The 72,089-nt window shown below is 44.1% G+C and overlaps 1 protein-coding gene across 1 annotated transcript; it reads right to left on the bottom strand.

Annotated features, from left to right (window-relative positions):
- Positions 1 to 14,026: 14,026 nt before the first annotated feature.
- On the bottom strand, positions 14,027 to 66,786 carry LOC124720284 (immunoglobulin domain-containing protein oig-4-like). The gene is made up of 4 exons (XM_047245595.1): positions 66,628 to 66,786; positions 34,025 to 34,245; positions 24,922 to 25,071; positions 14,027 to 14,578 (listed from the first exon to the last, which is right to left on the bottom strand). Exons 2-4 carry the CDS (start codon positions 34,226 to 34,228, stop codon positions 14,420 to 14,422), a joined length of 513 nt encoding a protein of 170 aa, XP_047101551.1. The 5' UTR covers positions 34,229 to 34,245; positions 66,628 to 66,786; the 3' UTR covers positions 14,027 to 14,419.
- Between the last annotated feature and the right edge of the window lie 5,303 nt (positions 66,787 to 72,089).

Below are 72,089 nucleotides of genomic sequence, written 5' to 3'. Positions count from 1 at the left end.
AGCCGGAGAGTAAACGGCAGAGTATGGAATGGAAACATCCAAATTCGCCGTGCAAGAAAAAGTTCAAGACCCAATCGTCCACAGGAAAACTGATGCCTACGGTTTTTTGGGATGCACGAGGTCCAGTACTGGAGCATTATGGGGAAAGGGGCACAACAATAAACAGCTTACGTTACACTGAGTTGCTTACTGCCAGGCTAAAGCCTGCAATTCGAAGCAAACGCCGAGGACTGCTGTCAAAAGGTGTTGTGCTGTTGCACGACAATGCCCGTCCGCATACTGCTGCCCACGCTGCTGAAACGCTCCGGAAACTCACATTTGAAATACTGGATCATCCTCCGTGTAGTCCCGATCTTGTCCCTTCTGACTATCACTTGTTTGGTCCACTCAAACAGGCATTAAGGGGCCGTCGATTCGCCTCGGACGAAGCAGTGAAACCCGGTCGCTGTGACGGAGCGGTTCTAGGCACTTCAGTCCGGAACCGCGCTGCTGCTACGGTCGCAGGTTCGAATCCTGCCTCGGGCATGGATGTGTGTCATGTCCTTAGGTCAGTTACGTTTAGGTAACTCCAAGTCTAGGGGACTGATGACCTCAGATGTTAAGTCCCATACTGCCATTTTGAAGCAGTGAAAGAAGCAGTGAATTCCTGGCTCGCAGCTCAACCGAAAACCTTCCTTTATGAGGGCATCAGGAAGCTTGTACAACGATGGACCAAGTGCGTTGAAACGCAATGAGACAATGACGAAAAATGATGTTCTTGTAAGTTTTCTATTTGATTACAATAAAACTTTATAATTACTTTGGGGATAGCAATTGAGTTGCCCTCGTAGGTACAAACACATTTGGATCGCGCCGCGCCAACGATAAAGCCGGAGTTAAATATCCAAAACATTCCTTTATTTCATTAATGGTGTGGCAAATGACATACTCGCAAAGACGAGAGTATTTTGCCGTATGGTTAGTACGCAAAAGTTAGTTATCCACAGTGCTACCCCACCAAATACAGACTTTTTTGGGCCATTGATTGGTGGTGAACCGAGAAATGCTACAGGTTCTGGAACAACGTAAGTGTAGATTTACATGTTTAATTTGTAGTGAGGGTGTGCTTTTTCATAATGGATATAAGAAACCACTGTTTCACAATTCTCTGGCAATTGCGTTTGTACAACATGGTAGAAAGGTGACACTACTCAGTCTTCACTTTGTTATGGAAGAAGAAACAAATTTTAACATGGCAACAAGAGAAATTTGTAGGTTTTACTCAAAATTCGTTGCTCTTGACGCTTCTCTGAAAGTTGTGAATGGTTAACAGGTCAGCCGAAAATAAATCGGTGCATTTTCAGATACTGACCAAAGCAGAAGTGACAGATCATTTTGAATGGTCACCATGCAAGTGTGGGTGTGGAAGCCCCCTCCCCTCCCCCCCAATTACTACACTACTGGCCATTAAAATTGCTACACCAAGAAGAAACGCAGATGATAAACGGGTATTCATTGGACAAATATATTGTAATAGAACTGACATGTGATTACATTTTCACGCAATTTGGGTGCATAGATCCTGAGAAATCAGTACGCAGAACAACCACCTCTGGCCGTAATAACGGCCTCGATACGCCTGGGCATTGAATCAAACACAGCTCGGATGGCGTGTACAGGTATGGCTGCCCGTGCAGCTTCAACACGATACCACAGTTCATCGAGAGTAGTGACTGGCGTATTGTGACGAACCAGTTGCTCGGCCACCATTGACCAGACGTTTTCAATTGCTGAGAGATCTGGAGAATGTGCTGGCCAGGGCAGCAGTCGAACATTTTCTGTGTCCAGAAAGGCCCGAACAGGACCTGCAACATGCGGTCATGCATTATCCTGCTGAAATGTAGGGTTTCGCAGGGATCGAATGAAGGGTAGAGCCACGGGTCGTAACACATCTGAAATGTAACGTCCACTGTTCATGGTACCTTCAATGCGAACTAGGGATGACCGAGATGTCTAACCAATGGCACCCCATACCATCACACCGGGTGATACGCCAGTATCGCGATGACGAATAGACGCTTCCAATGTGCGTTCACCACGATGTCGCCAAACACGGATGCGACCATCATGATGCTCTAAACAGAACTTGGATTCACCCGAAAAAATGACGTTTTGTCATTCGTGCACCCAGGATCGTCGTTTAGTACACCATCGGAGGCGCTACTGTCTGTGATGCAGCGTCAAGGGTAACCGCAGCCACGGTCTCCGAGTTGATAGTCCGTGCTGCTCCAAACGTCGTCGAACTGTTCGTGCAGATGGTTGTTGTCTTGCAAACGTCCGCATCTGTTGACTCACGGATCGAGACGTGGGTGCACGATCCGTTACAGCCGTGCGGATTAAGACGCCTGTCATCTCGACTGCTAGTGACACGAGGCCATTGGGATCCAGCACGGCGTTCCGTATTACGCTCCTGAACCCACAGATTCCATATTCTGCTAACAGTATTGGATCTCGACCAACACGAGCAGCAATGTCGCGATACGATAAACCACAACCGCGATAGGCTACAATCCGATCTTTATCAAAGTCGGAAACGTGATGGTATGCATTTCTCCTCATTACACGAGGCATCACAACAACGTTTCACCAGGCAACGCCGGTCAACTGCTGTTTGCGTATGAGAAATCGGTTGGAAACTTTCCTCATGTCAGCGCGTTGTAGGTGTCGCCATCTGCGCCAACCTTGTCTGAATGCTCGGAAAAGGTAATCATTTGAATATCACAGCATATTCTGCCTGTCGGTTGAATTTCGCGTCTGTAGCACGTGATCTTCGTGGTGTAGGAATTTTAATGGCCAGTAGTGTACTTAAACCTAACTAACCTAAGGACATCACACACATCCATGGTCGAGGTAGGATTCGAACCTGCCACCGTACCGGTCGCGCTGTAGTGGCTAGAGCCGCTCGACCACTGCGGCCGGCTGTATTGGCTAAGATCCAGTCGTCTTGCTGTGAAATTTAATTAAATTTATTTCCTACTATGGAAGTTCACCAGCGGTATCTTCTGCCTTGTGGCCGTTCACATTCCGGTTATCTGCCCTGGTCGTTGACGTAATTTTCAGCGGTGTATTTTCCTCGTCGTGTTGTTGCTGTCCAGCGCGGCGTGTAGTTCGACGGCTGAGGTGCTGTTGGTCGTCGTGGGCGCCGATATTCTGTGAGTCGTTGTATTGACATCTTGTGTTCGTTTTGCTGGTTGCATCGAGCGGAATTGATTTGGTTGATTGGCCAGTCGGCTGTCTGTCTGTCGATTGGGTTGCCTTCCGATTAAGAGATTGTTGTTCAGGCTGCCTGTCTCGCTTAAACGGGTGTTAGTGTTACAATTCCAGGTCGACCCTTGGAAACTTCTGAGCGCCGTTCCGTGTATGTTACATAGTAACTTCCCTGTTTGAGTTTCAGTTTTTGATGTGTGGCCTTCAGACGAATTTTATATATCCTGAATTCGTGTTCTCGTGTTGCCGTTAGGGCATGAGATTGTTGTTCCTATAGGGGCCTCACCCGAATTTTACATCAAACCTTTTAAGGCCTTAAGCCATTAAATTATTGTGTTGATGTGTGGCCTTCAGCCAAGTTTTAATATCTCTTGAATTAATGTTCTTGTCTTGCCCTTGCGATATTTTGCATCGGCCTTCAGCCGAATTTGCTTCAGTTGTTTTAAGATTGGGCCTTCTGCCGTTGGACTGAAACACTTCTTATTGGTTAATATACGGCCTCCAGGCGAGTTCCATTAAAATTAAAGTGCTAAAGCCCTTAGCCTGTTTAGATTGAAGATTTAGAATATATTCTTGGGTGAAACCTCCAGAAGAACCTTGTATGCCAGGCGGTGTGGCCGAGCGATTCTAGGCGCTTCAGTCTGGAGCCGCGCGACCGCTACGGTCGCAGGTTCGAATCCTGCCTCGGGCATGGGTGTGTGTGATGTCCTTAGGTTAGTTAGGTTTAAGTACTTCTAAGTTCTAGGGGACTGATGACCTCAGATGTTAAGTCCCATAGTGCTCAGAGCCCAGAACCTTGTATTTTAATTTCTTGCTTAGGCCTTGCTTCTTGCATATTGAGTGTGAGCTTCAGCCAATCTAAAGTTAATCAAAGGAGATCCATTACAACCTTGTGTGTTTGACTTTCTTGTGTAATATTGTGTGTGGACAAATAAAGTATTTATGTCGAGTGCAACTGACAGCAACCTCGTTTCGGCCCCTTTCCGCAACCTAACCCGCTCTGGTCTGCTAGCCCAGACATTTTAAAAGTGTTCCAGACAACATTGTCAAAATCTTTCTTTATGTCTACAAATGATATAAGCGTAGGTTTGCCTTTCCTTAACCTATCTTCTAAGATAAGTTCAAATGGTTCAAATGGCTCTGAGCGCTATGGGACTTTACAGCTATGGTCATCAGTCCACTAGAACTCAGAACTACTTAAACCTAACTAACCTAAGGACATCACACACAACACCCAGCCATCACGAGGCAGAGAAAATCCCTGACCCCGCCGGGGATCGAACCCGGGAACGCGGGCGCGGGAAGCGAGAACGCTACCGCACGACCACGAGCTGTGGACTCTAAGATAAGTCATAGAATCAGTACTGCCTTGCGCCTTGTTACATTTCTGTGGAATCCAAACTGATCTTCCCTGAGGGTGGTCTCTACCAGTTTTTCCACCCTTCTGTAAGGGATTCGAGTTATTAGTTTGGAACTGTGACTTAACGTTCTCCTCCTCCTCCTCCTCCTCCTCCTCCTCATCATCATCATCAGCCAATTCAATCATTAAATGATGTGTCCCATCTGTCTGGTGGTCTTCCTCTAGGCCCCCGGTGCTCTCTCGGACTCCACTCCAGTACTAGCTTCGTCCATCTCTTGTCTTTTTTCTTGCGACGTGGCCAGCCCACTGCCATTTCGAGTAACCTACTAAGATGTCGTTAACCTTCGTCACAGACCGGATGTCATCTGCCCTTTTCCTGTCCTTTCTTGTAGAGCCCAGCATTGATCTCTCCACGGCTCTCTGTGCTGTCCTAAGTTTCCCTTTTGTGAATGAGTTCAGTGTCCATGTCTCGCAGCCATACGTCATCACAGGAAGAGTGCATTGGTCAAATACTGCTTTCTTCAGATTTACTGGCATTTTTGATCAGAATACTGTCGAATTCTTCCCAAATGCTTGCCAGCCAAGCTTGATGCGTCGATAGATTGCTGGCCTTATGTCTCCCTTCATATTTATAATCTGGCCAAGGTAGACATATTCACTGACCTCTTCTAGTAGACTGTCCTTGACTTTCACATCTCTTATTCAGCATTAATTACAATATTCAAAGATGGGATATGTATCAGTTATTCAATGGACTTATTTTTAGTGTAGAAATAATCTTTTTGAAAGTTTCAGCATATTGGCATTGTAAGTAGGCTGTTTATGTTTTCTCTATGTAAGTAGGCTGTTTATGTTTTCTTATTGGCAACGTTACGTAGCGCTCAATATGAAAATCACTGGCTGTGCTGTGTGCAGTCTGTGGCTAGTTTGCATTGTTGTCTGCCATTGTAGTGTTGGGCAGCTGGATGTGAACAGCGCGTAGCGTTGCGCAGTTGGAGGTGAGCCGCCAGCAGTGGTGGATGTGGGGAGAGAGATGGCGGAGATTTGTAATTTGTCATGAACTGATATATATATTATGACTTGTGATGATATCAAGGTAAATACATTGTTTGCTCTCTATTAATATCTTTCATTTGCTAACTACCCCTATCAGTAGTTAGTGCCTTCAGTAGTTTGAATCTTTTATTTAGCTGGCAGTAGTGGCGCTCGCTGTATTGCAGTAGCTTGAGCAGCGAAGATTTTTGTGAGGTAAGTGATTTGTGAAAGGTATAGTTTAATGTTTGTCAGGGCCATTCTTTAGTAGGAAATTTTGAAAGTCAGATTGCGTTGCGCTAAAAATATTGTGTGTCAGGTTAAGCACAGTCATGTAGAAATGTTCAAAGGGGAAGTTTCAGCATGAAAATGACAAGATTCTTTAGTAAAGTACCAGAAATTAATCTACACCACTGATTCTTCACAGAATCGAAGTACCGTATATTAAGCAGCTTCAGGCCTCTGATAGCATTACAAATTAGTTCACATGTTAAATATTTGACCTCAAGTGCATGAGCGATAAAAACTCTGGAAAAGGGCTCAAATTACGTATAAAGTTTGTTCTAAGTGGCTAACTACTTTTGAGGCGTGTATCTACTCGTGCTACGCCTTGTGTTTAGATTGCATTGGTTTTTCCTTTCTTACCCTGGCATGTTTGTTTGATATGTTGTCTGCCATTAAGTGGCTGCTTGGTTGTCTTTTCCCTCTGCTATCGATGTCTGCGTTTTTGCTTCTGGGAAACTGCTATGGAGGAAGTGAGGTCTTTGACCGGTGGTAACCTCGTGTGGTTGCGCGGAAGTAGGGGCGTTGCGCGCAGAGAGACTCTGGTGGACACGGGAGGGCAGTGTGGCTCTCCAGCGAGAAGCAGGCGTGGTCGGCTGTACCGAGTCGCCACGTGATGCACGAGGGCAGTTCAATAAGTAATGCAACACATTTTTTTTCTGAAAAAGGGGTTGTTTTATTCAGCATTGAAATACACCAGGTTATTCCCCAATCTTTTAGCTACACAACACTATTTTTCAATGTAATCTCCATTCAATGCTACGGCCTTACGCCACCTTGAAATGAGGGCCTGTTTGCCTGCACGGTACCATTCCACTGGTCGATGTCGGAGCCAACGTCGTACTGCATCAATAACTTCTTCATCATCCGCGTAGTGCCTCCCACGGATTGCGTCCTTCATTGGGCCAAACATATGGAAATCCGACGGTGCGAGATCGGGGCTGTAGGGTGCACGAGGAAGAACAGTCCACTGAAGTTTTGTGAGCTCCTCTCGGGTGCGAAGACTTGTGTGAGGTCTTGCGTTGCCATGAAGAAGGAGAAGTTCGTTCAGATTTTTGTGCCTACGAACACGCTGAAGTCGTTTCTTCAATTTCTGAAGAGTAGCACAATACACTTCAGAGTTGATCGTTTGACCACGGGGAAGGACATCGAACAGAATAACCCCTTCAGCGTCCCAGAAGACTGTAACCACGACTTTACCGGCTGAGGGTATGGCTTTAAACTTTTTCTCGGTAGGGGAGTGGGTGTGGCGCCACTCCATTGGTTGCCGTTTTGTTTCAGGTTCGAAGTGATGAACCCATGTTTCGTCGCCTGTAACAATCTTTGACAAGAAATTGTCACCCTCAGCCACATGACGAGCAAGCAATTCCGCACAGACGGTTCTCCTTTGCTCTTTATGGTGTTCGGTTAGACAACGAGGGACCCAGCGGGAACAAACCTTTGAATATCCCAACTGGTGAACAGCTGTGACAGCACTACCAACAGAGATGTCAAGTTGAGCACTGAGTTGTTTGATGGTGATCCGTCGATCATCTCGAACGAGTGTGTTCGCACGCTCCGCCATTGCAGGAGTCACAGCTGTGCACGGCCGGCCCGCACGCGGGAGATCAGACAGTCTTGCTTGACCTTGCGGCGATGATGACACACGCTTTGCCCAACGACTCACCGTGCTTTTGTCCACTGCCAGCTCATCGTAGACATTCTGCAAGCGCCTATGAATATCTGAGATGCCCTGGTTTTCCGCCAAAAGAAACTCGATCACTGCCCGTTGTTTGCAACGCACATCCGTTACAGACGCCATTTTAACAGCTCCGTACAGCGCTGCCACCTGTCGGAAGTCAATGAAACTGTACGAGACGAAGCGGGAATGTTTGAAAATATTCCACAAGAAATTTCCGGTTTTTTCAACCAAAATTGGCCGATAAAAAAAAAATGTGTTGCATTACTTATTGAACTGCCCTCGTATGTCGGCTGTGTGTAACGAGCGGGTCGAGTTGGCGGAAGAGCTCCCGGCGTGATGGTTGTATACAGAATCGCCCCACGTGTAGTTGCTGTTCATTTCGCCTCGGTGGGACGTTAACGAGCTTCTTTAAGTCCTCCGTTTCAACGCTGGAGTTTAAAAAGGAGACACCTAACATGAAGGAGCGGTCACTACCCGTCAACGTTGCAGAGAAGACGGGGACTCCGGTGGCAGAGCGTGTTGTCGCGTGACCGTGGCGTGTCGGGTACGCTGGCGACGCGTGCGAGGTCAGATGTGTGGATGCTGGCCATCGGAGGTCGTGTACTGCCTGTTCGAGCATAATTGCAAGTTAAGTTCGTCGAAGGTTTAATCATTAGGTAATAAGTTTGCGTAACCAGCGCCTCTTCTACCTTGTGGCCTCCGCCGACCGGTTTTCCTGTCCCCAGCACCGGTGTAATTGAAGACAGTGATCTTTCCTCCTCCTCTCGTTACTATCCGACGGCAGTTTAATTGTTTCGCTATTCTGTCGTGGGTTATGGGTAAATTCGTGCTTCTTGTTGGTCGATCATGTGGTCTCTCATTCAGGACTGTGTGGTGTAATGTTTCCTTGCACGAGGTTACCTCTAATTCTGTCAGCAAGTTAAGCCACCTTACAACAAGTTGTCGCTGACTAAAAGTCTGTACAGTGACCAGCCTGAGAGTGGCCATTGTGTTTACGGGCGTATTTAAATTGGTCAGTATTCTGCCCAGCCTGAGCGTCCCTGAGTGGGTGACTTGTGGCTGCCTTACACGGGTCCGTCATGTCTGTTATGTTCTAATGATATTGCAGGACACTTTTTTTTTTTAAAAAAATTCCTCCAAGTTCGTAAATTCTTTTATTGGCATTAATCGTGTGTTTTCTGAGACCTGTTTAATTTTTTTAATGGCGGTGTTGGTAGCTTCACTACCTCAACGTACTTTATTAACAAAGTTCTGTATATACTTTAGTAGCCTGTTTACTAATGTTCTTTAATTTTTTTTACATTGTTGTATTGCTATAAATTACTTGATTGCCGTTAGCGGCGTGTTTAAAAGGCTGTTTATTGCCGTACTGCTAGTTTCTGTAAGATACGAATAAAACATTTGTGAAAATCTCAACTCGACAGTACACTACTAGAAATTTGGCCCCGTTTCCCAACTTGTGGTGTGGCTTGTAGTAACCGTAACCACTGTGTGTGTCAACTCTCTTTAGTAAATACAGGATGGAAATTCTGGGTAATTCGTGCGTCACTAGGTATGCTACCTCCAGACACACACACACACACACACACACACACACACACACACATTGTGTCTCATTGTTTACTTACCTTATTGCGTTAAACCTTGAACATAACGCTTAAAATGGTTCAAATGGCTCTGAGCACTAGGCGACTTAAAAGCTGAGGTCATCAGTCCCCTAGAACTCAGAACTACTTAACCCTAACTAACCTAGGGACATCACACACATCCATGCCCGAGACAGGATTCGAACCTGCGACCGTAGCAGTCGCACGGCATAACGCTTATTTGAGAAGGTTATAACAATATTTTCAATTTTTAAATTCGGTCAATCTTTATGTGAAATATTGAATCAATTTTTCTTCTCCTCGATGCTGTTAGATAGGCAATCGGTCAAGCTGCTAATTGGATTATGCACTATGTTCACTGTTTAGCAGTATAGCCATAATGTAGAAAGTAACTTCTTGAACTAAAAAAAAAATTTTTTTTTGAGCGAAGACACGTGTAAATGTTAGCAACTGAAATAATTACTGTGATTTAGTAGAAAATTGTCTTTTAGAACTAACTGTTTATAGAATGTGTCTCACGAAAATTAGGGTAAAAATGACAGTACATAAAAATCAAACTCTGTTAGACCGAAAAAATACGTGAGATATTCTCATTGGCACTTGTGTGAATCCCTGAAAGCCTTGATTTAATTGTGGAGGAAGTTGAGGAGATGCTGTAACATACAGAAAATATCAGATGACTTTATTAAACCTTGAACAATCTGAAATACTCAACTTGAAAACAATCCATGCCCACAGGAATGATGCAACGTATTCTTTTTACTTCCGCTGTACGCACACTGCTGTCGTGAGGTACCAATTTGACAAGGGACCTCGTTCTTCAGACGACACCGCACAAGAATTTTCCTTTTTGTTGGAAAAAATAATGTTGTGCTCAAGTTTTACAAATATGTAAGTTTTCGTTGTATTTCTTAAAATAAATCATAGTCGCCGTTGACTGTATAAAATATTTATTGTTACTATTGCAATTTCGGCCTTATGGCCATTTTCAAGTAACATTGAAAAGTTACATTCTGTCAGAATATAAAACTAACTGACATGAGAACATGTCGTCAAAAATGCAGCCTTTCGACTGTGAGAGTTTCACAAGATCCGATGAGTACGACACTTATTGCATCGTAATATGTCGTTAAATACCGGGTGATCAAAAAGTCAGTATAAACTTGAAAGCTTAATAAACCACGGAATAATGTAGATAGAGAGGTAAAAATGGTTCAAATGGCTCTGAGCACTATGGGACTTAACATCTGAGGTCATCAGTCCCCTAGAGCTTAAAACTACTTAACCCTAACTAACCTAAGGACATCACACACACCCATGCCCGAGGCAGGATTCGAACCTGCGACCGTAGCAGCAGCGCGGCTCCGGACTGAAGCGCCTAGAACCGCACAGCCACAGCGGCCGGCGATAGAGAGGTAAAAATTGACACACATTCTTTGAATGACATGGGGTTTTATTAGAACAAAAAAAAAAAAAGTATTGCTAGACGCGTGAAAGATCTCTTGCGCGCGTCGTTTGGTGATGATCGCGTGCTCAGCCGCCACTTTCGTCATGCTTGGCCTCCCAGGTCCCCAGACCTCAGTCCGTGCGATTATTGGCTTTGGGGTTACCTGAAGTCGCAAGTGTATCGTGATCGACCGACATCTCTAGGGATGCTGAAAGACAACATCGGACGCCAATGCCTCACCATAACTCCGGACGTGCTTTACAGTGCTGTTCACAACATTATTCCTCGACTACAGCTATTGTTGAGGAATGATGGTGGACAATTGAGCATTTCCTGTAAAGAACGTCATCTTTGCTTTGTCTTACTTTGTTACGCTAATTATTGCTATTCTGATCAGATGAAGGTCCATCTGTCGGACATTTTTTGAACTTTTGAATTTTTTTGGTTCTAATAAAACCCCATGTCATTCCAAGTATGTGTGTCAATTTGTACCTCTCTATCTACGTTATTCCGTGATTTATTCAGCTTTGAAATTTATACGGACTTTTTGATCACCCAGTATATACTGAACTGTCGATGTTACCTTCGTTCTAATAATCTATCAAACATACTCTTGGAGTATGTCTGATAGATTGTTAGAACGATGGCTGCATTTTGACGACGACATGTACTCATGTCAGGTAGTTTTATATTCTGACAGAATGTAACTTTGCAGTGTTACTTGAAAATGGCCATAAGGTCGAAATTGCAGTAGTAACAATAAATATTTTATAGAGTCAACGGCGACTATGTACTCTTTTAAGAAATATTTCATGACTGTGAATCCCAGCCATGAGAAGTTTTCGATATATCGTCGCAATGAACCAGAATTAACAATTTAAACTTTTGTATTTTTTTTTTTTTTTGTTCTAATAAAACCTCATGTCACTCCAAGCATGTGTGTCAATTTGTACCTCTCTATCTACATTATGCCGTGATTTATTCAGTTTTCAAATTTATACTGACTTTTTGATCACCCCGTATGTTTCATCGTGACTTGCGGCGCGTCGCAAAAACCTTCAGGCGCCGACGCTACACTGCAACACACAGCCGTCCGGCTCGTTGCCTGCTCAGCCCCTGCGACCTCATGACATAACGGCTCCGCACTTCGCAGCACGACTTGCAAAGGGCCTTCACGTGCCCTGGACAAAAGTACCGATGGCGTGTAAATCGGCAAGAGAAGTCGCTCCTGCCGCAAACCTTTTGCTATATCCACCACTGTGGCGCGCAGCCGTTCAGGAGGAGTCTACCGCCACCTAGCGGGTATTTAGAGCCACGCCCGTCCCGATCACAGCAGTTACGATGCAGCCAGCCAAGAGAAGAAGTTGGAACATGTACATTTGTACGTTCTCTTGTTCGTTTTTTTCTTGCCGAAGGCGAGAAACCAGCGAATATATACTGTAGAATGTCTAAAGTTCATGGTGGAGGTAGTATGAATCGTGCAAATTTTTACAAGTGGGTGGAGCAGTTCAGTGACTGACGAACACCGTTCTGGCCGACCAGTTGCAGTTTCAACTCCCTCACTTGAAAGTCGAATTGATGTCATTATTTGTGCCGACCGCAAGTGACTATGGAAATGATAGTTGAAAAGGTTCAAGTTAGTACTGGTACAGTTCATAACATTATCTGTAACAAGCTGAAGTGCCGCAAAACATGTGCAAGATGGATCCCAAAAGAGATGACGCAGCTACACAAGAAAACAAGGTTGAGAATGTGCATAGAGCTAAAGGAACGTTACGAAAGAGACAGTGAGCCCTTCCTCAACAAAATTTTAACTTGTCATGAAACTTGAGTTCACTATTATGAGCCAGAATCAAAAAGACAAAGTACAGAGTGGAAGAACACCAACTCACCTGTCAAGAAAAAATTCAAAACCCGAGCGTCAGCAGGAAAAGTCATGTAGACGCTGTTTCGGCATGCTGAAGGTCCAGTTTTCTGTGATTATCTCGAAGAGCAGCGTCCAATGAACAGTCAATACTACTCGGATTTGCTTTTAAACAAAGTTGAGCCAGCTATGAGAGAGAGACGTCTTGGATCTCAGAGTAGAGGTGTGATTCTCCAGCAAGATAACGCTTGTCCTCATATTGCTCAACTAACCCCTGAAACCGAGGCCAAAATGAGCAGGGAAGTACTGCCTCATCCCCCTTACAGTCCTACTTTAGGGCCTAGCGTTTTCCATTTGTATGCTGCCCTGAAGGAGGCATTACGTGGGAAGACGTTCCAAGACAACGGGGACGTGAAAAAGTTTGCGGGAAATTGGTTCAAACATCGAGATAAAGACTTCTTTGTAGCCCGAATGAAAAAAGCTTGTATCCCATGGGAACAAGTGCATAAATGTTCAAGGGGATTAACTGAAAAGTAGAAACAGTATTTTGTAAAAATAAACGCTTTTTTCTCCAGACCAATTTGCGTCTTTACTGAATGACCCTCGTATATATATATATATATATATATATATATATATATATATATATATATGTATGTGTGTGTGTGTTTATTAAAATCCCAGTCTTAAAACGCTATAGATAGAGAACTGCAGCTCAGAATGATGTCAAATATATAAAAAAAATTAAGATAGGGTTTGGCCAAACTGAAAAATATATTCATCTTCAAGTAGTTTTATACAGAAACACATCACGTGATGTGGTTTCTGTCTAAAACTATATATATATATTATATATATATATATATATATATATATATATATATATATATATATATATTATATATATATATTCCTATCAAACGCAGTGATGTTTGTGTATACAACTACTTGAAGATGAATATATTTTTCACTTTGGCCAAACCTTAATTATTTAGGAGAAAACGACATTTTGTCTATGGAGTGCATGATTGATTCATTTGTTAATTTTTTTTTGTTTATTTAAGACGCAATCACATGTGTATGACAGAATCATAACCGGTTTCGGCTATATATTCTCCACCTTCAGATTCTAAAGGCGGCCTGCATTGGACACAGGTTCATGCGTTGTCAAAGTTTTGACAACGCATGAACCCATGTTCAGTGTATGCCGCCTTTAGAATCTGAATATGGTCATTGTATGGCCGAAACGGGTTACGACTGTCACAAACATGTGATTGCGTCTTATCTTTATGATGGAATTCAGAAATTAAAAGCCTGCCGTACCAAACATGTAAGAACAGGTGGGAACTAATTTTTTAAATAAATTTAGTTTTTTGTACCAAAAAGGTTTACTCTTTATTAACCTTACTTCCTGTGCCTCCATTGCGCTATAGTGTACCCACTGGTTGCAAAAATGAATTGAAATACACCGCTGAATTAAGCTTGTGGACATTCTTTAAAACACACGTTCCTCTTAAGTGAGTGTTTTTATTTGTCATATTTACACATAAATTACAACTGTACACTTATAAGAAAAATATACATTTACTTCACCAGTAATTAACTGCCCCTCTTCAAAGTTAATAACTGTTCATTTCCTGCGTGTGTGTCTCTCGTTTTCTGACAGAGTCTCCAGTTTGAGGTTGGTCGTCCAGTGTGCGGCAAACACGACTTTAGACTTCTGTGAAACAGTGGGAGTCGTAGTTTAGTGCGTGAGTGACGTCTGTACACAGCAGCGGGTTGTCCGACAGGCGAGGGGGCGTGTCTGCGCAGTACAGGTCTCTGGTCCCGCCACAGCGCGACGTCACGGCGGCGGCCACGCCCCCCAGGGGGTGGCGCCCAGTGCTGCCAACCTCGCAGACTAGTAGGTGTAGATGACGTAGTCGGTGCGGAAGCCCCTCCTGTCCACGGAGTACTGGTTGTCCGCCTGACACTCGTAGTAGCCGGCGTCCTTCTGCGTCGCGGGGTCGATCTCCATCTTGGACTTCATCGTGTCGTTCCCTGTGGGCCACTCGTGCACCTGCAACAACACATCCAGCCACAACAGTGCTAGCCACCTGGCCCGGAAATTCCTCAACCCAAAAACCCAGTTCTTCCGAGGCTGGCCGTACTTTTTGAGTAGCTAGACAGCTCGTGTCTGTCCGCAGTACTACGGCGGCTATTCAGAAAGTAGGGAACGTTTCGGCATTAATAAAAAACTAAGGACAGCAAATACATTTTATTATACAGGTTGGTCCATTGATAGTCACTGGGCGAAATATCTCACGAAATAAGTGTCAAACGAAAAAACTACAAAGTACGAAACTTGTCTAGCTTGAAGGGGAAAACCAGATGGCGCTATGGTTGGTCCGCTAGATGGCGCTGCCATAGGTCAAACGGATATCAACTGCGTTTTTTTAAAATAGGAATCCCCACTTTTTATTACATATTCGTGTAGTACGTAAAGAAATATGAATGTTTTAATTGGACCACTTTTTTCGATTTGTGATGGATGGCGCTGTAATGCCGGTTTACGTTGCCGCTGTTGGTGAATGACGCTTCGTCGCTAAACAGAACGCGTGCAAAAAGTCTGTCATCGTCCCGTGGCCAGTGGCATAGAAACATGGTACAGGTGCAATCGATGTCGATGTAGCATTCTCAACACCGACGTTTTTGAGATTCCCGATTCTCGCACAATTTGTCTGCTGCTGATGTGCGGATTAGCCGCGACAGCAGCTAAAACACCTACTTGGGCATCATTAATTGTTGCAGGTCGTGGTTGACGTTTCACATTTGGCTGAACACTTCCTGTTTCCTTGAATAACATAACTATGCGGAGAACGGTCCCGACACTCGGATGATGTCGTTCAGGATACCGAGCAGTATACATAGTGTGGTGTCACCGCCAGACACCACACTTGCTAGGTGGTAGCCTTTAAATCGGCCGCGGTCCGTTAGTATACGTCGGACCCGCGTGTCGCCACTATCAGTGATTGCAGACCGAGCGCCGCCACACGGCAGGTCTAGAGAGACGTCCTAGCACTCGCCCCAGTTGCACAGCCGACTTTGCTAGCGATGGTTCACTGACAAATTACGCTCTCATTTGCCGAGACGATAGTTAGCATAGCCTTCAGCTACGTCATTTGCTACGACCTAGCAAGGCGCCATTACCAGTCACTATTGATGCTGTAAAGCATGTACCGTCACGAGCGATGTTCACCAATTATTGATTAAAGTTAAGTATTCCAGCAGCTACGCACTTTTTTTGCTAGTATAATTACTTGACCTGTTCCAGACCTCCCGCCAGCCTGCGTGAGCTTAAACGCGTGCCTTTCGGCTTCCTCCTAGTAGCTTGGCTGTCTTGCCAGATCACAACACATAGCACACTGCCGTAGGGCATTTTGATCACAATAGCCATACATCAACACGATATCGACCTTTTCCGCAATTGGTAAATGGTCCATTTCAACACGCGTAATGTATCACGAAGCAAATACCGTCCGCACTGGCGGAATGTTACGTGATACCACGTACTGATACGTTTGTGACTATTACAGCGCCATCTATCACAAAGCGAAGAAAGTGGTCCAACTGAAACATTCATATTTCTGTACGTACTACACGAATATGTAATAAAAGTGGGGATTCCTATTTTTAAAAAAAACGCAGTTGATATCCGTTTGACCTATGGCAGCGCCATCTAGCGGGCCAGCCATAGCGCCATCTCGTTTCCCCCTTTAAGCTAGACGAGTTTCGTTCTTTGCACTTTTTCGGTTTGACGCTTATTTCGTGAGATATTTGGCCCAGTCAGTATCAATGGACCACCCTGTATACATCAGAAAGAGCGACTGACATACCACTTTTCTACACAGTCACCACCGCCCAAGCACATCGTATCTACGATGGAATGGAACGAGCTTTTCTTCGTGAGCGAATACATACAACACGGAGAGACTTGGCAAGAACGGATCAGGAACTTCTGGACATTTCCTATCAACTAAGTAGCAGAATGCAGCGAGAGGACTGGGAGAAGATCGACAGCATCACTCACAGGAGCATGCAGAACGAACTCGAGCGCTGCACCGAGCGGCAGAAGAAAAAGTTTGAAAGATGCCGGAAGCAGACCGACAAGGCGATTCCCGACATGTCACACACAGTGGTCAACCTCACTGAACGACAATTGACCGAAGTGTCTGTTCATCAAAAAGGAGGGAATTTCGCTATCATCCCGAGAACTATACCTATGGAGGATATCATTGCCAACACCGAAGCAGCCATTCGGACACTTCCCTGTGAAAGGGCAGAGGAAATACGCACTGAAACAGCCAGAATACTGCGCCGAGCAAAACCACCAGCTTGCAACCTGAAGAAAGAAGGGGTACAAGCCATTAAGGATCTCAACGCCGACAAGAGTATATTGGTACTGCCTGCCGATAAGGGGAATGCGACCGTTGTAACGAAGACCGAAGATTATGAGCAAAAGATCCGAGACCTATTAGATCCGACGACGTACCGAAAACTAAGCGCAGATCCGACGCAGCGTATCACTCGGAATACGAATCGATTAATCAAGGCGTCTTCTCTGCCGGCGGACATACAGAGAAACCCGCGCAACACAGAAGCCCTACCGCCTCGGCTGTATGGATTACCCAAGATCCATAAGAACAACGTTCCACTGAGACCGATCGTTAGCGCTCCTGGATCACCGACATATAAACTGGCAAAACACTTGGCCTCTCTGCTCCAGCCACACATGGGGAAGACCGACACATACATTAAGGACTCAGGACATTTCATTGAGAAGCTGAAGAAACTGAAACTTGCGCCAAACGACATCCTGGTCAGTTTTGATGTTGTTTCGTTACTTACGAAAGTGCCACTCAGCGACGCTCTGGAGCACATCGGTTCCATGTTCCCGCAAGACATCAGAAAGCTCTTCCACGCATGTCTCACCACGAGCTATTTCACGTGGGATGGCGAGTTCTACGAACAGCTGGAAGGCGTCGCCATGGGTAGTCCTCTCAGTCCAGTGGTGGCCAACTTCTTCATGGAACAATTCGAAGCACGAAAGTATCGTCGACGTACCTGTACCACACCAATTCGAAGCACAGGCACTGGACTCGGCGACTTGCAAACCTAAGGTGTGGTACAGGTACGTCGATGATACCTTCGTGGTGTGGAGCCATGGTGAAGAACAGCTCGGTGAATTCCTGAGACACTTGAACAGCCTCCATGCCAACATAACATTTACCATGGAAGTAGAAAAGGACAACAACCTGCCATTTCTAGATGTGCTGGTCACAATGGACGGCGAAAACCTGGGACACAGCGCGTATCGAAAACCGACACACACGGACCGATACATGCACAAACTGTCAAACCACCACCCGAGCCAGGAAAGAGGCATGATTAGTACGCTCGTAACGAGAGCAGGACGAATATGTCAGCCGCAACACCTCAAACGAGAAATGCAACACCTGGAAACTGTTCTGAGGAGCAATGGGTACTCCACAAATTACATTAGAAGTGTAACAGAGCCAAACACTCGGCGAAGTAAGGAACCGGAAAAAGAAATGTCGGATACGGCCTTTCTGCCATACATTCCCAGAGTGACGGTCAAAATCGGCCGTATATTGCGCAAACACGGCGTAAAGACGATTTTCAAACCGACAAGGAAGATCAAAGAGTGTCTTAGATCGGCGAAGGAGAAAAGAGACCCACTTGCAATGTCGGGAATATACCGTATACCATGCACATGCGGAAAAGTTTATGTCGGAATGACTGGACGATCAATTAACACCAGGATCAAAGAGCATAAGCGACATTGCAGGTTGGGGCAGGTGGAGAAATCGGCCGTGGCAGAGCACGCACTGAATGAGACCGACCGCGTAATAAAATTCGCCGACGGGGAAGTTCTGGCTGTAGAGAAGCACTATCACACGCGCTTGTTCAGGGAAGCTGTGGAAATACAAAAACACGCGAACAGTGTGAACAAGAAAGAGGAAAGCCTTAAGGTAAACGGATCCTGGCTCCCCGTTCTGCAGCGAACGACCGTCGCAGGTAGCAAGAGGAGAACCGCACCGGAAATGACCGCGGAGAAGACCTCGGACGTTGGCGCGCCAGCTACATATAGTCTGCGGCCGCGAGCTCGCTTCCAGTTCACCACCGGCAATGGAGGGAGAAGCTCTGACAATGCCAGCCACTCGTGCTGGCGAAACGTCAGAAAAATCATTAGATGAACGTCGGCCGAAGAACCCGAGACAGAAGCCAATAGGTAGTTTGTCAACAAGTGGCCACGAAAGCCTTAACAATTTTGAGTCACCAAACACATTGAGGCTCTTATCATGGTGGTGGACAAGCTTTGAAAGGCCTCCGTCGTAAAATTCTGCCGTCTGAGACTTCAGCCAGGGAGTGACGCCCGTCTTGAGTTCCACGGCGTCATCAGAGCGCTTCGTTGCAAACCATCTTGGGAAACAAGTGGAAGTCACTTGGTGCAAGATGGAGGTTGTAGGGTGGATGAGGGAAAATTTCCCATGTGAGTGAGTTAAGGAGTTCTTGAGTGCGGTTTGCCGTGTGAGGTCTGGCATTGTCATGCAAAAAAAAAAAAAATTTTGGACGTCACCTTTCCTCGGCGTTTGTTTTGAACTGCTCTTCTAAGGCTGTGCAAAGTTTGACAGTACCGGGCAGAATTTATGGCGGCTCCACGTTCGAGAAAATCAGTAAGAAACACACGTTGCCTATCCCACAACACTGTCGCCATCAACTTCCCTGCTCAAAAGGTTTGCAAACATTTTTGAGCAGCTAGGCAGCTGGTGTCTGTCCATAGTACCGGGTGATCAAAAAGCCAGTATAAATTTGAAAACTTAATAAACCACGGAATAATGTAGATGGAGAGGTAAAAATGGACACACATGCTTGGAATGACATGGGGTTTTACTAGAACAAAAAAAAAAAAATTCACAAAAGTCCGACAGATGGCGCATGACGAGCGTGTATAAAAGGAGCTGTAATGAGAGAGACGTGACGGGTGAGAGGTACGCCGATATGTTACACAATCGCATCATCCCCAGCCTGGCTGATAAACACCTGCTGGAACGTACGATGTTTATGCAGGATGGCGCTCCACCCCATATTGCTAGACGCGCGAAAGATATCTCTTGCGCGCGTCGTTTGGTGATGATCGTGTGCTCAGCCGCCACTTTCGTCATGCTTGGCCTCCCAGGTCCCCAGACCTCAGTCCGTGCGATTATTGGCTTTGGGGTTACCTGAAGTCGCAAGTGTATCGTGATCGACCGACATCTCTATGGATGCTGAAAGACAACATCCGACGCCAATGACTCACCATAACTCCGGACATGCTTTACAGTGCTGTTCACAACATTATTCCTCGACTACAGCTATTGTTGAGGAATGATGGTGGACATATTGAGCATTTCCTGTAAAGAACATCATCTTTGCTTTGTCTTACTTTGTTATGCTAATTATTGCTATTCTGATTAGATGAAGTGCCATCTGTCGGACATTTTTTGAACCTTTGTATTTTTTTTTTTTTTTTTTGCTCTAATAAAACCCCATGTTATTCCAAGCATGTGTGTCAATTTGTACTTCTCTATCTACATTATTCCGTGATTTATTCAGTTTTCAAATTTGTACTGACTTTTTGATCACCCGGTACTACGACGCCTATTCAGAAACTAGGGAAAGATTTTGGCATTATAAAAACCTAAGGACGAGAAATACATTTTATTATATACACCTGAAAGAGCGAGTGACATATTACTCTTCCACATAGTCACCAAACACATCGAGATACTTATGAATTGGTTCAAATGGCTCTGAGCACTATGGGACTTAACATCTATGGTCATCAGTCCCCTAGAACTTAGAACTACTTAAACCTAACTAACCTAAGGACATCACACAACACCCAGAGATACTTATCAAAGCACGCCAAATTCAAAAGAACACAAATTCCCCAAGATTGCCAAACTTTGACAGAAGTTCGAAATATGGCGCGTACTTCAATGCGAGATGCTTTTAATAATTCCACAACATAATTCTGTCTCGAAATCTGGCAGAAAACCCAAAGAGATTCTTGTCATACGTAAGCACACCAGTGGCAAGACGCAATCAATACCTTCACTGCTCGATAACAACGGTGAAGTCACTGATGACAGTGCCACTAAAGCAGAGTTATTAAACACCGGTTTTCCGAAACTCCTTCACCAAAGAAGACGAAGTAAATATTCCCGTATTCCATTGAAGAACAACTGCCAAGATGAGAAACATAGAAGTAGATATCCTCGGAGTAAGGAAGCAGCTCAAATCACTTAACAAAGGCAAGGCCTCCGGTACAGGCCGTATACCAGTCAGGTTCCTCTCAGAGTATGCTGATAAAGTAGCTCCATATTTAGCAGTTATACACAACCACTCGCTCACAGAAAGATCCGTACCTAAAGACTGGAAAATTGCTCAAGTCACACCAATACCCAAAAACGGAAGTTGGAGTAATCTGCTGAATTACAGGCCTATATCACTAACGTCAATTTGCAATGGGGTTTTTTGAACATATACTGTCTTCAAAGATTATGAAGTACCTCGAACAAAACGATTTCTTGACACACAGTCAGCACGGTTTCAGAAAATATCGTTTTTGTGAAACACAACTAGCTCTTTACACACATGAAGTAATCAGTGCTATCGACAGGGGATGTCAAATTGATTCCATATTTTTAGATTTCCAGAAGGCTTTCAATACCGTACCGCACAAGCGTCTTCTAACCAAACTGCGTGCCTACGGAGAATCGCATCAGTTGTGCGACTGGGTCCGTGATTTCCTGTCAGAAAGGTCACAGTTCGTAGTAATAGGCGGAAAGCCATCGAGTAAAACAGAATTAATATCCGGCGTTCCACAAGGAAGTGTTATAGGCCCTCTATTGTTCCTGATCTATATTAACGACATAGGAGACAATCTGAGTAGCCGTCTTAGATTGTTTACAGATGATGCTGTCATTTACCGTCTTTTAAAGTCATCAGATGATCAAAACAACTTACAAAATGATTTAGATAAGATTAAGATACCTGTATGGTGCGAAAAGTGGCAATTGACCCTGAATAAGGAAAAGTGTGAAGTTATTCACAAAAGTAGTAAAAGAAATCAGCTAAATTTCGATTACGCGATAAGTCACACAAATCTGAACGCTGTAAATTCAACTAAATGCTTAGGTATTACAAGTAACCTCAATTGGAACGATCACATATATAATATTGTGGGTAGAGCAAACCAAAGACTGCGATTCATTAGCGGAACACTTGGAAGGTGCAACAGGTCTACTAAAGAGACAGCTTACACCACGCTTGTCCGCCCTATTCTGGAGTACTGCTGTGCGGTGTGGGATCCGCATCAGGTGGAACTGACTGATGACATCGAAAAAGTACAAAGAAGGGCAACTCGTTCTGTATTATCACAATATAGGGGAGACAGTGTCACAGACATGATACGTGAATTGGAGTGGCAATCATTTAAAAAAAGGCGTTCTTCGTTGCGACGGGATCTTCTCGTGGAATTTCAATCACCAGTTTTCTCCTCCGATTGCGAAAACATTCTGTTGGCACCCTCCTACATAGGGAGAAATGATCGTCACGATGAAATAAGAGAAATCACGGTGCGCAGAGAAAAATTTAAGTGCCCTTTTTTCCCGCGTGCCGTTCGAGAGTGGAACGGTAGAGATAGCTTGAAGGTGGTTCATTGAACCCTCTGCCATGTACTTTATTGTGAATAGCAGAGTAATGACGTAGATGCAGATGTAGAGAAAGCGATGCAATGATGATATTTTCTCTTCATGTTCTTGTGGTATTTTCTGAGATATTTTGATGCGTTTCATAAAGCTGTAGCACCAGCCAACTCCACCCTTAAAGTCTGTCAAGTTCTACTGTAGCCCTAGCTTACGAGCGTGTGTTCGGATCATTTTTGTATTAATGCCAATGCCATTTTGACGGTGTCCTTGACTCCATTTCAGTACGTCATCTTCTAGTATTGGCCATTTTGCATTCAGTCGTCTTTTTGCATATTTAGCCTTCCTCATTTTTTTCAGTTGTTCTTTACTAGCCCGCCAATCGTGGATGCTTTTTTCTGTTGGTGGAGGGCCGAAATGCCGCTCAAGTGCTCTGTTTCCACGTTCTTCTGCGTATGCTATTACTTTCAATTTATAGCTCGCATAATATGAATACCTTTTATTTTTTCCGATTACGAAACTAGCTACTAACGAAAACATTTTACTGTTACTAATAACACAACTCACTTTCCATTCACTGGAACGGTAGACTGCAATGATGCGTCATAGGCTAGACGGTAATCTGGGTTTGTCGTGGCAGGGCGAGAGCGAGATAGTATTAGCGAGATTGCGAATACCAGCAACTCACGTTCGTCGCATTGGTGCGCTGCTGTTAAAGTTGAATCCAGTGTTGCCAGATTGAGATAGGTTTCCCACAGCATCGAATATACACTCCTGGAAATTGAAATAAGAACACCGTGAATTCATTGTCCCAGGAAGGGGAAACTTTATTGACACATTCCTGGGGTCAGATACTATTCTCCCATGGAGACGATCGTAGAGATGCTGGATGTAGTCCTGTGGAGTCACTACTCTTGATGAACTGGCGTATTGTGACGAGCCAGTTGCTCGGCCACCATTGACCAGACGTTGTCAATTGGTGACAGATCTGGAGAATGTGCTGGTCAGGGCAGCAGTCGAATATTTTCTGTATCCGAAAGGCCCGTACAGGACCTGCAACATACGGTCGTGCATTATCCTGCTGAAATGTAGGGTTTTGCAACGATCGAATGAAGGGTACAGCCACGGCTCGTAACACATCTGAAATATAACGTCCACTGTTCAAAGTGTCGTCAATGAGAACAAGAGGTGACCGAGACGTGTAACCAATGGCACCTCATACCATCACGTCAGGTGATACGCCAGTATGGCGATGGCGAATACACGCTTACAATGTGCGTTCACCACGATGTCGCCAAACACGGATGCGACCATCAAGATGCTGTAAACAGAACCTGGATATCATCCGAGAAAATGACGTTTTGCCATTCGTACACCCAGGTTCGTCGTCGAGTACACCATCTCAGGCACTCCTGTCTGTGATGCAGCGTCAAGGGTAACCACAGCCACGGTCTCCGAGCTGACAGCGCGTGCTGCTGCAAACGTCGTCGAACTGTTCGCGCAGATGATTGTTGTCTTGCAAACGTCCCCATCTGTTGACTCAGGGATCGAGACGTGGCTGCACGATCCGTTACAGCCGTGCGGATAAGATGCCTGTCATCTCGACTGCTAGTGATACGAGGCCGTTGGGACCCAGCACGGCGTTCCGTATTACCCTCCTGAACCCACCGATTCCATATTCTGCTAACAGTCATTGCATCTCGACCGACGCGAGCAGCAATGTCGCGATACGTTAAACCGCAATCGCGATAGGCTACAATCCGACATTTACCAACGTCGGAAACGTGATGGTACGCATTTCTCCTCCTTACACGAGGCATCACAACAACGTTTCACCAGGCAACGCCGGTCAACTGCTGTCTGTGTATGAGAAATCGGTTGGAAACTTTCCTCATGTCAGCGCGTTGTAGGTGTCGCAACCGGCGCCGACCTTGTGTGAATGCTCAGAAAAGCTAATCATTTGCATATCACAGCATCTTCTTCCTGTCGGTTAAATTTCGCGTCTGTAGTACGTCATCTTCGTGGTGTAGCAATTTTAATGGCCAATAGCGTGAAAAAGTGTTTTATTTGCATCATTTAGCTGCACCTTCGAAGTACTCTACAAAGAAGTCAGTCTGAGTTAGATGTTTGTCGTGGTGCCATCTGTCCAATACCATCATCATAGAAGGCAGACACCCGTGACTTCGGCCAGTTCTATACACTGGTCTGCAGCTCGTTCTCTGTGCCAAAATGCAGTTCTCATAGCCAGCGGTTCATGTGAGCCAACAGATGAGAATCAGAGCGAGTCAACTCCGGGCTGTGTGATGGGTGTTCCAACAGTTCCCATTCAAAGCACTGCAGGACCATCTTCATTGCCCCTGCAGTGTGGGGCTGAGAATTGGCATAGAGAAGAAAATGCATGACAGGTATGTTATGGGGGCTGTAGGAAATCAGGGGGAACCCCTCAGCAGGCACCCGACACTTGACGGGAGACAGTGTTCTTTGCGTATTTATGTGCTCACTATGTGCTCCGAAGTGAAAAGTGTTATGTGACACTATAGACACATCCAAACCTTCACCGCACTTGCACTTAATATTGTGACCCATCGGAGGCTGCTGAAAAGAAGAATGGAATTCATACCAATAGGGTTTAGCTGAATGGATTACTGACCTGGAAGTACTTGTGGCCGAAGAGCTCGATGCCGTCCTTGAACCAGGTGATGTGTGGCCGGGGGTAGCCCTGGGCCATGCAGAAGAAGGAGATCTTGCGGCCGAGCATGTAGTCCAGCTCAAAGTGCGACGCCTTCACGATGCGTGCTCCCTGCAACCGTGCAACATCTCTCAGCATGGCTTGAGCCTTGTGTGTGTGTGTGTGTGTGTGTGTGTGTGTGTGTGTGTGTGTCTGAGCATTCTTCAACCACTCGTACATTACTGACCACTAAAGCTTAAACATTGTCAAGGCAGCCCACAACAAACATCAAGTTGGCATCAAGGGTGCTACGTCATTGGATATGAAAATTAAATGCAACTGCCCAAAGTAGCATGAACTAACACCATGTATATAGAGAGTTAGTGGACAGTATGCTACTCGATATTTTATTTTAGTATATAAGCTGATGTGGTAGATGGACACAGTCAACTGTGAGTAATCTATTACTGCTATCCTTGTCCATCGAGGACAACATACTGGGTTCTATTAAGAAGTCTTCGAGCCACTCACATACTTGGTAACCAATCCCATACGCTCGTACCTTAGTTAGGAGTCTGCAGCCGGCCAGTGTGGCCGTGCGGTTCTAGGCGCTTCAGTCTGTTCAGTCTGGAACCGCGTGACCGCTATCCTTAGTTGTTGGATGTGATTTCTTTCCTTAATGTTTTAAATTTGTTTTGTTCGACAATTTGATGTTGCATGTGAATTAAAATATGTTTTTTATCATTTTGGCAGTCATAAGAATGCAACTTTGACTGTATATATATATATATATATATATATATATATATATATATATATATATATATATATATATATATACCTGTAGGTACTGGCGGAACTAAAACTGTGATGACGGGGCGTGAGTCATGCTTGGATAGCTCAGTTGGTAGAGCACTTGCCCGCGAAAGGCAAAGGTCCCGAGTTCGAGTCTTGGTCTGGCACACATTTTTAATCTGCCAGGAAGTTTCAAACCTGTAGATAATCTGCCCATTACTACTCAATACAATATATTGGTTATGAACTGCAGATTGAAACTGAAGAAAATGCAAAAAGGTGGGAATTTAAGGAGATGGGACCTGGATAAACTGAAGGAACCAGAGGTTGTAGAGAGTTTCAGGGAGAGCATAAGGGAACAATTGACAGGAATGGGAGAAAGAAATACAGTAGAAGAAGAATGGGTAGCTCTGAGGGATGAAGTAGTGAAGGCAGCAGACGATCAAGTAGGTAAAAAGAAGAGGGTTAGTAGAAATCCTTGGGTAACAGAAGAAATATTGAATTTAATTGATGAAAGGAGAAAATATAAAAATGCAGTAAATGAAGCAGGCAAAAAGGAATACAAACGTCTCAAAAATGAGATCGACAGGAAGTGCAAAATGGCTAAGCAGGAATGGCTAGAGGACAAATGTAAGGATATAGAGGCTTATCTCACTAGGGCTAAGATAGATACTGCCTACAGGAAAATTAAAGAGACCTTTGGAGAGAAGAGAACGACTTGTATGAATTTCAAGAGCTCAGATGGAAACCCAGTTCTAAGCAAAAAAGGGAAGGCAGAAAGGTGGAAGGCGGATATAGAGGGTTTATACAAGGGCGATGTACTTGAGGACAAGATTATGGAAATGGAAGAGGATGTAGATGAAGATGAAATGGGAGATAAGATACTGCGTGAAGAGTCTGACAGAGCACTGAAAGACCTGAGTCGAAACAAGGCCCCGGGAGTAGACAATATTCCATTAGAACTACTGATGGCCTTGGGAGAGCCAGTCATGACAAAACACTAACATCTGGTGAGCAAGATGTATGAGACAGGCAAAATACCCACAGACTTCAAGAAGAATATAATAATTCCAATCCCAAAGAAAGCAGGTGTTGACAGATGTGAAAATTACCGAACTCAAATGGCTCAAATGGCTCTGAGCACTATGGGACTCAACTGCTGAGGTCATTAGTCCCCTAGAACTTAGAACTAGTTAAACCTAACTAACCTAAGGACATCACAAACATCCATGCCCGAGGCAGGATTCGAACCTGCAACCATAACGGTCTTGCGGTTCTAGACTGCAGCGCCTTTAACCGCACGGCCACTTCGGCCGGCAAAATTACCGAACTATCAGTTTAATAAGTCACAGCTGCAAAATACTAACACGAATTCTTTACAGACGAATGGAAAAACTAGTAGAAGCGGACCTCGGGGAAGATCAGTTTGGATTCCGTAGAAATGTTGGAACACGTGAGGCAATACTAACCTTACGACTTATCTTAGAAGAAAGATTAAGAAAAGGCAAACCTACGTTTCTAGCATTTGTAGACTTAGAGAAAGCTTTTGACAACGTTAACTGGAATACTCTCTTTCAAATTCTGAAGGTGGCAGGGGTCAAATACAGGGAGCGAAAGGCTGTTTACAATTTGTACAGAAACCAGATGGCAGTTATAAGAGTCGAGGGGCATGAAAGGGAAGCAATGGTTGGGAAAGGAGTGAGACAGGGTTGTAGCCTCTCGCCGATGTTATTCAATCTGTATATTGAGCAAGCAGTAAAGGAAACAAAAGAAAAATTTGGAGTAGGTATTAAAATTCACGGAGAAGAAGTTAAAACTTTGAGGTTCGCCGATGACATTGTAATTCTGTCAGAGACAGCAAAGGACTTGGAAGAGCAGTTCAACGGAATGGACAGTGTCTTGAAAGGAGGATATAAGACGAACATCAACAAAAGCAAAACGAGGATAATGGAATGTAGTCAAATTAAATTGGGTGATGCTGAGGCGATTAGATTAGGAAATGAGACACTTAAAGTAGTAAAGGAGTTTTGCTATTTAGCGAGTAAAATAACTGATGATGGTCGATGTAGAGAGGATATAAAATGTAGACTGGCAATGGCAAGGAAATCGTTTCTGAAGAAGAGAAATTTGTTAACATCGAGTATAGATTTAAGTGTCAGGAAGTCGTTTCTCAAAGTATTTGTATGGAGTGTAGCCATGTATGGAAGTGAAACATGGACGATAACCAGTTTGGACAAGAAGAGAATAGATGCTTTCGAAATGTGGTGCTACAGAAGAATGCTGAAGATAAGGTGGGTAGATCACGTAACTAATGAGGAGGTATTGAATAGGATTGGGGAGAAGAGAAGTTTGTGGCACAACTTGACCAGAAGAAGGGATCGGTTGGTAGGACACGTTTTGAGGGCAGCGTGGAGGGTAAAAATCGTAGAGGGAGACCAAGAGATGAATACACTAAGCAGATTCAGAAGGATGTAGGTTGCAGTAGGTACTGGGAGATGAAGAAGCTTGCACAGGATAGAGTAGCATGGAGAGCTGCATCAAACCAGTCTCAGGACTGAAGACCACAACAACAACGCCGGCCGAAGTGGCCGTGCGGTTAAAGGCGCTGCAGTCTGGAACCGCAAGACCGCTACGGTCGCAGGTTCGAATCCTGCCTCGGGCATGGATGTTTGTGATGTCCTTAGGTTAGTTAAGTTTAACTAGTTCTAAGTTCTAGGGGACTAATGACCTCAGCAGTTGAGTCCCATAGTGCTCAGAGCCATTTTTTTTTTGACAACAACAACAACAATGGGAAAGTGGCACAAGTTGCCCACTTCAGATAACTGGGAGAGATAATCCAACCATCAGGTCTCAACTCAATAGCCAATGAAGATAGAATCTCCAGATTACAAAAAGCATATAAGCTCACTTGGAATCACTATAATAAGAAATCTATTTCTGTCAATGCGAAACTAAGGCATTACAACACAGTAGTACTACCAGAAGCACTTTATGCTGCAGAAACTACAGTGATTCATAGTCATACGAAGATCAGAGAGATTGGAAAGCAAGAAAGAAAAATTGTGAGGAATACATATGGACCAGTGTTTCTGGAAGGAATTTGAATGAAGAGACCAACGAGAGAGATTTACAAAGATATAGAATCAATAACAGACACCATTAGAAAGAGAAGAATGAAATTTTATGGGCATATCAGCAGGATTAATAAAGGCAGATTCACAAGGCAAATCTTTAAGATAGTAAGCAAGAGCAAAAACAAGACAAAGTGGGTCACTGAAGCAGAAGAAGACATTAAAAAACCTGGGATCATACAAGACAACATAAGCAATAGAGAACAGTTTAGAAACATCATACAGAAACACACACTTAAGCAAGAACATACGGAGAACAGAACCGGAAAAAGATGGTCGGAAGAATGGAAGAGAGAACACAGTGAACGTATGAAGAGAATTTGGGAAGAACGAAGAAAGGAGAAGAAATCATGACCACTCAAGTTCAATCGCTCTCTCAAAAGGGAATAATCGAAAATAATAATAATATATGTGCGTGTGTAAGCAGTCAAAGTTGCATATATATTATATATTCATAGAAGATGTTGAAAGTGGCCCCCTGTAACAACATTACACAATTCTACACATCTCAGGGTATTTAGATACTATTGGCAGCAACTTCACTGTTTATGTTGCGCTTCAGTTCCTGTATTGTGCGTGCATTTGTTTACTAGACATTGCTCTTCAAGCGTCACCATAGGAAAAAAGTCACATGTTGTTAGATCCTTAGAACGTGGTGGCTATAAATACACTCCTGGAAATTGAAATAAGAACACCGTGAATTCATTGTCCCAGGAAGGGGAAACTTTATTGACACATTCCTGGGGTCAGATACATCACATGATCACACTGACAGAACCACAGGCACATAGACACAGGCAACAGAGCATGCACAATGTCGGCACTAGTACAGTGTATATCCACCTTTCGCAGCAATGCAGGCTGCTATTCTCCCATGGAGACGATCGTAGAGATGCTGGATGTAGTCCTGTGGAACGGCTTGCCATGCCATTTCCACCTGGCGCCTCAGTTGGACCAGCGTTCGTGCTGGACGTGCAGACCGCGTGAGACGACGCTTCATCCAGTCCCAAACACGCTCAATGGGGGACAGATCCGGAGATCTTGCTGGCCAGGGTAGTTGACTTACACCTTCTAGAGCACGTTGGGTGGCACGGGATACATGCGGACGTGCATTGTCCTGTTGGAACAGCAAGTTCCCTTGCCGGTCTAGGAATGGTAGAACGGTGGGTTCGATGACGGTTTGGAAGTACCGTGCACTGTTCAGTGTCCCCTCGACGATCACCAGTGGTGTACGGCCAGTGTAGGAGATCGCTCCCTCCACCATGATGCCGGGTGTTGGCCCTGTGTGCCTCGGTCGTATGCAGTCCTGATTGTGGCGCTCACCTGCACGGCGCCAAACACGCATACAACCATCATTGGCACCAAGGCAGAAGCGACTCTCATCGCTGAAGACGACACGTCTCCATTCGTCCCTCCATTCACGCCTGTCGCGACACCACTGGAGGCGGGCTGCACGATGTTGGGGCGTGAGCGGAAGACGGCCTAACGGTGTGCGGGATCGTAGCCCAGCTTCATGGAGACGGTTGCGAATGGTCCTCACCGATACTCCAGGAGCAACAGTGTCCCTAATTTGCTGGGAAGTGGCGGTGCGGTCCCCTACGGCACTGCGTAGGATCCTACGGTCTTGGCGTGCATCCGTGCGTCGTTGCGGTCCGGTCCCAGGTCGACGGGCACGTGCACCTTCCGCCGACCACTGGCGACAACATCGATGTACTGTGGAGACCTCACGCCCCACGTGTTGAGCAATTCGGCGGTACGTCCACCCGGCCTCCCGCATGCCCACTATACGCCTTTGCTCAAAGTCCGTCAACTGCACATACGGTTCACGTCCACGCTGTCGCGGCATGCTACCAGTGTTAAAGACTGCGATGGAGCTCCGTATGCCACGGCAAACTGGCTGACAGTGACGGCGGCGGTGCACAAATGCTGCGCAGCTAGCGCCATTCGACGGCCAACACCGCGGTTCCTGGTGTGTCCGCTGTGCCGTGCGTGTGATCATTGCTTGTACAGCCCTCTCGCAGTGTCCGGAGCAAGTATGGTGGGTCTGACACACCGGTGTCAATGTGTTCTTTTTTCCATTTCCAGGAGTGTATTTCCTGATACTTCGTTCCCCAGTGAAGACATACGGATTCGTTCCAGGGATGCAGTAGATGTGTGGCATGTTGCCCCATCTTGCTATAAGAAACAGTATTGTCTTTCATAGTCAGTGAGTTGTATAAAGAATTTCCATATATGGAACCATGTCGAAGGTATTGTCGAAGAATATCGGTCCAATGTTGTGCGTTCGTGTTGCACCTCACCAAACGCCGATTTTTTCATAACAGAGTGGTTGCTGACACACAATGTAGAGATGGTCTGATACCCAGTACCTTGTGTTCTGTGAATTCACATGACCAGAAAGATGAAACCATGTGTTATCACTCACGATGTAATGGAAAGGTTTACCAAACTATCATTGGCCACAAGCAGTAATCTACACCTTTTGGTGTCATCGTCCCATAATTGCTGCACAACCGTCACATGATATGGCATCAACACACGCTGGCAACACCTCCTATTTACATGCGCCTCTGAATAATCCTTCAACGGATACCTGCTATAACTTCTGGTGTGCAAACTGAAGGAGTTCTTTGTCATTTTACATTTTACACAGATCTGTAGGTGCGCCTGTTTTTATACAGACTCTGTATTGCTCTCTTTACTGGTAGTTCTCTATCTGGGTGCTTGACCCCAAAAGTTCTCGACTTTCTTCAAGCGAACTTGTATTAACATATGCTTCAAAAAATGGTTCAAATGGTTCTAAGCACTATGGGACTTAACATCTGAGGTCATCAGTTCCCTAGACTTATAACTACTTAAACGTAACTAACCTAAGGACTTCACACACATCCATGCCCGAGACAGGATTCGAACCTGGGACCGTAGCAACTGCGCGGTTCCGGACTGAAGCGCCTACAACCGCTCGGCCACAGAGATCGGCTAAATATGCTTCCACAATTTCAGTTCTTTCCTCTATATAAAAAGACTAAACTCCATCTGAACAGGCGATGAAGGCCCAAAGGTACCGACCGGCCGCCGTGTCACCCTCAAACTCTAGGCGTGAGCGGATGCAGATACGGAGGGGCATGAGGTCAGCTCACTGCCCTCCTCTCCATATGTCGGGTTACGAGACCGTCTTTCCTCTATCAGCAAAGTCATTTTGCCGACCCACGAAGAGAAACGTTTAACTTCAGTGATGAAATAAGCTCAAATGCTGACAGAAGAATGCTAAGAAACGGTTATTGCCTAAAACTCTCCATTGTTGTAGCTGCTTTCAAAAGTCGAAATATTGCAGTCGCTTTCAAAGAGGAGGTGGGCTACCCAATGTATGTAAACAACTAGTTGTCAAAAAATAAAAAAGTATTATAATATACATGCAACATCAAATTATCGAACAGCTTTAGAACGTCACTGATAAAATATTACATCTAGCAAATAAGTATAGTAGCAACAGTTCAGTCAGAGTTGAAATGTCCATCTACAACATCAAGATATGTACTGATGAAGGCAGTAAAGCTGAAATGAGCTTATATATTCAAATAAAATATCAAGCAGCATACTGTTTATTAATTCTTTGCACAATATCCTACTACGACATAATTTATTCTGCAGATCCCACAATAAAAGAAATTAACGCAATGTACATTCTGTATACAGGGTGTGTGAAAATTTATTATGTACGAGGGGCGATTGAAAAGTCCGTGCAAAAATAAAAACTACTTACGTGTTTGGGGTAAACCTTTTTTATTTTTCGGCATAATCTCCTTTTAGACTTATACGCTTCGTCCAACGCTGTTCTAATTTGTTTATCCCTTCTGAATAATAGGAATTGTCCAAGTCTGCAAAATAGCTATTACTTGCTGCAATCACCCCTTCGTTTGAGTAAAATCTTTGCCCCACCAGCCATTTCTTCAAACGGGAGAACAAATAGTAGTCCGAGAGAGCCAAGTCTGGAGAATCGGAGGGTTGTGAAACGAGTTAGAATCCTATTTCCATTAATTTTGCGACCACAACTGCTGAGGTGTGTGCTGGTGCATTGTCGTGATGGAAAAGGACTTTTTTGCGGTCCAATCGCCGGCGTTTTTCTTGCAGCTCGGTTTTCAAACGCTCCAATAACGATGGATAATATGCACCTGTGGCTGTGTCAAGCGCTACACTACTAATGGAGTATTCAAACATTACGGGATTCCTTTTCCTATTCATCTGCATTAATTTACATTTATCTATATTTAGAGTTAGCTGCCATTCCTTACACCAATCACAAATCCTGTCCAAGTCATCTCGTATCCTCCTACAGTCACTCAACGACGACACCTTCCCGTACACCACAGCATCATCAGCAAACAGCCGCACACTGCTATCCACCCTATCCAAAAGATCATTTCTGTAGATAAAAAACAAGAGCGGACCTACCACACTTCCCTGGGACACCCCAGATGATACCCTCACCTCCGATGAACACTCACCATCGAGGATAACATACTGGGTTCTATTACTTAAGATGTCTTCGAGCCACTCACATACTTGGGAAACAATCCCATATGCTCGTACCTTAGTTAGGAGTCTGCAGCCGGCCAGTGTGGCTGTGCGGTTCTAGGCGCTGCAGTCTGGAACCGCGTGACCGCTACGGTCGCAGGTTCGAATCCAGCCTCGGGCATGGATGTGTGTGATGTCCTTAGGTTAGTTAGGTTTAAGTAATTCTAAGTTCTAGGGGACTGATGACCACAGATGTTAAGTCCTATAGTGCTCAGAGCCATTTGAACCATTTAGGAGTCTGCAGTGGGGCACCGAGTCAAGGAATATGGCATCCGTCTGACACCCTTCATCCACGGTTCGCAAGATATGTGAAAAAAGGGCGAGTTGCGTTTCGCAGGAGCGATGCTTTGTAAAGCCGTGCTGATGCAGGGACAGCAACTTCTCTGTCTCAAGGAAATTCATTATATTCGAACTGAGAATATGTTCGAGAATCCTACGACAAACCGATGTTAAGGGTATTGGTCTAACTTCCCCTACTATAAAGACTGTAATACTTGTGATCACTACTGTACTTATGCTCAGTGTCGGTGAAGTAGTCCAGTGGTCGGGTAGCTCCGGTTTGCGGCAGCCCGCAGCGAACTCACGTCTTTGTGGTCGTAGTAGGGGCTGTGAGTCTGCACGATGCCGGCCAGGATGCGCGATCCGTAGGTGCGCCTGCCGCCGCGCCCGCCGGCTCGCCCCCGGCCGCCGCCGCCCCCGCGCGCCGCCTCCGCCGCCCCCAGCGCCAGAGCCACCACCAGGACCACCGACAGGGCCACTGCGCCCACACAGCGGCCGCAGGCCTTCATGGGGCAGCCCTGCTGACCTGCCAACATCACTCAGTTGTATGACTTGCCAGTGTCAGACAGCTGTATGACCTGCCAACACTAGATAGTTCTGCCAACATAACGCAGTCGTATGACCTGGCAATGGCAGACAGTTGTATGACCTGCCAACACCAGATAGTTTTATGACCTGCCAACATTACACAGTTGTGTGACCTGCCAATGTTAGACAGTTGTATGAGCTGCCAACACCAGATAGTTCTATGAAATGCCAACATCACACATTTGTGTGACCTGCCAGTGTCAGACAGTTGTATCACCTGCCAATACCAGATAGTTCTATGACATGCCCACATCACACAGTTGTATGACCTGCCAATGGCAGACAGTTGTATGGCCTACCAATACCAGATAGTTCTATGACCTGCCAACATTACACAGTTATATGATCTGCCAACATGGGATAATTGTATGACCTGCCAACACCAGATAGTTCTACGACCTGCCAACATCACACAGTTGTATGACCTGCCAATGTCAGGCAGTTGTATGACCTGCCAACACCAGATAGTTCTATGACCCGCCAACATCACACAGTTGTATGATCTGCCAATGTCAGACAGTTGTTGGGACCTGCCCTATAGACATAATAATACGTTACAGAGCTGCACTTTACTGACTTAAGAGGGACAAGGTCGATAAAGTCACCGAAATTATGGGAACCAACATTATGAACAAAACACAAATGAAACAGTGGCAGATTCAGACATGGCAGAGAGAGTGGGATGCATCCAACAAGGGTCGCCGAGAACACTCTTTCTTTCCTGATGTACACGAAAGACTACAACTGAAACATGTCGACCCAAGCCGGGGGATCGTTCACCTCCTGACCGGCCACAGGCCGTATCCATTACATTTAAACCGCAAGAGTCTAACTATCGAAGAGGTATGTGTATTCGGAGAAACTGGGACACCAGAACATGTCACACTGCTGTGCAACACGCTGGTACAAGTGACACCTATACAGAATGACAATCACATCGCCAGAATAACACGTAATCCCGATGACTGGAACACAATAAATAGCGTAGCTGATGTTGTATCGAACACTCTGCATGAAGAATACATGCGCCAAAACCCATATGGAAGGAGGCGTAGACAAGCATGAACAACACAGCAAACCACATGGGAGGACACAAAGACGACCACGGATTCCGAAACCGAGGAAGGAACTCTAAGTGAACATGACTCGGAAGGGATCAACATGTACGGGAGCAAAACCAACAATGAATGACACTGCGTGCCACAACACAATCACAAACAACACAACAATCACGAAACAAATAAACACCGGCACCATATACTGAGACTGTAGTAATGAGGTAATGTCGCTTGGGAGGAGAAGGCTCGAAGAACTCGAGGCTCCTCCTCCCCAGTGGTATCCTGCACAGTGTTTAAAGTATACTGCACACAAGCAGTAATGCATTGCTCATCTTATTGTGTGCAGACAGAAGTATATTCTCTTCTCTATTCAATGAATTTCATATATCAGAAATTGATTAAGTTATTTCAGGAGTAATGCATTCAAGTAGCAATGAACTATATTCTATTTCAAATAACAAGTTACAAACATAAGTGTATTTATCATGTGAAGCTAAAATTCATGTATTCCATGTATGAAGTGCTCAGTCGGCATTTAATCTGTATAATCTGTGTGAACATACATTAGCGCAAACCATTCAGAATAGCTCGAGGTTGTAGCGAGACCTTCTCCTCTGAAATAGGTAGAAATAGGCCATTACTAACCAACATGCTACGTAGGCTGCATTACTCATCCAAATACAGCATATCACTTACCTCTACATATTACAAATTATTCTTAACCACGCTCATTGTGTTACATTTTCTTTTTTTTAATTTTTCTTTAACATTTGCATTGTATAAATTATATTCTCACCAAGTAGGTAGTAACAATTTATATGAAAGCATTTTAAACACTTGATCACGGCAGAGGTTCGAGTACTCCCTCGGCCATGGGTGTGTGTGTTTGTCCTTAGGATGATTTAGGTTAAGTAGTGTGTAAGCTTAGGGACTGATGACCTTAGCAGTTGAGTCCCATAAGATTTGGCACACATTTGAACATTTTTTTGAACCGTTTCAACAGTTGTTAAGCATTCAATTCGCTGTAGCCTCAGAGAAATCTTTATATATTATGTACTTTATATTCTTTTTAAAAAAGCATTAACAACTGTATACGAACAAGACTGTAACAGTGAGAAGTCTTTGCTATTAGATTCAGAAGCATATGACCCAACTTACATTTCAAGGCAGTGGGTTACTCTGTACTGCCAACACCAGATAGTTCTATGACCTGCCAACATTACATAGTTATATGATCTCCCAACATGGGATAGTTGTATGACGTGACAATACCAGACAGGTGTATGATCTGCCAATGTCAGACCTGTCAACACCAGACTGTTGTATAACCTGCTAACACCAAATAATTGTATGTCCAGTCATAACCACATAGCAACTTAAAAATCACTGAGTGCACACAGAGGCAGCAGGCCTTAATGCAAAAGGTAGATTAACTGGACAGCACCGGGCAGATGTATGGAATGCCACTGTCTAGTCAAACACACTCGTACAGCAGCTGCAGGCATCCATGGCGCAGCCCACCTGATCTGATAACACCAGATAGTTGTACAGCTTGCCAACACCAGTCAAATGAGTATTCCACAAACTCATCAACCTGTTCACATACTAATATATTATTGTTGTTGTTGTTGTCTTGAACTAGATACTAATGGTAGCAAGAAAAATGCTAAAATTACAAGGCTAACAAGACACGGGTGCCCTCTACCTCCTTACTCCCATGTTGTTGTTGTTGTTGTTGTTGTCCTGAGACTGGTTTGATGCAGCTCTCCATGCTACTCTATCCTGTGCAAGCCTCTTCATCTCCCAGTACCTACTGCAACCTACATCCTTCTGAATCTGCTTAGTGTATTCATCTATTGGTCTCCCTCTACCATTTTTACCCACCACGCTGCCCTCCAGTGCTAAATTTGTGATCCCTTGATGCCGCAGAACATGTCCTACCAACCGGTCCCTTCTTCTTGTCAAGTTGAGCCACAAACTCCTCTTCTCCCCAAGTCTATTCAATACCTCCTCATTAGTTACGTGATCTACCCATCTAATCTCCAGCATTCTTCTGTAGCACCACATTTCAAAAGCTTCTATTGTCTTCTTGTCCAAACTATTTATCGTCCACGTATCACTTCCATACATGGCTAAAATCCATACAAATACTTTCAGAAACGGCTTCCTGACACTTAAATCTATACTCGATGTAAACAAATTTCTCTTCTTCAGAAACGCTTTCCTTGCCATTGCCAGTCTACATTTTATATCCTCTCTACTTCGACCATCATCAGTTATTTTTCTCCCCAAATAGCAAAACTCCTTTACTACTTTAACTGTCTCATTTCCTAATCTAATTCCCTCAGCATCACCCGACTTAATTCGACTACATTCCATTATCCTCGTTTTGTTTTGTTGATGTTCATCTTATATCCTCCTTTCAAGACACTGTCCATTCCGTTCAACTGCTCTTACAAGTCCTTTGCTGTCTCTGACAGAATTACAATGTCATCGGCGAACCTCAACTTTATTTCTTCTCCATGGATTTTAATACCTACTCCGAAATTTTATTTTGTTTCCTTTACTGCTTGCTCAATATACAGATTGAATACCATCTGGGACAGGCTACAACCCTGTCTCACTCCCTTCCCAACTGCTGCTTCCCTTTCATGCCCCTCGACTCTTATAAGTGCCATCTGGTTTCTGTACAAATGTAAATAGCCTTTCGCTCCCTGTATTTTACCCCTGCGCATTAGTATTTTGCAGCAGTGACTTATTAAACTGATAGTTCGGTAATTTTCACATCTGTCAACGCCTGCTTTCTTTGGGATTGGAATTATTATGTTCTTCTTGAAGTCTGAGGGTATTTCACCTGTCTCATACATCTTGCTCACCAGATGGTAGAGTTTTGTCAGGACTGGCTCTCCCACGGCCGTCAGTAGTTCTAATGGAATGTTGTCTACTCCTGGGGCCTTGTTTCGACTCAGGTCTTTCAGTGCTCTGTCAAACTCTTCACGCAGTATCGTGTCTCCCATTTCATCTTCATCTACATCCTCTTCAATTTCCATAATATTGTCCTCAAGTACATCGCCCTTGTATAGACCCTCTATATACTCCTTCCACCTTTCTGCTTTCCCTTCTTTGCTTAGAACTGGGTTGCCATCTGAGCTCTTGATATTTATACAAGTGGCTCTCTTTTCTCCAAAGGTCTCCTTAATTTGCCTGTAGGCAGTATCTGTCTTACCCCTAGTGAGATAAGCCTCTACAGCCTTACATTTGTCCTCTAGCCATACCTGCTTAGCCATTTTGCACTTCCTATCGATCTCATTTTTGAGACGTTTGTATTCCTTTCTCCCTGGTTCATTTACTGCGTTTTTATATTTTCTCCTTTCATCAATTAAATTTAATATTTCTTCTGTTACCCAAGGATTTCTACTAGCCCTTGTCTTTTTACCTACTTGACCCTCTGTTGCCTTCACTACTTCATCCCTCAGAGCTACCCATTCTTCTTCTACTGTATTTCTTTCCCCCATTCCTGTCAATTGTTGCCTTATGCTCTCCCTGAAGCTCTGTACAACCTCTGGTTTAGTCAGTTTATCCAGGTCCCATCTCCTTAAATTCCACCCTTTTTGCAGTTTGACTTTGACTGTGGATATTGTATCACAGACATAGCATCTTTCAGTGTTCAGAGATGTCACTAAACACGCCCAAATATATAAACAACCATGCATGAGCAGCGCCTATTAGACGGAGGGGGTCCGACAGCCGATCAGTTCCAGTCATTCCCCCAGGAAGGAGGTACAGGGCTCGTGTTGTCCGTAGTTCAGCCACGCCTAGACGGTTAATACCGTGGTTTGATCGCGTCCGTTACTTTGTGCCAGGAAGAGCTCTCAATAAGGGAAGTGTCGAGGTGTCTCGGAGTGAACCAAAGTGATGTTGTTCGGACATGGAGGAGATACAGAGAGACAGGAACTGTCGATGACATGCCTCGGTAAGGCTGCGCAAGGGCTCCTACTGCAGTGGATGACTGCTGCCTATGGATTGTGGTTCGGACGAACCCTGACTGCAACGCCACCAAGTTGAATAATGGTTTTTGTGCAGAAAAAAGACCTCGTGTTAAGCCTCAATCTGCGCGCAATAGGCTGCATGATGCGCAACTTCACTCCAGACGTCCACGGCGGGGATAGGCTACAACCTAGTCTTGTTCCCTTCCCAACCACTGCTTCCCTTTCGTGCCCCTCGACACTTAATATTTTAAAAAAACGTGAGCATAGGCTTCAGTTCAGAATGACGCTTCCCCTTCTGTGCTCGGCATTTCCCCTACAGCGGCTGCCCGTAACCCCCACCCCTACCACTCTCCCCACGTGTGTGCTACGAATTGCGCACCTGCCGGCTACGGTATTCTGTCTGAACTGTACAGTGCTTGTGCAGGCATGAATGTTTTGGAGCACATCGTCAAATGTGTGACTCTACAGGAGATGACCACTACGTGTTTGCATGATCAGGCGTTTAGCCAATATCATGATCATTAACGACTGCAATGGGCACTACAGCATCGACATTGTGCCGTGCACTGGTGTAAATCTATCACCTAGTGGAATGAATCTCTACAACCTCAGTGGTTGTGCGAGGACATGCCAAAATCCAGACCAATGGCACCTAGAAGTATATATCGCGCTATGGACAGGGTGAATATTAACACTATGGCGACATTCACGTTGGCTCCCGTGTGACCTGTGGTAGAATCGAAGGCTCCATGATAGCCATGGATTATTGCAGGCCGTCGCCATCTCTTCGTGCTCGATGACTTCCCCGATGGCAGCAGGTTAACTGTCTGTGCCAGAATGCCAGCATCGTGTGGTTTGAGGAACGTGACCGTGAACATACGGTGATGTTTTGGCCACCAAACTCGCCTGATCTGAACCCAATAGGACACATTTCAGATTATATCGGATGCAAGCTCCGAACCCACAAACCCATCTCCAACAATTTACAGGAATTGCGTGTCCTCTTCGTAGACGCCACAAACATAGCAAGGACTCGTCGCACCCATGCCATGCAGGATCGGTGGTTATTCCGTTCCGCAGATGGACAATTTAGACCATTGTACATGTGTAACACTTCACATCACCCTTACAATACTTTGTGATGAACCACTTACTGTAGAAAGGTAATATGTCCAAATTTCCTACTTCTACGGTGCGTAGCCACGCTTTGATGGCGCTGAAGCTGCAATTTCAAGAAAAGATAAACTTTAATTAGTTTGACTGAAATATTTCAGCATTAGTTATAAAAAAAGAATGAAATATACACTGAAGAGCCAAAGAAACTGGTACACCTGCCTAATATTGTGTAGGGCCCCCGCGCGCATGCAGAAGTGGTGCAACGCGACGTGGCACGGACTGGAGTAGTTCTGGAGGAACTGACACCATGAGTCCTGCTGGGTTGTCCACAAATCCGTAAGAGTACGAGGGGGTGTAGATCTCCTATTAACAGCACATTGCAAGGCATCCCAGATATGCTCAATAATATTCATTTCTTGCGAAGTCTGATGGCCAACGGAAGTGTTTAAACTCAGGAGAGTGTGTCTGGAGCCATTATGGACGTGTGGGGTGTTGCATTGTCCTGTTGGAATTGCCCAAGTCGGTCGGAATGCACGATGGACACGAATGGATGCAGGTCACAGGAACGTGTCACCTGTCACAGTCATATCTAGACGTATCGGGGGTTCCATATGACTCCATCTGTACACGCCCAACACCATTACAGAACCTCCACCAGCTTGAACAGTCCCCTGCTGACATGCAGGGTTCATGGATTCATGAGGTTGTCTCCATACCTGTACAAGTCCGTCAGCTCGGTGCAATTTGAAACGAGACTCGTCGACCAGCCGTTATCAACAGTCCAATCTCGGTGTTGACGGGCCCATGTGAGGAGTAAATCTTTGTGTCGTGCAGTCATCAAGGGCACACGAGTGACGCTTCGGCACTGAAAGCCTATATCGATGATGTTTCGCTGAATGGTTCGCGTGCTGACACTTGTTGATGGCCCAGCATTGAAATCTGCAGTAATTTACGGAAGGGCTACACTCCTGTCACGTTGAACCATTCTCTTCAGTCGTCGTTGTTCCCGGTCTTGCAGGATCTTTTTCCGGCCGCAGCGATGTCGGAGATCTGATTTTTTACTGGATTCCTGATATTCACTGTACATTCGTGAAATGATCGTACTGGAAAATTCCCACTTCATCGATACCTCGGAGATGCTGTGTCCCATCGCTCGTGCGCCTATTCTAACACCACCTTCAAACTCCCTTACATATTCTAAGCTGTCATTGTAGCAGTAGTAACCGACCTAGCAACTGCGCCAGACTTTTGTCTAATATAGGCTTTGCCGACTGCAGCGCCATATTGTGCCTTTTTACATCTCTCTGTATTTGAATACGTATGCCTGTACCAGTTTCTTTGGAGCTTCAGGGTAATCTTAAGAGATTAAACGAGTAAGAATACTCTAGATTAGAACTGTTTTGCTTGTATTATTCTATAAGTAATAGAAACAATAATATCTCGCTCGCACTATGTTCAGATCTGCTCTGTAAGAACCTTGCCCGTTGCCGGTAATGGCTTCGATGTAATTGTGATTTGGAAGTTGAAACAATGTATTAGTATTATTAAAATAGTGTTTTACCCGATTTATTCCAAAAAGTGAATTCGCCGAATGGTTGTTGTTGTTGTTGTTGCTGTTGTCTACAGTCCTGAGGCTGGTTTGATGCAGCTCTCCATGCTACTCTGTCCTGTGCAAGATCTTCATCTCCCAGTTATTACTGCAACCTACATCCTTCTGAATCTGCTTAGTGTATTCATCTCTTGGTCTCCCTCTACGATTTTTACCCTCCACGCTGCCCTCCAATGCTAAACTTGTGATACCTTGATGCCTCAGAACATGTCCTACCAACCGATCCCTTCTTCTTGTCAAGTTGTGCCACAAACTCCTCTTCTCCCCAATTCTATTCAATACCTCCTCATTAGTTATGTGATCTACCCATCTAATCTTCAGCATTCTTCTGTAGCTTCTATTCTCTTCTTGTGTAAACTATTTTATCGTCCATGTTTCACTTCCATACATGGCTACACTCCATACAAATACTTTCAGAAACGACTTCCTGACACTAAAATCAATACTCGATGTTAACAAATTTCTCTTCTTCAGAGACGCTTTCCTTGCCATTGCCAGTCTACATTTTATATCCTCTCTACTTCGACCATCATCAGTGTTTTTGCTCCCCAAAAACAATGGTAGATATTGATTCCAAAGATCATGAGTTTTTCCGAAGTGTGATAAATCAGTGAAAGAAATGGGAAGCCTTATTTCTGGAGATGGTGAAGAGAGTTAAATTTTTAACGCTTGAAAAATACGGACAGCAAAAAGTATTGAAGTGATAACACTTGATATTTGTTTGCTGACATTTTAACGTAGCGAACATTACGCTAAGCGATAAACCATTGTTAAATAATCAGCCAATTTTTACTATCAGCCTAGCATCTCTGATCGCTGTAGAAATTACAAGAAGCATTGAAATCATTTTTGCTACGGAAAAGTAGTTTTAAAATATAACTAAAGTACACTTCAATCCGAGGCTATAAAACCAAATGACGAAACACATTTTTTGTCCATGACTAATTTCTTTCAGACAAGTAAATCAACAACGTTTAGTTTGCGATAAAAGTAAACTTATTTAACCTGAATCCTGGATAGTTTTGTCCTATTGCACGTCTCCGAGATACATCGATGTGTGGTTCATCATAAATTCTACTGCTAGAACCTAACAAAAAAGATGCCTCGTAAGTACGTCAAACTTCTAATACGACCACCAATGAAAAATAGCCAGTAGAACATCAGACTAATTACAAGTAGAGACTAAAAGTGAATAAAATCGCTTTAATGCAATTTGTCTCTTGACCTGTATTTCTGGTTTCTTAGCGTGTGTGGTAGCATTAGTCCGTTGTCTTCCTCTACATCACCAGATGCCGCTGTTCTGCCTGAACTCGAAAACTACATTTTTTCTTCAGGGATGTACACCAAACACTTTTTGATGTCATCCATTTCGTTGTTATTTACAGGCGTTACATACACGAAAGCTTTCTTTGAGAAGGGCCCCAAAGCTTGTACATCTTTTCTCAACCTACAATTAGCGACCACCGTAGGCTAGCAATATTCGTGTTGCACGTAACACTACGTGTATTTTCCGCTGAAAAGGACAGCACATGATACACTACTGGCCATTAAAATTGCTACACTATCAAGATGACGTGCTACAGACGTGAAATTTAACCGACAGGAAGGAGATGCTGTGATATGCAAATGATTAGCTTTTCAGAGCATTCACACAAGGCTGGCGCCGGTGGCGACACTTACAACGTGCTGACACGAGGAAAGTTTCCAACCGATTTCACATACACAAACGGCAGTTGACCGGCGTTGCCTGGTGAAACGTTGTTGTGATGCCTCGTGTGAGGAGGAGAAATGCGTACCATCACCTTTCCGACTTTGATAAAGGTCGGATTGTAGCCTATCGTGATTGTGGTTTACCGTATCGCCACATTGCTGCTCGTGTTGGTCAATATCCAATGACTGTTAGCAGAATATGGAATCGGTGTGTTCAGGAGGCTAATACGGAATGCCTTGCTGGATCCCAACGGCCTCGTATCACTAGCAGTCGAGATGACAGCCATCTTATCCGCACGGCTATAACGGATCGTGCAGCCACGTCTCGATCCCTGAGGCGACAGATGGGGACGTTTGCATGACAACAACCATCTGCACGGACAGTTCGGCGACGTTTGCAGCAACATGGACTATCAGCTCGGAGACCGTGGCTGCGGTTACCTTTGACGCTGTATCACAGACAAGAGCGCCTGCGATGGTGTAATCAACGACGAACCTGGGTGTACGAATGGCAAAACGTCATTTTTTCGGATGAATCCAGGTTCTGTTTACAGCATCATGATGGTCGCATCCGCGTTTGGCGACATCGCGGTGAACGCACGTTGGAAGCGTGTATTCGTTATCGCCATACTGGCGTATCACCCAGCGTGATGGTATGGGGTGCTATTGGTTACACGTCTCGGTCACTTCTTGTTCGCAGTGACGGCACTTTTAACAGTGGACATTACATTGCAGATGTGTTACGACCCGTGGCTCTACCATTTATTCGATCCCTGCGAAAACCTACATTTTAGCAGGATAATGCACGACCGCATGTTGCAGGACCTGTACGGGCCTTTCTGGATACAGAACATGTTCGACTGCTTCCCTGGCCAGCACATTCTCCAGATCTCTCGCCAATTGAAAACGTCTGGTCAATGGTGGCCCAGCAACTGGCTCGTCACATTACGCCAGTCACTACTCTTGAGGAACTGTGGTATCGTGTTGAAGCTACATGGGCAGCTGTACCTGTACGCGCCATCCGAGCTCTGTTTGACTCAATGCCCAGGCGTATCGAGGCCGTTACTACGGCCAGAGGTGGTTGTTCTGGGTACTGATTTCTCAGGATCTATGCACCCAAATTGCGTGAAAATGTAATCACATGTCAGTTCTAGTACAATATATTTGTCCAATGAATACCCGTTTATCATCTGCATTTCTTCTTGGTGTAGCAATTTTAATGGCCAGTATTGTATTTTGAAACAGTGAAAAACTTATTCCGATGTCTAGCAACAAGTCTGACACACGGATCGTCGCTCAGGCAGGTTCTTTTATAGAGTGCGGGACAGCCACAACTGTAGTTGGTAACAGAATCCGCGCGGTTTGAGGCGCCATGTCACGGATTGCTGACGCCTCCCGCTTGAGTTTCGAACGGGAACGGGTGTTTATGATGTTCTTAGCATAAGTTAGTTTTAGTAGTGTGAAAGTGCAGGAACCGATGACCTCAGCAGATTGGTCCCTTAGAAATTCACACACACATGAACATTTTTTTGAAAGAATCCGCCTTCATTAGATGAATGCAAATCCTGTTACTCTTTTTTTTAGGAATGTTTTATGACTTCAACAACGTGGCCAATTGTACTGTGTCCTTCCTCCTTTTTTCAGTTTCCTCCTAACTATCCCGAAATCCCTGTCATTCGAGACGAACGAGTCACATCCAATGCGAAAAATAACTTTAATGTCATTTAATCTTTTGATCTCAAATAGTCTGATCATTATCATCATAACCATGTTACTGCTTATGTTCTGGCCCTCACGTATGTCCCCTAACACGTGTGACATTTTCATGTTCTTGTCGATCTCACTTTCAACGAACGCGTTCAACAATGTATACATGGCATTTGAGCCTTCTCCTCCATCACCTTTATAACAGATGAAAGAGCTACTTATTTTATTCAGTTACAGTAACACAACACAGGAGACCAACAATTAGACCGTGTCCTGCGACAGAAGACTACGGAAAAGGAGGCTGTGCCCAACTGAAAACAACATGGTGTAGTTCGCAAACAAGCCGTGCAGCGCTACTGTCGACATGTGTCAGACTAGCTACTTACGTGCAATTAGATTAGATTAGTACTTGTTCCATAGATCATGAATACGACACTTCGTAATGATGTGGAACGTGTCAGGTTAATAAAAGTTGTCTATACAAGATATTACTTTACACAAAATATTACATGACACTTAATATTTTTTTTGTGGGGGTTGGGGAAATTACCCACTTACTGTATCCAAAAATTCATCTAATGAGTAGAAGGAGTTGCCATTAAGAAATTCTTTTAATTTCCTTTTAAATGCTATATAGCTATCTGTCAGACGTTTGATGATTTTAGGTAAGTGACCAAAAACTTTTGTGGCAGCATAATTTACCCCCTTCTGAGCCAAAGTTAGATTTAACCTTGAGTAGTGACGATCATCCTTTCTCCTAGTGTTGCAGCCATGTACACTGCTATTACTTTTGAATTCGTTCGGAGTGTTAATAACAAATTTCATAAGTGAACATATATAATGTGAGGCTACAGTGAAGATCTCTAGCTCTTTAAATAAGTGTCTGCAGGATGATTTTGGATGAGCTCCAGCAATTATTCTGATTACACGCTTTTGTGCAATGAACACTCTTTTACTCAATGATGAGTTACCCCAGAATATGATATCATACGAAAGCAGAGAATGAAAATAGGCCTGGTAAGCTAATTTACTCAGATGTATATCGCCAAAATTTGCAATGACCCTAATAGTATAAGTAGCTGAACTCAAACGTTTCAGCAGATCCTCAGTGTGCTTTTTCCAGTTCAACCCCTCATCAATGCATACACCTAGAAATTTTGAATATTGTGCCTTAGCTACCGATTTTTGATTAATGGTGTCATTCCATTTACTGTGTGGAACTGTATATACTGTGTTTTGTCAAAGTTTAATGAGAACCCATTTGCAGAGAACTACTTGATGATTTTCTGAAAAACATCGTTTACAATTTCACCAGTTAATTCTTGTCTGTTGGGTGTGATAGCTATACTTATATCATCGGCAAAAAGTATCCCATTCTTGATTGTTCCCCAGTTTGAGAAATCACCAGTTTTTTGCATCTTATGTGAACTGCTTATTCCAACTTTCTGCACTCTTCCAGTTAGGTATCATTTAAACCATTTGAGAACTGTCCCATTCATACCACAGTACTTGAGCTTATGTAATAGTATTCCATGATTTACTCAATCAAAAGCCTTTGATAGATCACAAAAAATCCCAACACCTGACTTCCGGTTACTCAGAGCATTTAATATTTCATTAGTGAAAGTATATAGAGCACTTAATATTTCATTAGTGAAAGTACATATAGCATTTTCTGTTGAAAAACCCTACTGGAAACGAAACTGACATTTTGTTAAAGCTTTGTTTCTACAAAGGTGTGAAGATACTCTTCAATACATTACTTTTCCAAGAATTTTGGATAAGGCAGTCAGAGGAGAGATTGGGCGGTAGTTCTTGACATCAGAATATTCACGGTGTTGCCAGATCCACGTCATTGCGCAAACAGGTTTTCTTTTTGCGATAAACAATGCATTGATCCACTCAGAACCATGTTGTTGTTGTGGTCTTCAGTCCAGAGACTAGTTTGATGCAGCTCTCCATGCTACTCTATCCTGTGCAAGCTTCTTCATCTCCCAGTACCTACTGCAACCTACATCCTTCTGAATCTGCTTAGTGTATTCATTTCTTGGTGTCCCTCTACGATTTTTACCCTCCACGCTGCCATCCAGTATTAAATTTGTGATCCCCTGATGTCTCAGAACATGTCCTACCAACAGGTCCCTTCTTCTAGTCAAGTTGTGCCACTAATTCCTCTTCTCCCCAATTATATTCAATATCTCCTCATTAGTTATGTGATCTACCCATCTAATCTTAAGCATTCTTCTGTAGCACCACATTTCGAAAGCTTCTATTCTTTTCTTGTCCAAACTATTTACCATCCATGTTTCACTTCCACATGGCTACACTCCATACAAATACTTTCAGAAACGACTTCCTGACACTTAAATCTATACTTGATGTTAACAAATTTCTCTTCTTGAGAAACGCTTTCCTTGCCATTGCCAGTCTACATTTTATATCTTCTCTACCTCGACCATCATCAGTTATTTTACTCCCCAAGTAGCAAAACTCCTTTACTACTTTTAGTGTCTCATTTCCTAATCTAATTCCCTCAGCATCACCCGACTTAATTCGACTACATTCCATTATCCTCGTTTTACTTTTGTTGATGTTCATCTTATATCCTCCTTTCAAGACCCTGTACATTCCGTTCAGCTGCTATTCCAGGTCCTTTGCTGTTTCTGACAGAATTACAATGTCATCGGCGAACCTCAAAGTTTTTATTTCTTCTCCATGGATTTTAATACCTACTCCGAATTTTTCTTTCGTGTCCTTTACTGATTGCTCAATATAAAGATGGAATAACATCGGAGAAAGGCTACAACCCTGTCTCACTCCCTTCCCAACCACTGCTTCCCTTTCGTGCCCCTCGACTCTTATAACTGCCATCTGGTTTCTGTACAAATTGCAAATAGCCTTTCGCTCCCTGTATTATACCCCTACGACATTCAGAATTTGAAAGAGTGTATTCTAGTCAACTTTGTCACAAGCTTTCTCTAAGTCTACAAATGCTAGAAACGTAGGTTTGCCTTTTCTTAGTCTATTTTCTAAGAGAAGTCATAGGGTCAGCATTGCCTCACGTGTTCCAATATTTCTACGGAATCCAAACTGATCTTCCCCGAGGTTGGCTTTTACCAGTTTTTCCATTCGTCTGTAAAGAATTCGTGTTAGTATTTTGCGGCTGTGTCTTATTAAACTGATAATTCGGTAGTTTTCACATCTGTCAACGCCTGCTTTTTTGGGATTGGGATTATTATATTCTTCTTGAAGTCTTACGGTATTTCGCCTGTCTCATGCATCTTGCTCACCAGATGGTAGAGTTTTGTCAGGACTGGCTCTCCCGAGGCCGTCAGTAGTTCTAAGGGAATGTTATCTACTCCCGGGGCCTTGTTTCGACTCAGGTCTTTCAGTGCTCTGTCAAACTCTTCACCCAGTATCGTATCTCCCATTTCATCTTCATCTACATCCTCTTGCATTTCCATAATATTGTCCTCAAGTACATCGCCCTTGTATAGACTCTCTATATACTCCTTCCACCTTTCTGCTGTCCCTTCTTTGCTTAGAACTGGGTTTCTATCTGAGCTCTTGATATTCATACAAGTGGCTCTCTTTTCTCCAAAGGTCTCTTTAATTTTCCTGTAGGCAGTATCTATCTTGCCCCTCGTGAGATAAGCCTCTACATCATTACATTCGACCTCTAGCCATCCCTGCTTAGCCATTTTGCACTTCCTGTCGATCTCATTTTTGAGACGTTTGTATTCCTTTTATCCTGCTCCAATTAGTTCAATTTTGTATTTTCTCCTTTCATCAATTAAATTCTCTTCTGTTACCCAAGGATTTCTATTAGCCCTCGTCTTTTTACCTACTTGATTCTCAATCGTCAAAAAATGGAAATTTACAAATTTAGGAGTAGCTGCCTTTCTTGCAGTAAGCGATCCTTGTACTGCAATAGGGGTATCTTATTCAGTATAGACTAACGAGAACATCATCACCTCCTGTCGATTAACTTGAGAGAAAGTGTTTTTCGTGTAGCGCGCTCCCTTCTTTCTGTACCGCATTCAGACCCCACGCAAACGCCTGCTCCTATCCTTCACTCAGAGCGAGATAAACACTTCTGCGTCCGTCCTTCATTCAAACGCTCGCGAACAGCCTGGCAAAAGCACAGTGACCTCCATGAAAACTCTGCACTTAAAACCTAAAATACTGACACACACATTCGAAATACTTCTGCACCATTCAAAATCTTTACAGAATGCCGCAAGATGGCGGTATAGTCACATGCACGACAGTTTTATTACTGTTAAAACAATGTCGTCTTACTAGCTGGCGCAGTATTTTGTTTTCAATGCGTGTGTAAAGCACCAATGTTGTGAAAAAAAATGGAAATCTCATGCGAAGATTATCTGCTGTACGAATTATCTACATCTACATCCATACTCCGCAAGCCACCTGACGGTGTGTGGCGGAGGGTACCTTGAGTACCTCTATCGGTTCCCCCTTCTATTCCAGTCTCGTATTGTTCGTGGAAAGAAGGATTGTCGGTATGTCTCTGTGTGGCCTCTAATCTCTCTCATTTTACCCTCATGGTCTCTTCGCGTGATATACGTAGGAGGAAGCAATATACTGCTTGACTCCTCGGTGAAGGTATGTTCTCGAAAATTCAACAAAAGCCCGTACCGAGCTACCGAGCGTCTCTCCTGCAGAGTCTTCCACTGGAGTTTATCTATCATCTCCGTAACGCTTTCGCGATTACTAAATGATTCTGTAACGAAGCGCGCTTCTGTCTGTTGGATCTTCTTTATCTCTTCCATCAACCCTATCTGGTACGGATCCCACACTGCTGAGCAATATTCAAGCAGTGGGCGAACTAGCGTACTGTAACCTACTTCCTTTGTTTTCGGTTAGAATTTCCTTAGGATTCTTCCAATGAATCTCAGTCTGGCATCTGCTTTACGGACGATCAACTTTATATGATCATTCCATTTTAAATCACTCCTAATGCGTACTCCCAGATAATTTATGGAATTAACTGCTTCCAGTTGCTGACCTGCAGTATTGTAGCTAAATGATAAGGGACCTTTCTTTCCATGTATTCGCAGCACATTACACTTGTCTACGTTGGATTCAATTGCCATTCCCTGCACCATGCGTCAATTCGCTGCAGATCCTCCTCATTTCAGTACAATTTTCCATTGTTACAACCTCTCGATACACCACAGCATCATCCGGAAAAAGCCTCAGTGAACCTCCAATGTTATCCACAAGGTCATTTATGTATATTGTGAATAGCAACGATCCTACGACACTCCCCTGCGGCACACCTGAAATCAGTCTTACTGCGGAAGACTTCTCTCCATTGGGAATGACATGCTGTGTTCTGTTATCTAGGAACTCTTCAATTCAATCACACAATTTGTCTGATAGTCCATATGTTTTTACTTTGTTCATTAAACGACTGTGGGGAACTGTATCGAACGCCTTGCAGAAGTCAAGAAACACGGCATCTACCTGTGAACCCGTGTCTATGGCCCTCTGAGTCTCGTGGACGAATAGCGCGAGCCGGGTTTCACACGATCGTCTTTTTCGAAACCCATGCTGATTCCTACAGAGTAGATTTCTAGTCTCCAGAAAAGTCATTATACTCGAACATAATACGTGTTTCAAAATTCTGCGACTGATCGACGTTAGAGATATGGGTCTATAGTTCTGCACATCTGTTCGACGTCCCTTCTTGAAAACGGACATGACCTGTGCCCTTTTCCAATCCTTTGGAACGCTACGCTCTTCTACAGACCTACGGTACACCGCTGCAAGAAGGGGGGCAAGTTCCTTTAGATTTTGTTCACAGTTGGTTTACAGAATGTCTTAGACATTGAGCTTCCATCCGCAATGACTTCCGGGGCGTTCTTCTACTTGGAAAAACCTCTACAATCAAATTAAACGAGTTGCTCAAGGAAGTGAAACTCTTCCATTAAAAAAAAAAGAAAGGCTAAAATTTTTATCTCTCTCATAGCTTTCAGCTGATATATTTTTTTTTTTTTTCATCAGTCTTCTGACTGGTTTGATGCGGCCCACCACGAATTCCTCTCCTCTGCCAACCTCTTAACCTCAGAGTAGCACTTGCAACCTACGTCCTCAATTACTTGCTGGATGTATTCCATCTCTGTTTTCCTCTACAGTTTTTGCCCTCTACAGCTCCCTCTAGTACCATGGAAGTCATTCCCTCATGTCTTATCAGATGTGCTATCATCCTGTCCCTTCTCTTTACCACTGTTCTCCACATATTTCTTTCCTTTCCGATCCTGCGCAGAACCTCCTCACTCCTCACCTTATGAGTCCACCTAATATTCAACATTCGTCTGTAGCACCACATCTCAAATGCTTCGATTCTCTTCTGTTCCAGTTTTGTCACAGTGCATGTTTCACTACCATACAATGCCATATTCAGGACGTACATTCTCAGAAATTTCTTCCTCAGTTTAAGGTCGATATTTGAAATTAGTAGACTTCTCTGGGCCAGGAATGCCCTTTTTGCCATCGCTAGTCTGCTTTTGATGTCCTCCTTGCTCCGTCCGTCATTGGTTTTTTTACTGCCTAGGTAGCAGAATTCCTTAACTTCATCTACTTCGTGACCATCAATCCTGATGTTAAGTTTCTCGCTGTTCTCATTTCTACTACTTCTCATTACCTTCGTCTTTCTCCGATTTACTCTGAATCCATACTCTGTACATCCACATCTACACCTACATGGATACTCTGCAAATGAGATTTTAAAGTCCCTGGCAGAGGGTTCATCGAACACCTTCACAATTCTCTATTACTCCAATCTCGTATAGCGGGCGGAAAGAATGAACACCTATATCTTTCCGTACGATCTCTGATTCCGCTTATTTTACCATGCTGATCGTTTCTCCCTACGTAGGTCGGTGTCAACAAAATATTTTCCCATTCGGAGGAGAAAGTTGGTGATTGGAATTTCGTGAGAAGATTCCGTCGCAACGAAAAACGCCTTTCTTTTAATGATTTCCAGCCCAAATTCTGTATAATTTCTGTGACACTCGCTCCCATATTTCGCGATAATACAAAACGTGCTGCCTTTCTTTGAACTTTTTCGATGTACTCCGTCAGTCCTATCTGGTGAGGATCCCACACCGCGCAGCAGTATTCTAAAAGAGGACGAACAAGTGTAGTGTAGGCAGTCTCCTTAGTAGGTCTGTTACATTTTCTAAGTGTCCTGCCAATAAAACTCAGTCTTTGGTTAGCCTTCCCCACAACATTTTCTATGCCTTCCTTCCAATTTAAATTGTTCATAATTGTAATACCTAGGTATTCAGTTGACTTAGGCTTTTAGATTAGACTGATTTATCGTGTAACCGAAGTTCAACGAGTTCCTTTTAGCACTCTAATGTGGACGACCTCACACTTTTCGTTATTCAAGGTCAACTGCCACTTTTCGCACCATTCCGATATTTCTTCTAAATCGTTTTGCAGTTTGTTTTGATCTTCTGATGACTTCACTAGTCGATAAACGACAGCGTCATCTGCAGACAGCCTAAGACGACTGTTCAGATTGTCTCCCAAATCGTTTATATAGATAAGGAACAGCTAAGGACCTATAACACTCCCTTGGGAAACGCCAGAAGTCACTTGTGTTTTACTCGGTGACTTTCCGTCAATTACCACGAACTGTGACCTCTCTGACAGGAAATCACAAATCCAGTCACATAACTGAGACTATATTCCATAAGCACGCGATTTCCCAACAAGCTGCTTGTGTGATACAGCGTCAAAAGCCTTCCGGAAATCCAGAAATAGGGAATCGATCTGAAATCCCTTGTCAATAGCACTCAACACTTCATGTGAATAAAGGGCTAGTTGTATTTCACAAGAACGATGTTTTCTAAACCCATGTTGGCTGTGTGTCAATAGACAGTTATGAAATGGTTCAAATGGCTCTGAGCACTATTGGACTTAACTTCTGAGGTCATCAGTCCCCTAGGACTTAGAACAACTTAAGCCTAACTAACGTAAGAACATCACACACATCCATGCCCGAGGAAGGATTCGCACCTGCGACCGTAGCGGTCGCGCGGTTACAGACTGTAGCGCCTGGAACCGCTCACCCACACCGGCTGGCTCATAGGGTCAGGGACAAGAAACTAGTGATCACGTTTGTCGATTTAAAAGAAAAAAGCCTACAATAGTATCCATCGCGAATCTCTACTGTCAATTTCTTTGAATTTAAGCCACATCTGGTCTACACTTATATTATTAATCTGGAATGAGTGGAGATTGCCTCTCATGAAGGCGTCAAGTGAATTTTTATCTGCTTTTTTGAATAGGTATATTTTTCGCTTATTTTTTCGAGGATTTGGGGATTGCAATATTGAATCTCGCTACGACAGTCCTGTGTTCACTAATCCCTGAATCGGTTTTGATGCTCGTTAATAGCTCAGGATTATTTGTTGCTACGAGGTTACGTGTGTTTTCACAACCGTTTACTATTCGCGTGGGTTCACGAACTAACTACTCGAAATAATTTTCAGAGAATGCGTTTAGCACAATTTCGGATGATGTTTTATGCGTACCTCCGGATTTGAATATGTATTTTCGCCAACATATCGAGGGTACATTAAAGACACCACCAACTATTATCGTATGAGTCGGGTACGTGTTTGAAATCAAACTCAAGTTTTCATTGAACCTTTCTGCAACTGTATCATCTGAATTGAGAGGTCGGTAAAAGGATCCAATTATTATTCTATTGCGGTTGCCAACAATGACCTCTGCCCATACTAACTCACAGGAAGTATCTACTTCAATTTCGCAACAAGTTAAACTACTTCTGACAGCAACAAACACGCCACCGCCAACCTTGTTTAGCTTATGCTTTCGGAACACAGCTTTAGCGAGCTTCAAGTGCCTGTAACTATTTGAGCATCAGTGCTGTCTATTAGCGCTTGGAGCTCTGCTACTTTCCCAACACAGCTACGACAATTTACAACTGTTATCCTAATGGTACCTGCATCTACGTTCTTGCTGTGTTCAGCCTGCACCCATTGTGGCTGAAGCCCTTCTTGTATTTTCCCGAGACCCTCTAACCTAAAAAACCGCGCAGTCCCCGCCACACAGCCCCTGCTACCCGTAGCCGCCTCCTGCGTATAGTTACACCTGACCTATTCAACGAAACCCGAAACCCAACCACCCATTGGCGCAAGTCCAGGAATCTGCAACCTACACGACCGTTTACCTCCACAAATGAAGAAACCATAGAGCGTTCACGTGAAATGATTCTCTTAGACAGGCGATAGTGGCACATCGTCTGCAAATTAGTCACGGTTCTGCCTACGAAATCACCCACAACGGACGTGGTTTACATAAAGATTGTGCAAGATGGGTCCCAAAACAACTCACACAGTTGCATAAACAAACGCCCTGGGACATCTGCAAAAAAAAAAAAAAAAAAAAAAAAAAAAAAAAAAAAAAAAAAAAAAAAAAAAATTGGATTGCTGTGGTAACGAAGGTGACAACTTTTTAGACAGGGTTATTACTGGTGACGAAACGAGGATCCATCATTAAGAGCCGGAGAGTAAACGGCAGAGTATGGACTGGAAACATCCAAATTCGCCGTGCAAGAAAAAGTTTAAGACCCAACCGTCCGCTGGAAAACTGATGCTTACGGTTTTTTGGGACGCACAATGTCCAGTACTGGAACATTATGGGGAAAGGGGCACAGCAGTAAACAGTGTACGCTACAGTTAGATGCTTACTGCCAGGCTGAAGGCTCCAGTTCGAAGCAAACGCCGAGGATTGCTGTCAGAAGGAGTTGTGCTGTTGCACGACAATGCCCGTCCGCATACTGCTGCCCACACTGCTGAAACGCTCCAGAAACTCAAATTTGAAGTACTGGATCATCCTCCGTGTAGTCCCGATCTTGCCTCTTCTGAATATCACTTCTTTGATCCAGTCAAACAGGCATTAAGGGGCCGTCGATTTGCCTCGGACGAAGCAGTGAAAGAAGCGGCGCATTCCTGGCTCGCAGCTCAACCGAGAACCTTCCTTTATGAGGGCATCAAGAAGCCTGTACAATGATGGACCAACTGCGTCAAAACGCAAGGAGACTATGTCGAAAAATGATGTTCTTCTAAGTTTCCTACTTGATTCGAATAAAATTTTATAACTGCTTTCCGGATAATAATTGACTTACCCTCGTAAAAGGCTAGCGTAGAAAAATTTTGTGGACAGAGTTCCGAGATTTTTTAAACAGACTTTGTACGTGGTTGACGTCAAATATTTAACAGGTTTGTAAAGGAATGAGACGTATGAGCTGTTTTACACATGGGATATTTTATAAAACTAAGAGTTTTCTGGTGTGTGTCTAACTAACTAATCCGTTCACCCGTATCTAGTATTTGCAGTAAAACACGTGTAAATAAGTTGAGCTACGTTTCAAACGGCTACACTACTGCCAACAGTGACTTCCGTAAAATACGTCGGAGTTTCGACGCGAAGTTCAATGACCACATAAAGAAAATACACTGCCGGATAAATAATTGGTACACACTTTTAGAGGCTGCCAGATTACTTAAGCTTTATTGTTGCAACGGTTCTTGTGGATTACAAATGGCTCTGAGCACTATCGGACTTAACATCTGAGGTCATCAGTCCCCTAGACTTGTTGTTGTTGTTGTTGTTGTTGTGGTCTTCAGTCCTGAGACTGGTTTGATGCAGCTCTCCATGCTACTCTATCCTATACAAGATCTTCATCTCCCAGTACCTACTGCAACCTACATCCTTCTGAATCTGCTTAGTGTATTCTTCTCTTGGTCTCCCTCTTCGATTTTTACCCACCACGCTGCCCTCCAATACTAAACTGGTGATCCCTCGATGTCTCAGAACATGTCCTACCAACCGATCCCTTCTTCTTGTCAAGTTGTGCCAAAAGCTCCTCTTCTCCCCAATTCTATTCAATACCTCCTCATTAGTTATGCGATCTACCCATCTAATCTTCAGCATTCTTCTATAGCACCACATTTCGAAAGCTTCTATTCTCTTCTTGTCCAAACTATTTATCATCCATGTTTCACTTCCATACATGGCTACACTCCATAGAAATACTTTCAGAAACGTCTTCCTCACACTTAAATCAATACTCGATGTTAACATATTTCTCTATTTCAGAAAAGTTTTCTTTGCCATTGCCAGTCTACATTTTATATCCTCTCTACTTCGACCATCATCAGTCCTTTACTACTTTAAGTGTCTCATTTCCTAATCTAATTCCCTGAGCATCACCCGACTTAATTCGACTTAATTCCATTACCCTCGTTTTGCTTTTGTGATGTTCATCTTATAGCCTCCTTTCAAGACACTGTCCATTCCGTTCAACTGCTCTTCCAAGTCCTCTGCTGTCTCTGACAGAATTACAATGTCATCAGCGAACCTCAAAGTTTTTATTTCTTCTCCATGGAATTTAATTTCTACTCCGAATTTTTCTTTTGTTTCCTTTATTGCTTGCTCAATATACAGATTGAATAACATTGGGGATAGGCTACAACCCTGTCTCACTCCCTTCCCAACCACTGCTTTCCTTTCATGTCCCTCGACTCTAATAACTGCCATCTAGTTTCTGTACAAATTGTAAATAGCCTTTCGCTCCCTGTTAGAACAACTTAAACCTAACTAACCTAAGGAGATCACACACAACAATGCCCGAAGCAGGATTCGAACATGTGACCGTAGCAGCAGCGCGGTTCTGGACTGAAGCGCCTAGAACCGCTCGGTCACTGCGGCCGGCCCATGTGGATTTCGTGAAATGATAACATTTACAGATCAATAGCACAAGCGGTTCTGAGGTTTCGGGTATCGTCTCCATGGGTGGCAATGGAGGCTCTGCCATCATGTCGATCGTGTAGGCGGGGAATACTGTCCTGGGATACGTTACGCCACGCATGTTCGACGTGTTTGCGTACTCCTATAAGAGTTGTCGCTTGACGATTGACACAAGACACTTCTCGTCCCATCGTATGCCACACGTGCTTGGCAGGTGACAAGTCCAGAGATCGTACTGGCCAGGGAAGCTGCTGTGCATCTTGCACAGCACTAGAGATGGGTAGTTCGCGAACGAACTGGTGCAAAGGAACGGTTCACCAAGCTGAACGAAAGGACCGAGGAACGAATCCCAAGGAACGAACGGTTCATAGTTGACTTCGGTCGCGGCGGTCTACTTATAGTTCCCAGGAACGAGGAACGATCGGTTAATAGTTCACTTCGGTCGCGACGGTCTACTTATAGTTTCCGGGAACGAGAAACGATCGATTCATAGTTCACTTCGGTCGCGACGGTCAACTTATAGTTCCCGGGAATGAGGAAAGATCGGTTCATAGTTCACTTCAGTCGCAGGGGCTACTTACAGCTCCCGGGAACGAGGAATGATAGGTTCATAGTTCACTTCAGTCGTGGCAGCCTACTTATAGTTCCTGGGAACGAGGAACGATCGTTGAATAGGTCACTTCAGTCGTTGCAGTCTACTTATAGTTCCTGGGAATGAGGAACGATCGGTTCATAGTTCACTTCAGTCGCAGCGGTCTACTTATAGTTCCTGGGAATGAGGAATGATCAGTTCATAGTTCACTTTGGTTGCGGCAGTCAAGTTATAGTTCCCGGGAAGGAGAAATGATTGGTTCATAGTTCAATTCAGTCACAGCGGTCTACTTATAGTTCCCAGGAACGAGGAACGATCGATTCATAGTTCACTTCGGTCACGGCAGTGTCCTGATGGTTGTGGCGGTCTACTTATAGTTCCTGGGAATGAGGAACGATCAGTTCATAGTTCACTTCGGTCATGGCAGCCTACTTATAGTTCCTGGGAACGAGGAACGATCGATTCATAGTTCACTTCGGTCGTGGCGGTCTACTTATAGTTCCTGGGAACGAGAAATAATTGGTTCATAGTTCACTTCGGTCGCGGCAGTCTCCTTATGGTTGTGGCGGTCTACTTATAGTTCCTGGGAATGAGGAACGATCAGTTCATAGTTCACTTCACTCATGGCAGTCTACTTATAGTTCCCAGAACGAGAAATGATCGGTTCATAGTTCACTTCGGTTGCGGCAGTCTACCTATAGTTCCCGGGAACGAGGAATGATCGGTCCATAGTTCGGTCACGGCAGTCTACTTATAGTTCCTGGGAATGAGAAACAATTGGTTCATAGTTCACTTCGGTCGCGGCAGTCTACTTATAGTTCCCAGGAACGAGGAACGATCGATTCATAGTTCACTTCGGTCGCGGCAGTGTCCAGATGGTTGTGGCGGTCTACTTATAGTTCCTGGGAATGAGGAACGATCAGTTCATAGTTCACTTCACTCATGGCAGTCTACTTATAGTTCCCAGAACGAGAAATGATCGGTTCATAGTTCACTTCGGTTGCGGCAGTCTACCTATAGTTCCCGGGAACGATGAATGATCGGTCCATAGTTCGGTCACGGCAGTCTACTTATAGTTCCTGGGAATGAGAAACAATTGGTTCATAGTTCACTTCGGTCGCGGCAGTCTACTTATAGTTCCCAGGAACGAGGAACGATCGATTCGTAGTTCACTTCGGTCGCGGCAGTGTCCTGATGGTTGTGGCGGTCTACTTATAGTTCCTGGGAATGAGGAACGATCAGTTCATAGTTCACTTCACTCATGGCAGTCTACTTATAGTTCCCAGAACGAGAAATGATCGGTTCATAGTTCACTTCGGTTGCGGCAGTCTACCTATAGTTCCCGGGAACGATGAATGATCGGTCCATAGTTCGGTCACGGCAGTCTACTTATAGTTCCTGGGAATGAGAAACAATTGGTTCATAGTTCACTTCGGTCGCGGCAGTCTACTTATAGTTCCCAGGAACGAGGAACGATCGATTCGTAGTTCACTTCGGTCGCGGCAGTGTCCTGATGGTTGTGGCGGTCTACTTATAGTTCCTGGGAATGAGGAACGATCAGTTCATAGTTCACTTCACTCATGGCAGTCTACTTATAGTTCCCAGAACGAGAAATGATCGGTTCATAGTTCACTTCGGTTGCGGCAGTCTACCTATAGTTCCCGGGAACGAGGAATGATCGGTCCATAGTTCAGTCACGGCAGTCTACTTATAGTTCCTGGGAATGAGAAACAATTGGTTCATAGTTCACTTCAGTCGCGGCAGTCTACTTATAGTTCCCGGGAACGAGGAACGATCGGTTCATAGTTCACTTCAGTCGCAGCGGTCTGCTTATAGTTCCCAGGAACGAGGAACGATCGGTTCATAGTTCACTTTGGTCGCGGCAGTCTCCTTATGGTTGTGGCGGTCTACTTATAGTTCCTGGGAATGAGGAACGATCAGTTCATGGTTCACTTCGGTCATGGCAGTCTACTTATAGTTCCTGGGAATGAGGAACGATCACTTCATAGTTCACTTCGGTCGCGGCGGTCTACTTATAGTTCCTGGGAACGAGAAAAGATTGGTTCATAGTTCACTTCGGTCGCGGCAGTCTACCTATAGTTCCCGGGAACGAGGAACGATTGGTTCATAGTTCACTTTGGTCGCGGCGGTCTACTTATAGTTCCTGGGACCGAGGAACGATCAGTTCATAGTTCACTTTGGTTGTGGCAGTCTAGTTATAGTTCCCGGGGAACGAGGAACGATCGGTTCATAGTTCACTTCAGTCGCGGCGGTCCACTTATAGTTCCTGGGAATGAGGAACAATTGGTTCATAGTTCACTTCGGTCGCGGCAGTCTACTTATAGTTCCAAGGACGAGGAACGATCGGTTCGTAGTTCACTTCTGTCGCGGCAGTCACTTGGGCAGTTCTCGTTCCAGCCTGGGTCGCGTGCTCGTCTCAGTCTCGGCCTCCCTCGGCCGCACTCGTCGTTCTTCGCATGACCGCCTGTCTCGGTTCCACTGCCCACTGCTTCCAGTTAGTTCAGTGTCCAGTAGTTCGTTTCGTTCACTGCGCTCGCCAATTTTAAATGTGCTCCAAACTGTTCTTGCACTTGGTTCTGGCTATTCAGCATCCACGACCGGTAATCAAAAAGTATTTTATAGTTAGGTAAATTACATAAAAAGTACGTCGTATGTAATAGGTACGTCTTTTCAGGTAACAATAGGGCATATCAACTCAGTTCATTATATCGATGACCAGCAGAAGACATACTTATAACTAGGCAAGTTTTCTTTTTTTTTGTTATTCATAATTTTTTTGGTTTCATCGACTTGATTTAGCATCTTTCAATAATTTCCTTAGATTTAGTGTAAGAAAATTCATATAAAACGATTTTCGTGTCTCTTTGATATACAAACCATTACATTTAGGAAGGCTCTAATTATTTTTTAAGTTTGGTTGTTTCCAATTTGCATTACCTGCTAGTTTGGTTTCTTTGGAAAAAAAAAAAAAAAAGAACTTGGGTTGTGGGTCATTCTGGCTCAGTAGGAAAAGTGGTGCCTCTCCAATTGAAAAGACGTAGATTGCCATAAAATCATATTGACTTATTATCTCAAAAACATTTGTTCAGAAGGAGCTTTGAAACAAAAACTTTATTACTGCGAACTTCATTATTATTATTATTTCTGCATTAACTTTAATAATGCGACATAAAAACCTAATTTTTACTAAGCATGTGACGCAAGTATGATGAGAAAACCACATTTTATTTTATGCTTCCATAAAGTCTCTACTTCGCCCACGAACTTTGAGACAACGTGAAGTATATATAGGGTCTAAACGATTATTATTTACAACGAGGCATAGCTATGTAGTGGATGTGGAAACGAAGAATTTTATACAAGACACTTGTGGTCTATTAAGTTCGGAAGCAGCCACCAACAGGTTACAAGACTGCTTGAGCTATAACCCATACGCGTCGCGTGAGATTTTCATGTTCTCTACTCCAGCTCTCTAAACATCGTCATCGATTGTTTCGCAATTGTTGCTTGCATTAGCTTGTTATTTCTTCACTACCTAATTATTACATGTTTGTCTGTTTGTTGTATCTGCTTGTAACGCGCAACCCATCGTCCGTAATTGGCGAGCAGTCTGTACTCGGGGCCGGTTTTCCGTGCGCCACCCTATATTATTTCCCTGCAATGAGCCTCACAACGCTACAGTTGGCTAAGCGAGAGGTTCTGCAGAATCACAGAAATTATTTCTAAAAGTGTGTAAGAATTCTGTAATGAATAAAACCTCTCTACTCCAGTGGGGAGGCAAATGTACCCTCTTGGTGCCCTCCATCCTTCAGTCACCTACACTACTAGTTTTCAGTTTTTCATATACTAAGCGCAAATGAACGGTTCCCAAAAAAGAACGACCAGCAGTGAACTAGTTCCCAAGGATGAACGAGTTTGCCCATCTCTACACAGCACGTTCACTTTCTTGGGCAGTGTGTGCTTGAGCATTATCCTTTTGGAACAACAAACCACCTCCGTTTTGAAAGGATGGCAAAAGAACAGCTCCAGCAACTTTCTGCACGTAGCGAGCGCTCGTTTGCGCCCTCTACAGAAAAACCAAAGGTAAACGAGAGTTCCGGATTATCGCACCCCAGACCATAAGACCAGAGGTGTGTCTCGAACGAATCCACTCTACATCTGCATCTACGCTATGTGGTCAAAAGTATCCGGACACCTGGCTGAAAATGACTTACAAGTTCGTGGTACCCTCCATCGGTATTACTGGAATTCAATATGGTGTTGGCCCACCCTTAGCCTTGACGACAGCTTCCACTCTCGCAAGCATAAGTTCAATCAGGTGCTGGAAGGTTTCTTGGGGAATGGCAGCCCATTCTTCACGGAGTGCTGCACTGAGGAGAGGTATCGATGTCGATCGGTGAGGCCTGGCACGAAGTCGGCGTTCCAAAACATCCCAGAAGTGTTCTATAGGATTCAGGTCAGGACTCTGTGCAGGCCAGTCCATTACAGGGATGTTACTGTCGTGTAACCACTCCGCCACAGGCCGTGAATTATGAACAGGTGTTCGATCGTGTTCAAAGATCGCCATCCCCCAATTGTTCTTCAACAGTGGGGAGCAAGAAGGTGCTTAAAACATCAATGTAGGCTTGTGCTGTGATAGTGCCACGCAAAACAACAAGGGGTGCAAGCCCTCTCCAAGGAAAACACGACCACACCATAACACCACCGCCTCCGAATTTTACTGTTGGCAGATGACTTTCACCGTGCATTCGCCATACCCACACCCTGCCATCGGATCGCCACATTGTGTACCGTGATTCTTCACTCCACACAACGTTTTCCCACTGTTCATGTGTACAATGTTTACGCTCCCTACACCAAGCGAGGCGTCGCTTGCCATTTACCGGCGTGATGTGTGGCTTACGAACAGCCACTCGACCACGAAATCCGAGTTTTCTCACCTCCGCCCTATCTGTCATAGTACTTGCAGTGGATCCTGATGCAGTCTGCAATTCCTGTGTCATGGTCTGGATAGATGTCAGCCTATTACACATTACAACCCTCTTCAACTGTCGGTGGTCTCTGTCAGTCAACAGACGAGGTCGGCCTGTACGCTTTTGTGCTGTACGTGTCCCTTCACGTTTCCACTTCACTATCACAACGGGAACAGTGGACCTAGGGATGTTTAGCAGTGTGGAAATCTCGCGTGCAGTCGTATGACACAAGTGACACCCAATCACCTGACCACGTTCCAAGTCCGTGAGTTCCGCGGAGCGCCCCATTCTGCTCTCTCCCGACGTCTAATGATTACTGAGGTCGCTGATATGGAGTACCTGGCACTAGATGGCAGGACAATGCACCTAATATGAAAAGCGTATGTTTTTTGTGTGTCACGATACTTTGATAACGTAGTGTACATGGATACTGCGCAAGTCACACTTAAGTGCCTACAAAAAGAGTTCATGGAGTAAAGGCACGCCCCAAGGAATAATAGGGCTTGAAACTACTTTGCTTTGGTAATCATCGTATATTAAAGTTTAGGAATCGGTAAGATAAGAAGAGATATTTCGAAATATGTACTGAGCTATATAATTTAATAAATTTCTGTAAATATCGCGGAGAGACCGCTGCAAGAGACATTACACGTTCTGAGAACTTTTCAAACCACTCTCGTACTAGAGACAGCTGTAGAGGGCAAAAACTGTAGAGGAAGACAGAGACTGGGATTTCATCCAGCAGATAACTGAGCATGTAGAGTGCAGTTGCTTCTCTGAGATGAAGAGGTTGGTGCAGAAGCGAATTTCATGGCGGCCACATCAAACCAGTCACAAGACTGAGGACTCGAAGAAATAAATAAAATGAACAAAATAAGAAATGAAGTCCAGGTGGTATTTTTTTAAAATCCTAATTATAGTAGGAGGCGTGTTTCTTAAGTAAATACCGTTATGAAATTAAAAAAAAGACGTGTTAAGATATCTCAATAATTTTACTTTCACATGAAAGCCTGTACCTTAATCTACGCACAGACGCCATTACAGTCTGATTCTTCCTTGTTTACGTTGTGTACTGAGTGTTTAAGATGCCTCCAATAATCGTGAGTCCCACCAACTGTGAAGTACGGGCTCTTATAAGATTTCTTGGAGCTAAAGGCCAAAAAGTGATCGATATTCATCGTGAGATCTGTGCAGTTTACGCAGAAAACATTATGAGTCATGGAATGGAAGAAAGTGGGTGAGAGCATTTAAAGATGGCCACACAAATGTGCACGATGAATGACGGAATGGGCGTCCTTCGGTCGTTAATGAAAATTTGGTGCAGGAAGTGGACAATAAGGTGAGAGAAAACAGACGCTTTACGATTTCCTCCTTGCGGGATGACTTTCCTAATGTTTCTCGTAGTGTTTTGTATGGCATTGTGGCGGAGCACTTGAACTACCGAAAATTGTGCGCGCGTTGAGTACCGAAAATGTTGACGGATGTGCGCAAAACCAAACGTTTAGACAGTGCATTGACTTTCCTTGAGCGGTACCACAACGACGGTGATGATTTCTTAAGCCAAATTGTTACGGGCGATGAAACATGGGTGGCCTACGCCACACCAGAATCAAAACAACAGTCCATGGAAGTTGACCAAGGGCATCGTTTTGCTGTAAGAGAATGCCCGTCCACATGTGGCGAATCACGTCTTTTCGATGGGAAACTCTAGATCATCCTCCGTACAGCCCCGATCTTGCAACCAGTGACTACCTGTTCCTGCACTTGAAGAAACACCCGGGCGGTCAGCGTCTTCGAGACGATGACGAAGTCAAAACAGTGGTGATGCAGTGGTCAACAAGTCAGGCGGCAGACTTCTATGAGGAGGGTATTCAAAGACCTGAGTCGAAACAAGGCCCCGGGAGTAGAAAATATTCCAATAGAATTACTGACAGCCTTGGGAGAGCCAGTCCTGACAAAACTCTACCATCTGGTGAGCAAGATGTATGAGACAGGCGAAATACCCTCAGACTTCAAGAAGAATATAGTAATTCCAATCCCAAAGAAGGCAGGTCTTGACAGATGTGAAAATTACCGAACTATCAGTTTAATAAGTCACTGCTGCAAAATACTAACGCGAATTCTTTACAGACGAATGGAAAAACTAGTAGAAGCCGACCTCGGGGAAGATGAGTTTGGATTCCGTCGAAATGTTGGAAAACATGAGGCAATACTGACCCTACGACTTATCTTAGAAAATAGATTAAGGAAAGGCAAACCAACGTTTCTAGCATTTGTAGACTTAGAGAAAGCTTTTGGCCATGTTGACTGGAATACTCTCTTTCAAATTCTAAAGGTGGCAGGGGTAAAATACAGGGAGTGAAAGGCTATTTACAATTTGTACAGAAACCAGACGGCAGTTATAAGAGGCGAGGGGCATGAAAGGGATGCAGTGGTTGGGAAGGGAGTGAGACAGGGTTGTAGCCTATACCCTATGTTATTCAATCTGTATATTGAGCAAGCAGTAAAGGAAACAAAAGAAAAATTCGGAGTAGGAATTAAAATCCATGGAGAAGAAATAAAAACTTTGAGGTTCGCCGATGACATTGTAATTCTGTCAGAGACAGCAAAGGACTTGGAAGAGCAGTTGAACGGAATGTACAGTTGTCTTGAAAGGAGGATATAAGATAAACATCAACAAAAGCAAAACGACGATAATGGAATGTAGTCGAATTAAATCGGGTGATGCTGCGGGAATTAGATAAGGAAATGAGATGCTTAAAGTAGTAAAGGAGATTTGCTATTTGGGGAGCAAAATAACTGATGACGGTCGAAGTAGAGAGGATATTAAATGTAGACTGGCAATGGCAAGGAAAGCGTTTCTGAAGAAGAGAAATTTGTTAACATCGAGTATAGATTTAAGTGTCAGGAAGTCGTTTCTGAAAGTATTTGTATGGAGTGTAGCTATGTATGGAAGTGAAACATGGACGATAAATAGTTTGGAGAAGAAGAGAATAGAAGCTTTCGAAATGTGGTGCTGCAGAAGGATGCTGAAGATTAGGTGGGTAGATCACATAACTAATGAGGAGGCATCGAATAGAATTGGGGAGAAGAGGAGTTTGTGGCACAACTTGACTAGAAGAAGGGATCGGTTGGTAGGACATGTTCTGAGGCATCAAGGGATCACCAATTGAGTATTAGAGGGAAGAGTGGAGGGCGAAAATCGTAGAGCAAGAGATGAATGCAGTAAGCAAATTCAGAAGGACGTAGGTTGCTGTAAGTACTGGGAGATGAAACAGCTTGCACAGGATAGAGTAGCATGGAGAGCTGCATCGAACCAGTCTCAGTACTGAAGACCACAACAGCAACATTCAAAAACTGGTACAACGTTACGACAAGTGCATCAGTATTGACGGAAATTATGTAGAAAAGTAGATTAAGGTAGTGGCTTTCATGTAAAAATAAAATTATCGAGATATCTTAGCAGGTCTTTTTATAATTTCAAAACTGTAGTTACTTAAAAAACACGCCTCGTACTTCCTCTAACACACGATTGCCAACGTTCGCTCAATTTCGCCCAGTTACCATGTCATCTGTACCGTTGAACAATTTGACATTAGATGGGAGGTCCAGTGCTGGTCGAACGTCAAATGTGGAGCGGGGAACGAGTTCATGCAATCTCCAACAAGACAGCTGTTTCCTGACAATAATTTTTTTTTCGTTCCCCACAAATTTCCCACCGTGGTACTTACCGAGTCGTGTGGGTGGGGGGGAAGTGAGCGAGAGAGTGATAGACGGCTGGCCGGCTCTCGGGGCGTCCTTGATGCGGCCGCGGTGTGTGGCAGGAGAGTGCTTCAGCTGCGGGCCTCCCGGCGGCGTTTTGCTGCAACGTGAGACAGACTAGCAGCCGCTCCACGGGGCGGTGGGATTTTCCCTCTGGCGGGCGCGGAGCGAGGTGAATGGTGGAGGGGGGAGGGTTGAGTGAGGAGGAGTAGGGGAGGGAGGAAGGGAGGGGGAGCCCCGGCCGATGTGACGGGAAGTTCGTCGTTGGAGGCCTTGCTCAACCGCTCGCCGATTGCGGCGTTAGCCAATGGTGCCAATCCCCCCCTCGCCTATTAAACAGACACGTACAGCCTGCTACAGAATACGCGCGACACTTAGAGGCGGCTCTCAATCCAAGGGCGTACCCAGCATCTGAACTAGGGGGGGGCAGGTCATACTAGTCTCAGGAAACAAGGACTCGAGACAACATACAGCACTTCTTATTAAAGAAAGCAATACACCAGTGAAAATCTAGAATGAGATTTTCACTCTGCAGCGCAGTGTGCGCTGATATGAAACTTCCTGGCAGATTGAAACTGTGTGCCCGACCGAGACTCGAACTCGGGACCTTTGCCTTTCGCTGGCAAGTGCTCTACCATCTGAGCTACCGAAGCACGACTCACGCTCAGTCCTCACAGCTTTACTTCTGCCAGTACCTCGTCTCCTACCTTCCAAGGTACCTAAGCCATGTCTCCGCAGTATCCTTTCTTTCAGGAGTGCTAGTTCCGCAAGGTTCGCAGGAGAGCTTCTGTAAAGTTTGGAAGGTAGGAGACGAGGTACTGGCAGAAGTAAAGCTGTGAGCACCGGGCGTGAGTCGTGCTTCGGTAGCTCAGTTGGTAGAGCACTTGCCCGCGAAAGGCAAAGGTCCCGAGTTCGAGTCTCGGTCGGGCACACAGTTTTAATCTGCCAGGAAGTTTCATATCAGCGCACACTCCGCTGCAGAGTGAAAATCTCATTCTGGAAACATCCCCCAGGCTGTGGCTAAGCCATGTCTCCGCAATATCCTTTCTTTCAGGAGTGCTAGTTCTGCAAGGTTCGCAGGAGAGCTTCTGTAAAGTTTGGAAGGTAGGAGACGAGATACTGGCAGAAGTAAAGCTGTGAGGACGGGGCGTGAGTCGTGCTTGGGTAGCTCAGCCGGTAGAGCACTTGCCCGCGAAAGGCAAAGGTCCCGAGTTCGAGTCTCGGTCGGGCACACAGTTTTAATCTGCCAGCAAGTTTCAGTGAAAATCTGCTTCTAATAAACATTTTAAATACAAGAATGCACTTGTACAATCCGAGGAAACATGCAGCATTTCTTATTAAATAAAACAGCAAACTAGTGAAAAACTGCTTTCAATAAACATTTTAAATATAAGAATGCACTTTTTTAAAAATACAACTTTTTAATTCAGTAATAATCTTCTACGATTTGCTGCAAATTTCTCAATTAATTTCTTCTCTAACATCTCGCAGTTTTCTTTTACATAACTGCGGTGTACGCTCATCTGGCACAATCCTGCGAGCCTTTCTACTCACATAGTGCTTCTGAGCCACGTCTCCACTCTTCGAAGTGTGCTGAAGGATCGTTCCACAGTCGCTGTTGTGCATGGAATAGTGCTCAATATTTTTAGTGCTTTTTTCATGCTACGGAAAAAAAATATTGGTCTCGTTAAACAGGTCAACAACTTCCACATCCTTTAATTTAGCTTCAGTTATATTCTTCTTCCTCCACAAATTGTACCGTAGTTCCAGTTCTCCGGCAATATCATCCAATCCATGAAATGTTTTCAACAATTCTGTAGTTTTAAGGAATTCTGTTACACTAGAATTGCTCATATTCAAGGGATGTAGCTTACTTAGAGCAAAAGCTGGTGTATTTTCTGGTAAAAATCGTATATTTAATGATGACATGAATGATTAGATGTATGGTATTAACAGCGAACATCGCCAGTATTGGTTGTCATTTTGGGATGGTGGATTGTTTCTGAATTTTTGCTTGCAAGCAAAACGTGGAACAGTAATTCATATTTCCAGTTCCTCTGCTATAACTTGTGCTTTTGCAAGTAATTCGCTAGTTACTCTGTCCGCTTCCTTTCGATCATTACTGACAAGGGAAGCTCCCCATCGCACCCCCCTCAGATTTAGTTATAAGTTGGCACAGTGGATAGGCCTTGAAAAACTGAACACAGATCAATCGAGAAAACAGGAAGAATTTGTGTGGAACCGTGAAAAAAATTAGTAAAATATACAAACTGAGTAGTCCATATGCAAGAGAAACAACATCAAGGAACATGCGAGCTCAGCAGCGCCGTGGTCCCGTGGTTAGCGTGAGTGCCTGTAAGAGAGGTTCTGGGTTCAAGTCCTCCCTCGACTGAAAATTTTACTTTCCTTATTTTCGTAAAGTTATGATCTGTCCGTTCGTTCATTGACGTTTCTGTTCACTGCAATAAGTTTAGTGTCTGTGTTTAGCGACCGCACCGCAAAACCGTGCGATCAGTAGACGAAAGGACGTGCCTCTCCAATGGGAACCGAAAACATTTGATCGCAAGGTCATAGGTCAACCGATTCCTCCACGGGAAAACACCTCTGATATATTCTATACGACACTGGTGACGGCATGTGCGTCACATGACAGGAATATGTTGTCGTCCCACCTAACTTGTACACTTGGCGAATGGGCAAAAAGATTCTTCTACCTTGCCCGATTTAGGTTTTCTTGTGGATGTGATAATCACTCCCAAAATAGTGATGAAAACATAAGAGTTTGTCACATAAACTGAAAATAAAAAATTAAATTTTATCTCTCAAAGGAAGACTTGAACCTAGGACCTCTCCTTCCGCAGCTGCTCTCGCTAACCACGGGACCACGACGCACTTAGACTCCACCTCTCCTTGATGTTGCCTATCTTCTCATGAACTACTCAGTTTGTATATTTTACTAATTTTTTTCATAGTTCCACACACCTTCTTCCTGTTTTCTCGACTGATCTGTGTTCAGTTTTTCAAGGCCTATCCACTGTGCCAACTTATAACTAAATCTGAGGGGGGTGCGATGGGGAGGTTCCCTTATGAGCACGTCAAGGATTCCTCTGATGTGTTCCCTGACCGCGATCACATCTACAGACTTGGACTGCAGGACATTAGCTACTGGTTCCAAAACTGCTGAGTATTTGGCTGTTGTTTGGAAAGATAAGATGAACACTGATTTGCTAATGGCTGAATGCAACTGACACGCAGATTTCCTCGTTGCATAATTTCCTTCAGTAGACAATTTTTCTAGAGCTCTCACAACCTCTGGGAAATTTTGAGAAAATAGTCTGATGGATTTATATTTTTCAGACCATCTCGTCTCACACATTCTTGTTAAATTGGGAGCGTATTTCCGACGTGTACTCGACTCTCTAAAAAAGTTTATAGTGTCTTTCACTGTGGCAACAGTACTCATAATTTCCGGCACTACGTTTGCATCGTTCACCACAAGGTTGAGTTTGTGGCTTGAGCAATGAACGTATGATGGTCGATAATATTTCTTTATTAACCCCTTACCGCATACTGTGCCAGATATGGCACATACCACTTTTCTCTTTGTCAATCTCATATCTGAGAATATATTTCCAAACTGCATGTTGGGACAGATATGGCACACAGTCAAGAACAGCTGTGCAAGTACTGTATGCCATCTAACGGGAGAGTAAAGAATTACGTGTTATGAATCTTTGATTTGTGTTGCTAGCTGTTTACATCCAAGTTCGGTCACACAAACAGTTGCATCAGGTACAGTAAATGATTGATTTCAGTGTTTATATTATTTGCAGAGGGAAAAGGACATCTGTGGACAGTTATAAAGAGGTAAGTTTATATATTTGTTCATTAGAATACATATAATATTGAAAAATAGGTCTGTGACGGATGTGGTATAACATGCAGCCTTGAAAGCGTAGAGTAAAAATTGAACATAACCTAACCTTTACTACTAACATATAGCAGTTCGTTTTCTTTCTTTTCAGCTCTGTTAGTGCAATGAACGTAAGAGAGTTTTATGGCTCTTTGGCCGCAATAAGAGTTATAGAGGACGGAAATGTTAGTGAGGATCCTGATATGTCAGATGACGAAACATTGTCCATGGAAAAAAAAACTTGCAAAATGGACGTCTTGTTTTCTGTTCGGAATCAGACAGTGATGATGATATTAGGCCTAAGAGTTATAATACAAAAAATAAAAGTATGGTGATATCAGAAACGGAGTCAGAAACAGAAGACAACAGTGAGATTTGGTCTACTGATGATTGTGACCTTGAAAGCATTCCTCTTGCAGACAGGATGACAGGAATGTAACGAGATTCAAAACCTTCAACTAAGGTGGGGAAACCTACCATACACTGGAAACCAGGACATTTGATTAGAGGGGCTGATGAGACGAAATTCGCCGGAAATACTGCTCTTCCTGAGGAAGTATTGGAACTCGACACTCCAGTGGAATATTTCCAGTATTTCTTCACTAAAGACATAGTGCAGTACATAGTCGAACAATCCAATCTGTATTCGATACAGTGCCGACCCAATACATGTGTAAATGTTAGTGCTGGAGAAATTGAACAATTTATTGGTACTGCCTTGTTTATGTCAGTTATTCAACTCCCAGCAACAAGACATTATTGATGCAAATATCTTGGCCACCCTACTGTGGGTGACATAATTAGTTGTAATCGATGGGAAGAAATAAAGCGTTTCATACACTTCTGTGATAACAGTAATCTAGTTCCCGTTGGTGAACCCAAACATGAAAAGCTTTTCAAAATTCGCCCACTGCTAGACCAACTGCGTGAAAGATTGTTGCGAGTACCAAAAGAGGAATTCTTAGCTGTGGATGAACAGATTATTCCAACAAAATGCAGATCTTCACTAAAGCAATACAATCCCAGTAAACCACATAAATGGGCCTTCAAAGCTTTTGTCCTCAGTGGAGTGTCAGGATTCAGCTATGATTATGAAATTTTTGCTGGAGCTCAGAGCAATATCATAATACCTGGTGTTATGGATCTAGGAGCTAGCATCAATGTTGTTGTGCGTCTTACACGAACAGTCCCACGACATGTGAATCAAGTTTTTTTTTGATAACTGGTTCACAAGTGTACCCTTGGAAGTGTATTTGCACAAGGAAGGTATACAATCACTAGGGACAGCCTGGTCCAATCGAGTACGTGGTTGCATTTTACCTAAGGAGGCAGCGATGAAGAAGAATGGTCGAGGCAGCATGCAGGAAAAGATAGCAACAGTAGACGGTGTGAAGCTGTCAGTAGTCTCCTGGTTTGATAATAAAGTAGTCAACACTTTGTCAACTTACGTTGGATGCAAACCAGAAGGCGAGATCAAGAGGCTTTTCAGGAAGGAAAAAGAATACCAAACGGTACCTT

Source organism: Schistocerca piceifrons, chromosome 11 (genome assembly GCF_021461385.2).
Source record: "Schistocerca piceifrons isolate TAMUIC-IGC-003096 chromosome 11, iqSchPice1.1, whole genome shotgun sequence".
Classification (NCBI taxonomy): domain Eukaryota; kingdom Metazoa; phylum Arthropoda; class Insecta; order Orthoptera; family Acrididae; genus Schistocerca; species Schistocerca piceifrons.
This window is presented reverse-complemented; position numbering and strand designations above follow the sequence as displayed.

What these genes read in the sequence shown, in the direction of transcription:
- LOC124720284 (XM_047245595.1), bottom strand. Translation starts at nt 34,228, where the DNA reads ATGAAGGCCTGCGGCCGCTGTGTGGGCGCAGTGGCCCTGTCGGTGGTC. An exon ending in CCTACTACGACCACAAAGAC is followed by an intron (nt 25,072 to 34,024) that starts GTGAGTTCGCTG and finishes GCACGGTTGCAG; the next exon opens with GGAGCACGCATCGTGAAGGC. An exon ending in TCGGCCACAAGTACTTCCAG is followed by an intron (nt 14,579 to 24,921) that starts GTCAGTAATCCA and finishes GTGTTGTTGCAG; the next exon opens with GTGCACGAGTGGCCCACAGG.